Genomic DNA, 57,983 nt, shown 5'->3' with positions numbered 1-57,983 from the left:
GAAGACACACAAAAAAAAACGTGTCCATAAAACAAACAAAATCTCAGCTTTGCTAACTTCATTCAAAAGCCGGTTTCGAGCTGCCTGTTCTGGCTCGGTGGGCAGATGATTTCTCCTGTTCTTAATGCGTTCTCTCGCTCCCACTCTCTCTCTCTCTCTCTCTCTCACTCGCTCTCACGGCTTGCTCTTCCGCTCGTTCATCGTACGCACTTCTTTCGCTCTCTCTCTTTCTCTCTCACACACGCACATGTCAAGAATGCTGCGAGCTCTTTTCGCTCACGGGTGACTTCCTTTACTCGACCGGTAACCGGTAGCGCAACCACGTGGCGGATTGTTCAGCTCTCATGCACAAGAAACCGGTACTACTCTGTCCGTCTGCCAGGCCCCCATTTTTTCTTGCCAGAAGCAACATTTTTTTTCGGGCGCCTTTTTTAATGCTGCCAGTGTGTGTTTTCGGATTGAATAATCGCATACAAAGTAAACGGCATCACTGCGCGAGGCATCTTTCCTATTTCGATTGGCTTACCTATTTTTGCTCTTTGGTACACTGGAACTTCCCTGACGAAGGTGCCGGTGAATGCAAGCACCACGGGTTTGCCTCGAGCAATGCCTCGCTGCGAGCCGGGGAAAAATGTTTGCCACGAAGAACTGGACACAATTTTGGGGCACTGACTGTTTGTCGATTGCTACACTTTAACACCTTTCCGGGCACAGCACATTATTACAAACGTTGCAGAGCACGTCTAACTAGCCGGCTTTGCACGGGACGAATCTATGTGCACGGGCGAGAAAAAGGCACTACCAAAACCGCTCGCTGCACAATTTGTTGCTCGCTGTCGGATAATTTGTACGCAGGCGCCTTAGCGGTTCTGAACCGGTTCTGAACACACAACCGGCGTCTAATGCAGGGTTAGTAGCAGCAACAGTGATGTTTAATGATGGCGATGTTTGTGAAAAAAAAATGGGCAGCCATATTTTGTTCAATATAATAGGCTAGTGTTATAATAATAACAACTTGTTACAAAAAAAACATAAGAAACGTACAATGAAGATTTCCTCTCAACAGAAGCGAAGAAATTTATGGCAGGATAACTCGATGCTATAAATAAGAAAAATAGTGCGTAAAAATAAATCAGAAAATCATTCCGTTTATTTTCAGATACGTAATAATAAGTATAACGTTCACGAAGGAAATAAAATTTCCAATTGTTTTGCCGTTGTACAATTATTATAGAAAACCCCGTATAGCCGGATGTTTACGCGCGTTTCTGTTATTGTTTTGTTCTTTCTCTGTATTTTCTTAAAGCCTATTTTTTTATTTCATGACGTCATGATAGCGCAAATAATTCATGCAATTGCGAGAAAGGGAAACCCCTTTTTCTGAAGCGCCAACACTGGCTTTAAAGGGGTTCGACTTGCTTCCGAAATAAGAGTGAACAATCGTGATGACAGTTTGATGAGCCGTTGTTTTCCTAATGCGTCCTAAGCGTTGCTTTAAACACAGTTTGACTGTCAGAGTGGGTGGTGCGCCATGGCGAAACTTCTACAGTTAATAAGGCAACACGAGTGCCTTTATGATGCGGGAATGGTGTCAACCGGAGAGGAGCAGGCCACAGCTTGGCGGACCGTAGCTAGATCGATGTGCTATAGCGGTAGCTATCGGATTGTTTTATGCATGTCAAAAGATTAAAAACCTAACAGTGCTTTCTTTTGTGCAGTCCCGAGAGCCCAGCATCGATGGAAGATGTATCTCAAGCAATACGTGGACCATCTCGCAAACCCGTCGCACGATTTTCCCTTATGGCTTGAAATGGCGTTTGTGCGCGACCATGCCTCGGATTTATTGAAGCAATTTGCAGATATTCCCACCACCAGCAATGGGTACGAAAGTGATACAGACAGTAGCACAGTTGTTAAACGCGCCAGGCGCCCGGAGATTGACGGATTCGATCTTATGAAGACCGAATTGGAAAGGGACTACTTAGCCCGGGAAAGCCAAACAAACACGCTAGCTACTAGCGATTGCGAACGGATCCTTCGAAACTCCACAGTCCCTCCTGTGACCGAATATATAATCAGCGTGCCCGATCGGACGGACTCGCGTATGGCTTCGGTAGCATCCAAGGATACTCACCATACGATGGATCCGGAAAATGTACCAACGATAGCCGTTGACAACCATCAACTGTCGCAAGGACAAATAGTGAGTCACTCGGGCCTCCCACCCGACCTGTATCAATTTGGAATGCTTACCGCGACGACGCTGCAAAAATTTTCAACAAAAAAGCAAATCCAGCTGAAATCGGTATTGTTTAATATTTTAAACAATGCCGAACACGAGGAGCTTACATGAAAATCGGACTGATACGTTAATGTTTTACAACTAAGATTTTTTACTAACATGTTATATTTAAATCAAAAATATACTTAACAAAACCACTGTTGCCATAAAAATAGGGCTCTAAGTTTTTATATCTAGTGTGTGTGATTTTGTTCGCTTAAAAACGTATTTAAATAGCATCACAACAAACGGGAGAACAAGCAGTTTTCCCCAATCGTAAGCCGTACAGAAAACAACGAATAGTAAAATCAAAACCGTTGCAATCGCCAATGAACGCAAATTAAAACGTGCTTCTATAATGCTTTCAGCGGGGCGTCCGGTTTTCGTTAACTCCCCCTTGCCAGCGATCGCACCATCCCCAGCTGGATGCTGCTTTCGTTTACGCTTAGTTTTTTCAACCTTCTGCTCGCCACCAGCCGTCTCCACTGGAACCGCTTTCTTTTCCTCCACCTGCTGCTGCGCTTCTGCTAGCAGTTGGGCATCGGCACGTGCCTTTCGATCCTTCGCGCGATCCTCCAGGACACGCCGCTCGACTTGTTTCATAAAATCCACCGCACGGCCTGCTGCCAGCAGACAGTCGGTCGTTTCGCTACACGTGCCAATAAGCTTGATGAACGTTGGGTGCAACGGGTTGTCCTTCAGATCGAGATACTTGAGGTTTTTTAGGCGACCGAACGAGAGCGGTAGTTTCGTTATTTGGTTCTTGTACAAATCCAAACAGCGCAGGTTCACTAGCAGCCCGAAATCGTCACAGATCGTGCTGATGCGATTCTTCGATAGATCTAGCTTTGTCAGTTGCGTGAGATCCGCGAAATTGCTCTACAATGTGAATAAAGTTAAAGGCCCTGTGGTGTGCTTGTGTTTTGTTGTACTTACTTCGATCGTCGTTATACGATTGCTGGACAGATCGAGATTGGTGGCACGTCGGAGTGGTTTCTGTCGTGTTGCAGTACATGAAAGTATGGCAAAAAGAAAGCAAAATTTAGTGGATGATTGACGGGGTTGATTGGCGGCGATGATGATGATGATGCTCACAATCTCATGCACGGGCACTTTGGCAATGTTCATGAGGCTCAGATCTAACAGATCGTCCGAAAGCCGATCCCGCACGTTGATCTTTTCTTCCTGCTCATCCTGTTTCTTTGCCATCGGTGTTCAATTGCGAGCACGGGACTTCCGGAACCGGTCTACTTTTTTGTTGTTGTATTGTGCAAAAGGATAATGGCCACCTGCAACGGTTCCTATGCTCTAGTAATATGTAATGCGTAATGTTCGAACCCGGCACCACACAATAGTTCAACAAATGTCTCTACAAATCCGCTAGAAAAACTGACACGGTATTATCGATAATGGTGCGGGGGTAGCTAGAGTAAGGGTTTTTGCATTCGTGAACCGGCCGAACACCGCTGATTGTACGCCGCTAATGAAGGAAATTTATTCATTCACACAAACACACACGACGACGCCACGATTCGCTCGGCAAGTGTCAAACTTTGTTGTGATGTTTTTGCAGTGGCCGATTTTGACAGTTGGGGGCCACTCGTTTACTGCAGCTTGCGGCCCACCATTTCTATTGTTTCGCAGCTAGAACACGAGGAGTCGCGCAGTGCTGCCAAAATGGCGGTCGGGTACAGGAACGAACCACATCGAGCCACGGTTGTCAGGCTTCAAGCCCGTTAGCACGAAAGATAGTCCTTGTAGTGCAACCGGACGTACTACAGCCGCGCATATTATTCTCCGGGTTTGTTTTTTTTTTAATTAAAAATCCTTCACCCCGTGTGTGATGCTAAGTCTTCCGGTAGTTGTATAGTGCGATTTCGCAAGTGTTTTAAAAGTGCGACAGGCGAGTAGGTGTGAAGGAATGTGGGTGGCATGACATGACGTGATTAGCACGCGGGCGGGCACACCATGTTGTGACGGAAGGGAACCTCGGCTGGACGATGCCGCGATTGCGTGCGCTTTTTTATTTGTTTTAACGGATGCCCTCCTGCTCGTCATATCGTCTTCTGGGGCCACCGCGTCTTTACCGCGGATCACCACGGATCGAGGGAACAAGTGAACGGGCGCTCGTGGTAGACCGACAACCGCGTGCGTGTGATAGAGACAGAGCACGCAGCGTGCGCGCGCGTTATCCGCGCTGGAGCTCGACATCCGCTATGTAGCGGGCGCGTCAACAAGCAGAAGAAGACGACGCAGAAAAAAAACAGCGAACAAACACCGCGCGGCTGCGGCTGTTGCTTTTTCTACGCTCTCTGCGTCATCCCGGGCACTCCCCACGCGGCCACACTTACCGCCCTGCCCGCCCGCCCGCCCGGCACCCCGTAGCTCCACACACAACATCCGCCTTCTAATCGAATTGCAAATTCCTGCCGTAAGCACCCGCTGAACGACAAACACACAAGCGCGCGATTGCGGCCCGCTCGAGTGAGTATTTTGCTTGCACGAGTGAGTAAACAACGCGAGAGCGACCGTGTGTGTGAGAGAGCGAGAGAAAGAGAGTGAGAGCGCGAGTGCGATGTATCAAAGCAGGCGCGAGAGCGCTCCGTTGAGTGAGAGCCGCACAGCTCACTGAGACAAACCATTCCGTCGATCGTGCTCGCGCGCTCACCGGACCGGACGGAACCACACCAGGAACGTGGTGTGTGCGTGCGCGCGAGTTTTGTTGCGTCTCGGCCACACGGCACACAGCAGCGGCACGAGCAGCAGCAGCAGCAGCATCAGCAGCAGCAGCAGCCAAGCGCGCGTACACGGCTCTCACAGGGCTGTGCGGGCAGACGCTGTCAGTTTCATTGTTTGTTTTGCTCGGCCACACGGCACCGTGGTTTTTCGGTTGTGTGTTTTTTTTTGTTGTTTTTCGGGTGGCCGCCGCACCAAAAACGCACCAGTTTTGCTCAATTGGTGCTGACGCGGAGACAAAACTGCGAGAAGAAGAAAGCGAAGAGGTGTAAAAAAGAAACACGCCCGAAAACATCGCGGGCGCATTCAACATATCGCGTAGTGCAGGTGAATCAAGTGTGCCAAGAATCCACGGGCTTCGACCGTTAGTGGTGCGTTAGTTGTGTACGTGTACGTGTGTGTGTGCATTGTGAGTGTGTGTTTGTGCGTGCGTGTGCGTATCGTGGGCTCAGCTGTCAGAGCTGTTGATTACAGCCCACGGAAGTGATTTCATCTGAAGCAACAACAACAGAAAAAAAGTGTGATCAAAAAGCAGCAAGTGGCAAAAGCAAAAGCAAAAGCAAAAAAAAAGAAAGCAGAATGCAATGAAGAGCCGCAGGTTCTCGCGTTAGTGTGCTTTGTTGTTCTTCCGTCTCGCTCACGGCGATCGATGTGTGGTTCTTCGAGCGTTCGCATGTTGGCGGTGTGCAAACAGTGAAGCAAACGCGTGAACGTGCAACGAGTCAGCAGCGGTGCATGTGCAACGGGGAGGTGCAGTGGCGAGGCGAGGAAACGGCACCACCACCACCTTCATCATGGGTCGCAAGAAGGGCTCGGGCAAAGCAAGTAGGTATCAATCGGTGTTGGGAAAACCCCCTAAATTTACGCTAAGGGTCTCTTCATTGACGGGTGAGAGAGAGAGAGAGAGTGAGAGGTAGAGGTGTCCTATTTCAGAAGGTTCAGGATTCACCTGTTCCAGCGCAGGCAAACCGTAAAGGACCTCAACCTCAGCCAGGTAGCCAGGACAAACAGCCACCAAACTACCTCGGGTCAGGGTTCCCACTCGAATATAGAGCGACCAAAGCCGATGCCCGTTAATTGGTTGAAGAGAAAAAAAAAAGGACCAAAAAGGTGAACCCTCCGAAGGTGCAACAATTTTGTGCACCCTCTCAAGGAGGCCTGTGCTGTTACGCGCCAGAATCCTTAGCACGCAGGTAGGGCAGAATGGTTCGCTTAAGCGCCACAATTCCAAAGCACCCTCGGGGAGGGTGGATAACTCTCTTCAGGGGGTGGAAAAAGGGACGACCCCATAGACGGCTGGGCAGATCTCGGATGGTCGGAAATCACACACCTCGGTGTCGAGAGTCCCAAAAAAAACAAGACCGTGTTGCGTTGCGTTGTTCTGATGAGACACCGGCCAAAAAGGACTCCCCTCCCGAAAAGGATCCACCCCCTGAAAGAGACACATTCCAATCAGGTGAGCCGGTGTGTGGGTGGGGGTGTTGTGGAGGTATTTCACCGAGCCGTGTCTCGTGCTACGTCGCAGTGGCTTAAAATAAAGGTTTGTTTCTAAACGAGAGCTCGCTTTTTCTCACCTCCCGACATGATGGGGGTTTTTGGGCGGGAGTGAGGGATGCGAGGGAAACTACCCTCCCTGAGGTGTGGACTCCGTACCTCGAGGGTGGGTTGTGGGGGGGTGGGGAAACCCCCCCCCCTCCTTACAACCTCCTCGCCCCCTCGAGACACACGACGAATCTATTTTCGCGGACTCGAGCGATCGGGTGGACAATTTGGTGTTTTTGGGAGTGAGGGAGGGGGTGGGTTCGTTTGGAATGTTTCGATGAGTGGGAGTGAAGGGCATGCCGGCTCCCCAATCACCAAGAGCGAGCGAGAGAGAGAGAGAGAGAGACAACCGAAGGGGGTGCTTTTATTAGAGGCGATCTATTTAAAGAAAATTTGCCCAAAATGCAAACGATCAACACTGCGGAAGGGTGGGTTGGCAGGGAGGATGGGGGGGGGGTGTAAAAAGTGCAACCCCTCCACCACCCCTTACGCTCGCTCACACAACCCCGTGGTGCATGGGTGAATCGAATCGTCGGTGCATTTGATTTTGCAAACTGCAACCTACAGAAGGCCCTTTCGAAGGGCTCGTACAGCAGAAGAGAGGGTGCTGATTCTAAGGGCCTGAAAAAAGGATACCACCACCACCACCACCCTCTCCCCCTGGGCGTGCAATCCGTGTGTCCTTCAACGCTCCGGGGAACCCCGCCAGGAGTCAAACAAAAACAGGACGAAAAGGAATCCCGTTCCGGGCATATTATTACGGCCCAAAAATGACCCTGCAAAAACGCCGTTAGCGCCGGGTAACGGACCCGCGAAGGGATTCCCTGCTGTGGCATGCTTGTGTGTGTGTGTGTGTGTGTGTGTGCTTTCGAGGAAAGCCCCTGCTTTGGGTCCCAACGACGTCGTCCAACGAAGGCTCAATTTGTGCGTTGGCGCCAAATGGACATGATTTGCATCGGCGAAAAAGAACAACAAAAGAAAAGAAGGAAACACTTCCACAATGGTTCCTTTTTTTTCTTCTTCTTCTTCTTTTGCCTGCTGTACCCCGGGAATCCTGCCGAACGCCGCACACGTGTGTGGGTGTGTCGTTTGTCTGGGTGCCCTGTTTCGAAGCTAAATGTCCCTTCGAGAAGGACCACCCTCTGGGTCGCGTCTCAGACAGTCGTCCCTGGGCGAGGAGACACAGTCCCAGCAGCAGACCATTCGCTCTCTCTCTTTCTCTCTCTCTTTCGTTGCTGTTGCTCATTTCCTGGATAGAGTTTTCCAGCCCTCACAAATTGCGAGTCGCCTCCTCCGACCTCCTGGAGGTCCTTTCCAGCGTCCTTTTCCTTCCTCGAACGCATCTCATAACCTCAAAAAGGAATAGCACAAAAAAGAAGCAAACGAAAAACCCGGAAAGGGCGGAAAGCGCAACAAGAGGACGAGACGGGGCGTCGCGGCTGTTCCTTTTTCGCGAGCAAACAAAAAAAGAAAAAGAACGCCCGGGTGTTTGGCCGTTATTTTCATAGTATGGGAATCCCCCCTTACGTAACGGCTCGTCAAAACCCACCTCACCCCACAGAACACCCCCACACACCCGCCGCCACATGATACGGAACGCGAGAACGCGTCATAGCGATGCAAATACACACACATATACACACACACCCACACATTCAAATGGCCCACGAGCCCTTTACTGTGAGCGCTCGCGGTGTGTGTCGTCCGGGTGAAGGGCTTCCCCCGGGGTTGGGTGGGTGGTGGGTGGGAGTAGGGGAGGGACTCCCTTCCACAACCACCCTTTCTTCCACCCACACCTCTGCCATCCCACCCCTATCGGCACGTTTTTCCGTTCCACAGCGGCCAGGGCCTTCTCGAAGGAATGTTTCTCTCGCGTGCGTACGATCCCATCTGTGTGTGTGTGCCCGTGTGTGTGTGTGCACACAGAGGGAAGCCAAAGAAAGTGTGACGGGTTGGGTGGGAAAAATAAGGACACCAGCCTTTTTTTTCCACCCCTCGGGGTCAGTTATCCGTACGGAAAGGCGCAGTAGGCGCGATGTTTCGCTCATTCGTTCTCTCTCGCTCTCTCTCTCGCGCTCTCTCTCACTCACACATACTCATGCAGCGTCACAGTCACCGTCTACTAGATTGGTTACGGCGCGCGTTTCGGTTCCGTTTGGGAGTTTGTTGCGTTTCGCTTTCAAGAATCTCCTCGTCGGTGTTGGGTGGTTGAAAGGGGGTGATGGGATGCCCCCCCCTTTTTCCATCGCCTCAAACCCCTGTCTCCCCCCACCATCAAACGACACCACAGTCGCGGGTGTAGTACGTGCTCAAGCCTTCGAACAAAAATAAATCATGACACGAGGGAGGGCTGGTCGAATGCGAGAGCGAGAGAGAGAGAGAGAGCGAGCGAAAGAGAGAGAAGCGAGACGAACGTCGACGTTTGCAATTACGGTGAGATTCCCTTGGCACACCCGACACTAGGTTTTTGGGGGAAGGGGTGAGTGGGTGGATGGTGGAATTTCATCCCCCACCCCCCACCCACGCTAGGGGGTTGCCCTGTTCCGAAGGATGGGCACTTGCGGTGGGGAGGGCGTGGTGGGAGAAAATAGGGATTCTCCTCTCGGCGTTTTTGTTGTCGTTGTTGCAAGTTCCGGTTCCGTTTAGCGGATTGCTTGAGATGCGATAAATTTACATGACGTGTTTCGTATGCCGGGCGTGTGTGTGTGTGTGTGTGGGGGGGTTTTTTTTGGTGAAGATTTGAGAGCGAATTTAATTGCTTTTAATTTAAAAACCCCAGCTAAGGCGTCCTTCGGGAGGGAAAAACTCCCCCCATCCGCCGTGTGGATGTTTGCCGTATTTAAAACCTCTCCCATTTTTCAGGAGCTCCTTCGCCCACCCAGCGTAGAAAAAAGGGTGTGGCGCATTAGATTTGCGTTGCGGATTTTTCCTACACAACCCCGAGCCTGTTTTGCGAAATGGGTGAACAACAACCTGCGTCTACTTCCTTTGGCCGTTGGGAAATGGTTGGACAATTGCCCTCAAATGGGACCCCCCTGCTAGCGCATCCTTTTTCAGCGCCGTAAGTGTTCACTTTCTGGAGGTCCTTTTTTGGTTCTTCCCGAGCATCAAACTCACCCATGTGGCACCGGAACATCTTCCCAAAGGGAGCCGCAAAAAAAAGGGCCCATTCCCCGTGCAACCGATTGGGGGGATTTTCCCGGTTTTTCCCCCCATCCCTTCGAAGCCATCCAACGTGAAGAGGTGCGAGCGTGTGTCCCCCGCGCGCGTAACCGGTGTCTCGACTGCGCAAGTCCTCGCGAAAGGTCCTGTCAACTGGGGGAGACAGGTTTTCCCCCCCCCCCCCCCCGGCCTCGAGGAGGGACCGGAAAAGCGGTGCGAAAGCAACAACTTATCTGCGCTTATTCGCTCCCAAAACTCTGCCCTTTCCTTGCGGTCGAAATCGGTGGGATGTTTCTTTCTGTTGGTTGTTTTTTTTTATTATTTATCAACTCCTTCCGGGCGGTGGATCCTTTTTTGCCGCAAGGCCGGGGAAAGTGAAAGCTTCGGCTGGGAAAGCGATGCGTGTGATTTTTCCCACTCGGCTTTGTGGCCTCGAGACGCAGCAGCAACAGAAGCACGATTTTCCACCAACTCGAGCGCGTTTTTGTTTGCATCCCCACAGGAAGCAGGTTGTGTGGGTGTGTTTAGGGGTGCGCGTGTCCTTCGAATTCAACCCAGCAACGCTGTGGGTCTGGTTTTATTTCTGGGCATCTAATGACCGCCAAAAGGAATGGGAAGGAAAAAAAAACAAGACGCATGTTAATCAGGATGCGGGTGCAACGAAGGGCTAAAGGACTCTCTCTCTCTCTCTCTCTATAAGGATGATGCTTTTTGGCATATTTTTCCACGGTTCTTTTTGTGTGAAATAAACGTCTCTAAAGGGCCTCAGGAGATGTGTGGATTTTCCCCAATGCTGTCATTTTTCCAGCACCACCGCCATGCGAAATTGAATTCTCGAGACGTTTTCCCGTCCTTTGCGTGTGTTCACGTAGGAAAATCTCTCTCCTCCCCCCACAAACACACACACACATCATTATGTCGCCCTTCAAACCGGCGGATTGGAGCCGCGATCGTAAAAATCGGAGAAAATTCGTCTATTTTTAATGCGCGCGCGAAGAGAGGTTAATTTGTGGCGCATTCCTTCGCGCAAAATTCACGCCAACCAAGTGGAAAACCTTCCACAAGCTCTCTCTCTTTCTTTCACTCTCTCTCTCTCTTTCTCTTACTCGCTCTCTTGCTGCTACCAGCTTTAGAGGTTTATTTTCGCGTTCCATCACATCACTTCGATGGGAGAGTGAAAAACAGAATCCACGACAATCGTCACGAGCCCCACGGCGGGTGATTTCTTTACTATTCTCGCTCTGTTTGTTTTAACGCGTTTTCCACGATCCAGAATAATGAAACAATCCAAAACCGACCATTGCGGGAAGGTGTGAAGTGAATCATTTGGTGCCTTTCTGCTACCGACTTCCGGTTCGAGCGCTTTCGGAGCACTTCCAATTCGCTCTCTTCCCTCGATGGGGGTGTTTTTCCTTCTTTTAATCAACCCCCCCCTTATTCGGGCGTATGTTTCACAACCATCGTGGTACAGAAACAAACCTCCTTCTCTGATCAAGCGAGCAAAGCCGATGAATCACGTTTATTTATTTATTCACCTTCGCTCGCGGGCTTTTTTGCGTCATATCGTGTTTCGAAAGGATGAACAGAAGAGAAGCTGCCCCATAAAGAGAAGCATATTTCACGCGGCAGCAGCAGCAGCAGGTTGAAGAAACTCGCGTAAACCCACCTCCTGTACCGGAAGTGGGCACACTTCCACCCATTGCAACCGGTTCCGGTGGGGGGGAGGCCCGTTTTTTCTTGTTATTGCTGTCTTTTTCGTGCTTCAGTTTGAGGGTTATTTTTTCCATTCTCTCGTAGCGGGAATCACTCTTTCAGGGGCCTTTTTCATTCATATAGGTCCTGGATGAGTCTCTATGGGTGAATGTGTGTGTACGTCAACCTCAAAGTATGCTTGTTTTTTTGTATATCATCAACGCTATTATCCTTCGTCTGCTCAAGATCAAGTAGGCGCAGCTCCCTATCTCGGGGTTGCTATGGCTTTTTCACTTGTCATTCAACATGCGTGCGTGTGTGTTTGTATTGCAAAAAGCGTTCCCTTTTTTTTTGGCAATTTTTCGCACTTGACAAAAAACCACCCAAAAAGAAGAATTGAAGAGCTCCTCGCGAATCCCTTACAGCCAGAAAACTGGGGAATCTCCTCACCATCACCGTGTGACGTTGATCCTCACCGGAACCTGTTCCGACCGGCGTGTGTGCGTGCGTGTTCGTGTGTGTGTCACGACGGAATCTCGAATCCCCGCGGTTGCGATCATCAGCTTCGTCTAGCTATTGCTTGATCGTCGGCATTCGCTTGCTTGCGATCGTTTCTCGTCTCCAAAACACGTTGCGTGAGATCGTGTGGCCTTCTCACGTTCATCTCACTCACTCTCACACGGCTCACAGGGTGGCTTGCTGCGTGTCGTGTTCTTGCATCCGTTCTGCTTCCCACACACACACACACACACACACGCACGCACACGGGGGATGACCTTTTTCTGTTCTCGCCCTTCTCGTTCGGTCGTTTTCTTTGCCGTCTTTTCCTTATTTATTATTTTTTTGTCGCTTCTACTCCTGGTCAACCCTCGGCCAAAGGAAGGGCAGGTTGGTGGCCGGAAGGAGGAGGGGGGGTGGTGGATTTCCTGACCGCTCGAGAGCTGAAGAGGAGCAGGAGGAGGGTCTCTCCCCTCACCATTTTGCGCCTTTAAATCTTTGCCTCCGGAACACGTGTTGTGTGTGTTGTTTTTTTTTATTTACTCCTCTCTTTCCACTTCGGATCTTTCCCTCACGCTCGCGGCAAAAAAAGGGATGCTGCTCCTCTTCACCTCCTCCCCCCTCACCAGCCTTCTTACCACCGCCAACACCTTCTCTCTCTCTCTGTTTCAGCTGGTCCTTTGAGCCGGTCCTTTGAGCCCCCGAGGTCTTTTGAAAAGCAATTTCCACTCGAAAACACCATATCCCGGCGTTTGTTGTGCTTTTCTCGGGTGTTTCCTTTCTTGTTTTTCCCTTCTTGCTGGTGTGTCTTGCTTTTTTTTTCGCCGCCTGAGTGTGCGTTTTCTTTCATGTTTGCTTGCGTCTCGTTTGGGAGCCCCAGCTCCAGGCCGCCGCTCCGGAGGTCGTCTTCTGGTGTGTTTTTTTATTTGGTTTGGTTTGGTTTGGTGTTGCCGCCACTGTGTCGCCGAAAGATTGTTCCGTCTCACGTTCCTGCTCACCCACACACGCCCTGCTTCTTCCCGCGGGACGACGTTTGGGAGCACGGGTGTGTGTGTGTGTGTGGATGGTTTTTTTTTGCATTTCACTTGCACGCGCGCCCGCACGTATTCTGACAAACAATCGCGTAGCGAATTTTGTGGCGCTTTTTTTCCCCCATTACATCTATCGCCGGCGACGTTTGGAAATTGAAACTAATTTGCGATAATGGTGTCCGTAGTGTTCGTAAAGTGGTTTCTTTTTTTTGTTGTGTGTCGTTACTCATGACGGGAAAGGAACGAGCAAAAAGGGCCAGTAGCGAGAGAGAGAGAGAGAAAGAGAGAGAGAGAGATTGTGCATAAATTGCTGTGGATCATTAGTTATGAATATGTTCTTGGATGACAACGGGCGTAATTACGTCACATTGCCGTGGAGACAATCCAAGCAGCCAGTGACTCCCGTTTATGATGCATCGTTGATCGCTTGAGCGTCTCGTTGAATGAGCTCACGAAATTGCACTTTGGTGTAGAATATTGAATCGCAAAAAAAAGCAAACACTCCGATCACGGAGATTCTGCCTCAAAGCAGCCTCGAACGACCTCGAGAGAGAGCGAGAGAGAGATCGAGTGTGCCTGAACCTGTTGATATCACCGACTCGAGAGGAACGCGTCTCGCGGCGTGCTTGCTGATGGGAGGAATTTGTGCTTTTGTAGAAATAAAATAAAGAAAAAATCGAATGACCCGCGACCGGAATACGAAACAAGTGTGCGGAAAGCGAAATAATGCCCTTTAGATTGATCAAGTAGGGGGGGAGAAAAGCTTAGAATTGAAATGACACACGTACGCGGGAAAATATGGCAGCTTTTCTCGATGCTCGGTGTCCACCAACAACAACCAGCAACAACACAGCAATATGGGGTGTGTGTTTTGTGTGGAAAATGAAGAAAAAAACCCCCTCAAAACCCCAGCAGCTTGTTGAAGCAGCTTGAAAGCAATTGCGGAAGTCACGGAGGCATGCATTATGTATGATGATTGCTTCTTCTTCCATTTTTTGGGGGCTTCTTCACGCATTGATGACGATGACGATGCGAAGCAAGCGCGCACCACCGGCTACTGCGATGAAATAATGATACTCGAATAAAGCAACAGAAAAAACAACCCCCCCCCCCATTCGAGTGAATTACCCGCGGGATGTGTTTGTGTATGCGAGAGAGAGAGAGAGAGAGAGAGAGAGAGAGAGAGAGAGATAAAATTTATCATCCCCTATCGCTCTGCGCTGTGACAGTGACAGTGAAAAAGCGTGAGTCAGTGGAAAATGGAGCTTTGAGGGGGTGGTTTTGTTTTTATCTTTCGAACACCCGATGAAGGCCCAGTTGTATCAGAGCTTCCCCCGAAGATGTTACGTTGGAGATGATGATTCGCCATTTGCTATCTCTTTTAAGGCATCGATTTTGCCACCCCATACGTGGGTGTTTGATGGTGACAACTGGATTACAATCTGCTCGGTGTATGAGTTCTTCTGTTGTTTGATTTAGGCTCTATGTACCTCATTTTCTCGTGTACAAGATGCACCTTTTTATCGAAATTTATCCTGCGAATGCAGAAGCTCATCTTATATATGTGTGTTGCTATTTTTCAGTACACAACCACCGCCTGTTGGTGTGGTTGCAAAAAAAACCCTCAAAAATGCTCAAGAAGCCAAACTCACAAGAAAGTGAAGAAGACTTTGAGAGCATAATGAAAGAATAAAATTAATTATTTTTTTGTATTTTACTAGCTACTTCTTAAATTAAAATTAATTTTAATTTTTAATTTTTAACATCGAAGGTATTTTTTATGCTCGTATAATTACTGTAATTCAAGTTGAGCAAAACCCTTTGGAAGCGTGATCGCGAATCTCGAGAATAGTTGCTGGATAAAACTAATTATTTTTTTTCCGTCAGAAACTGTTCCTTTAACACTCTTTTTTATTGGATTTCTGTAATCAGAGGTGTATTTTATGCACGGTCAATTACAGTAGTTCAAGTTGAGGAAACTTTTCAAAAGCGTGATCGTAAAAATTTGAGACTTCATTAGAAACTGTTCCTTTAACTCTGATTTTTATTGTCAAAAGATTACTACCCAAAGCTGGATGTTTAAAATCGAAGGTGCGTTTTATGCACGCTTAATTACAGTAATTTATGTGGAGTAAAGGCTTCTAATGCGTGAAGCGTAAATTTCGAGGCTTAGCTGCAGGATGAAAACCAACTCAAGGCTAAAAAAAAGGGGCCACTTTTCAACCAGCCACCTCCCCGCAACTGAGTTAAAACAATAAAAAAGGATCACACTCGTGAGCTCAGGTTTTCGGGAAAATCTCCACCCCAGAAAGGACTCCGTCTCAGAACGTCCGTCTTAACACTGTGTTTGCGCATTTTTTTTTGGGTTTTCGTTCGCCACCACCAATTCCACTCGTGTTCCTTTCGCCAGGTTTCGCGCGTTATTCCCTCGTAATCTCTCTCACGCCACCTGTCGCCGGACCGCCCAAAAACGCACGTTCGGTTTGGAGCCACAGAACGAAGAAGAAGAAAAAAAGAAAAAGAAACAAAACACCCCACCCCAAGCCAAGATTCCAAACAAACATAAATCGGCCAACCATCTCTCGGCGCCCTCACGCGCGAGAAGAAGGGGTGGTGTTTCTGCCTCCTTTAGCTTCTTCTTCATCTTCTTCTTCAGGTGCCGGTGGTTCCGAACCCCCCCCCTCTTTTTTCCCCCCTTTCCCACCAACAAACGTGGTTCGATCGCGCGCTGATCCAGCCGCCAGACTGACGCCAAAAAAAAAACAAAAAAAAAACCACCCCTTGGCTCAAACCAGTTCTCGCCCGATGCCGGTTGTTTGCCTCAACTGCCGCCACCGTCGCCACGTCGTTTTGTTGGGTTCGTTCGAGGTTCCGGCTTCGATCATTCATTGCCTGAGCGCGCGCTCCCGAGCGTGGAAAACGTGTGGAAATGAAGGCAAGGAACGTCGCCAGTGTCGACGTGTGAGTGTGAGTTTGTGTGGAGGATTGGGAGAGAAAGAAACCCGTCTGTTTGAAGACGAGAAAACGGATGACGACGGCGGAGTCGAAGATAACACACACGCCGATGACGACAACGTTCGAGGAAGGTCTTGTGAAGTGTTCCCTTCAGAAGATCCCTCAGAAGGGGTCTTCATGACGCATTCGCCACGGGATAGTCCGCTTTCTACCGAGTCCGAGCTGGGTTGCTTCTTTACCAGCCATCTATCCATTCCGTTTCCGTTTGCTTTTTTTTTTGAGCGATCTTTGGTGTGCTGCTCGATCGTTGGTGCTTTTTTTCCTGTTTCCACGTCTTTGAGCTGGTGTTTTTATTCTCTTTTGCTGAGTCCAGCTGCTGAGAAAGCCGGGTATGTGTGATCTTGCCGTTGGGTTGTCCCACGCGATCGTAGGAAGGCACGATCGAAATAGCATCATCTGTTCGATGGAGACGATCGCGAGAAAGAGCGTTAAACGGGGGGGTATACGGGATGTGGAGGAGTGTCGCTCCTGTTTGGGTCTTGTTTCTTTGGAAAACACCCTTTAAATGCTCCACTCGCTCTAGGGAGTTTAGGAGGCTGCAATTATTGGGATCCCTTTTTCGGGAGTTTCTCAACGATCCAATTGTACGCAACTCTCTTTCGCGATCTGGAGGATGCATTTATTTGCATGCTGATCCTTCATCATCATCTTTCAAACCCTCCCGTGTTTTATAAGAACTTTGTGGTGGTTTTTTTTTTTCGCCGGGAAACTTGTTCGGTAATAAGTGGAAAACACCCGAGACCGAAATTATATTCGTCCGTGGGGTCAGTTGGATAAAAATAATGACCACCACCAGAGCCGCGGTTTGGTGCACGAGAAAAAGAAAAAAAGGACACCATCACCATAAATCGAGACACACACTCGCCCGGCGGCGGGTTCGTTAATTTTTTCGGCGAATGTTTTGCACCCCTCCTTTAAAAAAAAAAAGAACAGAACAGGTTCAACGCGATCACACACAGGAGGTAGATTTTTGAACGGCCTTAGGGTGCGTTCGAGCAGCTCGAAAAGTGAGAATGTGTGAAAGGGACTGGAAGCTGGGTGTGCAAAAAAAATAAAACACAAAAAATAAAGGACACCACCCACCCGCGGGAGGAGAGAGAGGAGAGAGAGAGAGAGGGCCCTTTAACACGCCACCCCAAAACCCTTTTTCGAATGCACCTTTTCGTTTCGGTTCGGTTTCTTTTTTGAGGAAGCAACAAAACAACCTCCCGCTGTGGTGAGCAAAAACTCTCACCGAATCGTGGTTCGCTCACTAAGTCACCATACGTGAGCTCCCAAGCCATCTCACTATAGGCGGGACTCTCTCACTCACTCACTCACTCACTCACTCACTCCGAGATTCGGTCATCGATATCACCGGACTCGCGTCGATTGCTTTGGCGCCAACCTGCCGTGTCTCGGATGGGAATGGGTTTTTGCGCTCGAAAAAGCCAGACAGAGTTCGAACCGGGTGTTTTTTCGTTCCTCTTCTTCGCGCCTGCCGTTTGCCGCCTGCATTCGCTCACTCGCTCTTTCTCACGCGCGTCGCTTTTGGTTCACGTTCCACTGACCGGGGCCCGGGAACCTGTCTTTCGTTGAGGGTGGAACGGAGAGAGAGAGGGTGAGGGACCCGGGGGGGGGGGTGTTCAGATTCGGGCAACCCCTCGTCGTCCTCTCTATGGCCATCGTCCATCTCTTTCGCTCTCATTTTCAGCGTTTTTTGAAGGAATCTCCTCCTGCGTGCGTTGCGTTTCTTATCGCTTCCCGACCTCCGTAAAGTTGAAACCAGCGGGTGTTTGTGATGGGTGGAGAGGGGTCGGAGGTGACCTCACAAACCCCCCGGTTGTTCGTCCGTGTGTCTCCTTGTCCGTTCCTCACGCGTGGCGTGGCAAAAAGGACGACGCGTTGTGGATGAGCTGCAGCGGTGACAAACATAACAAAAAAAAGCGGCGCTGGATTGGATCACCAGCCGGCGTTGAAGGGACTGGATGTGATGGGGTGGTAATTTCGGCCCAACCACCCCCCACCCCCCTCACCGTTCATGTCCCGGGGTTCAGTTCTCAAGGGGAGGCATTTTTTGTTGTGTGCCTCACTTTAGTACCGGTTTGCGAGAAAATGCGAAAGAAAAGCGCGCAACAGCGATGGATGGAAGAAAAATAAAAAGGAGCAGACAAAAAAGGCGAAAGAACAACAACCTTTCCTTTGCCTCGAGATCCTTTCGCTCAAAAGCGGCAACATGTGGTCGTCGGGGTGGTTGAAGCGAGCCCAAAGGACCCTGGCGGTGTATTCTGCACTTTTGGCGGAGGTTTTGAAGTGAACAGAAGAAGCTGCAAAAGAGAGAGAGAGCGAGAGAGAGAGAGAGAGAGAGAAAAACATGCCGTTGTGACTTATGGATTGGGGTAGTTTTTAAATCCTTCCTTCCTTTTTTCCCGCTCACAATACACGCTTTGGTAAAGCAAACGTAAGCTGGTGTTATTCGTTACTTTAACGGTTGGTGTGAGGCGTTTTTTTTTTCTTTTGGGGGGCCGAGAATTGCATTGCACGAGTCGGTAGAGTCTTTTACAGCGAGCGGTGATTGTGTAATTGTGCAACGCTCCCTTTGGCACCAAAATCACCAACCGTCTGGGTTGGGCAGGTTGATTTTAGGGTGCATTTTCTCGCTCTCGCTCTCTCTCTCTCTCTCTCTCTCTCTCTCTCGAGAATGCACATGCACATGCAGTTTGATCGACGAGTTGCACCAAACCTGCAGCTTCGTGTGGGGTATTTTTTTTTTATCGAAGCATTTCCTCAAGCCTGCGTTTCAACCTGAATTAAAAGTTGCAAGGAATTGTTGTGGACCTTGACGAAGGAGAATTGGGTTGCGTTGACTCTGGGACATTCTCATAGTCCTTTCTCACGCATGGGTCTCACATTGAAGGGGTTCAAACACGAAGGATCACTTACAAATCGCTCGTAACGACGCATCCTTTAGCTTCACAGCTCGTGTCGTGCCGCAGCAAGCTCCGATAACGCCTGGAATCCTTCAAAGTCAATCCCCAGACAAGGGGATTTATCCACACGACACAACTCGAAAGAGAAGGCTCTATACGTGTGCAGGTAGAAAAGGTCCTCTCCATCACAGAAATGGCGGGGAAAGAACACAAAAAAAAACAGAAGAATAAGCGCATAAGAAAGGACTTTGAAGATCACCTTTTCTTTTTCTCCCCGCGATCAACAAGATCAGAAAATCGAAAAAAGGATGCTGCGAGAAATGTGCACCTTACGATTGCTTCTTGATGCATCTTGATGCTTCTTGTTGCCTGCAGGATTCGTGTATGTGTGTATGCCTTTTAGGGCCTCGTTTTTAACCCTCCGTTCGTCCTGTCACCGAGAAAGTCGTACACACCTGCAAACAGCAAATCTCGCCTCTCGCTCCTTTCAATCGCGCCGTTGCATCTGATTCATTACATCCAAGGGTGGGGTGAGAAGGGCGCACAATAATAATGCTCGCTTTAATGTGCATAATAATATTCCCATCCCCTTTTTTTTCCCCGGGAATCAAAAAAGGAACCTCCGGCAGGGAAGAAGATCTCCTCCCGGGTTAAGACACCCTGGTCAGTAGTTCCCTCTAGAAAGAGAGAGCGAGAGAGAGAGAGAGAGAGAGAGAGAGAAAGCCAGAAGGTCGGCTAGGTTAGCCGGGGTGGAATAACAACACCAACAAAAGCGCGCCCAGCAACGAAACCGGCTCTGGGTTTGAGAAGCAACAGCAACAACAACAACAGCAGCAACAACAAAAAAAGAACCCCTCGCGCGACAAGTGATCTGTTGGGTGAGGGGGCAGTGGATGAGTGGGTGGGTGGCTAAGGAGGGGCCCCGTCGGGAATGCCCTCCCCCGCCCCCTTGCCTGCTGGTCTGGTTTCTTTCCCTTCTGGTCCACCGAAATGATCACTCCGTCGTCGTCTCGCAGTCGCCAGTCGCCGGGATGCTTGTGGTCTCTCTGTGTGTGCGTGTATGTGTTTGTGTACGGCCTCGCCGCCAAGCAGTCGCCAGTGCGCGCACCCTGCCTGGGCTGGCTGTAGGGGGAAGAGAGGGATGCTGGTGGCACCGGGAGGCTGCCGGCAGCGAGATTCCTTCGGGACGCGCTTTGCCATCGAGAAAACCCGTCGTCGTCGTCGGCTGGCTAAATTAAGCGGTTGCGAGAAAGAGAGAGCGAGAGTGAGAGAGAGAGAGAACCGAATAGGACGGGCGGTGCAGAAATGATATAAAACACCCATCGGCAATCTCCCGCATCCGTGTGTAAGGGGGTCAGTTTGGTGGGTTGGAGATGGGGTTGAGAAAGAGAGATAAGAAGAGAGTGAGAGAGAGCGAGAGAGAACGATGCCCAGCATCTGCGAGCAGCCGATCTCTCGATTGAAGGGTGCGGAACGGGGGTGTATGGGTGGGTGGCATAGGGATGCCGAGGGTTAGTCGAGAGCATTATTCATCGCCCCCCCTTCCCCACACCAGCACACACACACACGCACGCACGCACACGCCATTTCCGTGAGTCGCATGCCGAAGGCGCTTCTGATCATGATCGCTCGACCGAGTAATAGGAGGAGGGTTGTTGTTGAGGGGTGTATGTGGGGGGTGGGAAGGAGGCAACAGATGGAAAACACCCCATCCCATGTGCGTGTGTGTGTGTGTGCGTGCACCGTCGCCACCATAAAGCGGGGCTATCCCAAACTCGCGCGCACCATTCTCGTTCTCTCTCACTCACACTCACGCTTGTTAAAAGCAACCGCGTGGTTCTCACTTACTTTGCCAGTGAGCAGGTTATGTCTCACAGCTCACCAGTCTCACTATGGTGCACTCGGGCGTGTGAGAAACCGCCGGCGCTCATCTGTTGCATATATCGCCGCAGCGTCAGCAGAGTGTGGTGTGTTTTTCTCTTTTTTTTGCTTCTTTTTCGTATCGAGCGAGCGCACCTCCCCTGTTTTTTTTTTCAATCGGTGGGATTTTCCCAAAATCCACCCACCGCCCGTTGGGTGTTTTGGTGACCGTGACGTTTTTGCACCGAGCATTCGGTTTAGGGCGCGCTCGCCTCGTCGTGGGGTAGAAAAAGGCCGCCATTATCGAGACTCTCCGGTGCATCTAATGTGCCGTTGTGATAAGGGTGGCCTTTCGCTGCGGCTTAGCTCTGGTAGGTCAGGTTGCAATGGTGTGCAGCTTTCCGAATGCTATTACGAAAGCGATGAAGGAGCAGTTTGCATTAGGATATATCGATTTTAGAAAGGATTTTTTCATCGGCTCGAACACCTTTATGCGATTGTCGAACGTCGTATAACCCTCAGAAACTGTACACCGCACGGTATTAATGTCATTTTTCACGCCTTTTTCTGTACTTTTAGAATCCACCGGCAAAAAGAACAGCTCGGACATCAAACAAACCGATAAGAAAGATGCCAAAATGAAAGGTAAATTTTACACGCAACATTTCACCCACCCGTTGGACCGTTTATTGTACGACACACAAAACTCCCTGCTATCAGCGGCCAATGAACCTGAACCGATCCCCCACCCATCCCTCTTTAAGGTCCTCCAATCTCGTGCTTGAGTAACTCGATCGAATCGACAAGGCGTTGTGTTTTTGACACATTCACGTTCATCCCTTCCGGATGTTGCTTCAGAGAAGTGGTGTCCCTTCACTTACCCGTGTGCTTGAGGGTTTTCGCACTTGATGGGTTTCCGATCCATCAAGAAAAGGGCTACTTGGTGGGGTGTCAACGGGTAGAAAGGCCGTGTACTGGCTTTTGTCAAAGTGTGGCGTGAAATCAATTCCCAAACACCAATCGGCGGGTGGTCAATTTTTGGGCTCTCAGCTCCTTTCGAAAGGGGGGGTGTTTTGCATGCTAAGAGGGGTGATAATAGAACCACCACCCTCTGTCCCTGTGCTGGTGTTCCAGTACGTTCCGGTCGCTTATCATCCGGTGTGGTTAGAAGCGAAAGCTGAAGGCGTTTTGTACGGTGTCCCTCAGTAAAGTCTCGTGAAGTGTTCTTCTAGCTGGTTGGTTGATTGAAATGGCACCAATTATTCAAGGGAAGCTGACACGAGCAGGATGACGATCAACGGCAAAGAAGCCCCCAACACCTCTCTCTCTTTCTCGCTCGCTCTCGATGCGTAGGTGTACTTAATGTCTTCACAGAACGCAAACCATCCATCTTCGAGCGGTGAGTCATGGCGCGAACGAACGCCGGTGCATGAAAAGTGCAATAAAAGCACCTCTCCACAAAACCCCCAGCTTTTATTGCTTGCCCGTGGTTTTTTTGTTGTCCCCCATCCTCATGGTTTTCTCGATCCTCTCGATCATGTGGTGTAAACGCACAGCGCGCTCTTATCGCTTTCCAGTGCGTGTTCGTGTGGCCCCGATCGTTGGAGTTCGTCGTCGCGTTCAATCGCAGCACGCTATGACGGAAACGTCATCCTGTCAGTGGCGTCTCTGGTCAACGGTTTCGTGGATGTGTGTTTGCCTGTGTGTGGGTGTGTGTGTGTGTTTGTCTCTCGCGGCCCGCCCGGGGGTCGCCCGCAGTAGGCGCGTAAATTAAATTAGCGATAACGCCACCGAGTCGCGCCCGTCAAACCATCGAAAAGAGTGCGCGCGCGCGCGAGAGAGAGAGAGTGTGAGTGAGTGTGTAAGTGAAAGAGAGATGCAACCGTCGGGGGGTTTCATCAAGCGCCTTCTACGATTGGAGTTGACAGCACAGCACTTCAACACACATCCGCGAGCAACATCTGCTCGTGGAGTTGCGAAACAACGACAACAACAACACCAATGTAAAAACCTCCACAACACACGCACTGAAAGGCGGAAATCCAACGACGCAACAACCGCCGCTTGGCAAGGAGCAGTTGTTGTTGAGGGGCAGGGGGGGGGGGTTGGCAGACCTGCTTCTTTCTCTTGGCACTTGCTTCTTCAGCTTGCTTCCAGCCCACCAGACGACGGGGTGTTGATCGATTTATTTTACCCGTCCCAAGAATAGGTGCGATTGTGTGTGGTTTGGCATATTTGTCACACGGCTCCTGTTGAAACAGCTTTTCTACGGAGAAGGTGTTGGGCGGAATGGTGGAGGGAGGGGGCCTTAGGCATGACACAGACCTTCTGGGGTGGCCTGCGGTGCTAAATATGAGACGGTTCGCGGGTTTTGTTTGCTTACCGATAGCGATGTTGGGTTTTCTAATGTTTTTTTTGCGATGGGAAGTTGCTGCTGGTATTCAATTGTGGAAGGCTTGGGGAAGAGTAGTATATCTGCGAATGCACTCGATCGGTTGATCGGAATGCATTGGAAGGTGATCACCATCTGGAAAGCGTACATAAAATTCCTTGAAGATAATTTCATCCTGCAAATAGAGCGATACAAATAACTATGCACAGAAGCGTGTATAACAATTCACTTTTCAATCCAAAAACTCAAAGGATTGTTACACAAGGGTAGTAGTGGCGTAGTCCTTTTTGGAGAATAGTAAAGCAATAAACATGAGTAATATAATATAAACATGAGTAGTAAAATAAATTTGATCTGATTCCTTTTTGAAGAGACATAAAATCCATTGCTTCAGATTTTATTTAGATTCAGATTTTTCTCACTGCAGGGATACGTGATCCGCAATGAGATAATAGTTCATTCTTTTATGAAATATATTAAATCAGCTACAACTATGCTGGTAGAGAAAATTTTGCTATTTAAGCTAAACGAAATGACTATTATAAGACATTGAACATTGATCTTGAGACGTAAGGACTAAAATCGAACTTTATCAATAGTAATGCTTTCATTCTTAAATTTTTTGTAAGTTCTAGAAGTACACCCTTTCATATTCGAACCAAAAAAATCCCTCCCCCATTCATTAAGGGCAAAGACACGCAAATCCTAGGGTGGAATTTTCGCCTTCTTATACCCAAAACCACCCCTGATTTTAACGCTCTTACGTCAACGGCTTACCACCATAAAGGGAACCTTCGCGATATTCCTCCGGCTCCGGTTTTTCTGATACTGTTATCAACCACTGGAGCCTGCCGATTACACAGAGAGAGAGAGAGAGAAAGAGAAGCACTCTCTGAGGAGTGAGTCTCTCTCGTTCTCTCTCTCTCTCTCTCATCGTTATCATAAAAACACCCCAAGCAGTTTCGGGGCATGCGCGCGCGTGTGTGTTTGTGTGCGGAACGATCAGCTGTCAGCTGGTGCGTCCGACATGTTGATGTTATTGTTGTGTCGCCTGCGCCAAACGTCAACCTTCTTCCACCCAACCACCCACTGAGCCCTCCTCCCCCTCCCCTCCCTCCCTCACAATGTCCTCTCTGAACGAGGAACGAGGCACGTTGAGTATGACGCCGGGTTTTGGTCTCAGTCTTGCGGAGGCCGAGCGGATGAGCAAGCGGACGGCCTGCCTTCCGTGATTGGGTGTGTGTGTGCTTGTGTGTGTGCTCCCCCGCTTCTCGAAGGGTTCCCGTAATTCATCCCCCCCGCCTCCCTCCTCCCTTCGGTTGATTGATATCCCCGTTCCCGTTCGGGGCGTTCTATCGGTCAAGATCGCGACGGCTTTTTTTTTCGAAACTGGCGGAAGCGTCTCGTGGAATGTGTGGCAAAATCAAACCCCTTCGGTGATTAGTGTGCGTGCGTGTGTGTGTGTGTGGGGTGTACCTTTTTATCGCGTGCGGTGTGATTTGTACAAAATTCAGTAGCCCCCTGTTTGGAGTGGGATATTTGACCGATAAAAAAACAAAAAATTCCAATCAAAGATCGAGCAGCCGAAAGTTCAATCAATGTTCGGCTCAAGCTGATCTGGAGGATTCAAAAGCGCCCTAACATTAACCACGAAACAGCGGGATTGGTAAGCAAGGATGTGGACAATCGAAAGCTGACGAAAGGATACCCTTCAAAACGACCTTTCGCGATCACTTTAATGCTGACAAAATGCCTCCAAAACTGGCGCTAGATTTATGTCTCGTTTCGTCGTTAGTTTCTTCCCTATTTAGCGTCGCTCTCTTCTGGCCGTGTCTGGTCAAAACCAACAAAGGTGATCATTCTTTGGCTTAAGCTTGTGTTGTTTTCTTTTATTTATTTTCCATTTTTTTAACGATCGCGAACCAACCAATTCCGGAGTCCGTTGTTCACTTTTGCGTGGACTTTGACGTTTGGCGCCACCGATCCGTCGGTGCGCTGTTTGCGTACCTTGTCATTCTTTCGCTCTCTCGTTCTCTCTCCCACCACTTTATGAATGGGTGGTAGGGGGCTTCAAAGTGCTCCCCTTCCGTTATCAGTCGCGGCTCTTTCCCGCAGCTCCTCATCCTGGCCACGCAAATGGCGCGCATTTTCACGCCGCCATGCTGCTTAGAGATTTGTTTCGAGTTTTTTTTTGTTTTTTTCCAAACACGAGTGAGGTTTCAGAGCACTTTTGGTGGGTGATCCTTCACGTCCTTCGAGTCCTTCGTACGAGAACCTCAGCTGATCTGTTTGGAGTGCGTTTTGTCCTATTTTTAAGCGTGCAGAATGTGTTTCCTCCTCATCTCCCGCCACGCGGCTTCGATTAGGAACCCGATGGGGTGGGGGTTTTCTGAGAAAATCAAAAATAATTTCATCTCCACCCGTGTGGGTGTGTGTGTGTGTGTGCGGAACACACACACATCTTGTGACATAACCGCCGGTGGTGACCCCCAGGATGTGGTGCTTTATGATTATTTGCTTCTGTCCATCATTCTCTCTCTCTCTCTCTCTCTCTCTCTCTCTCTCTCTCCCACTCACGCTCACTCTGTTTCTCGTGTCGGCGAAAATAACCGCACCGACGAACGTGATCGTGTCAGTTCGATTTTTTACGATCGTGTAACCCCCACTAGCGCCATCTTTCCCCGGGGTTTGCGGTTTTGGCGGAAAATTCCTCAGATTCAGAAAAAAAAAACGAAAAGAAAAAAAAGCAGACGTGTCAAAGCGACACACCATCTTTTACGCCAATATTTTCTCTTGCTTGTTTTGTATATTTTTTTTTAAAAAGATGCCTACATATTAATGGCGCACCGGTGGGGCATAACTGACACTCTCCTCTTCTCTCTCTTTCTCTTTATTTCTCTCTCACACACGAGTGTCATGGGAGCGCATGAATTAGCTTGTCACGAGCGTCTCAACGCGGCGAATTTTGTGATAATGTTTATGAGTGTGCTTTTCATCCTGCCGCCGCTTTTCAACCTGCGGAAACATTTTTTCCGCGTGTCCTGCGCGGTTAGAAAATGCAATTTTGGCTTCACCCACTTTGGCCCGCTCGATTTAGCTGCACTCGAAAGCAAATCGTCAATAACGCGTTTGTCGGCCTTCCTTGAACTCGATCCGCTTGGGTGGAGGAAAATTCGCTGGCGTGCTTTAGTTTGCAACCATTTAAAGCTCCATTTCCTGCTCGCACACACACACACGATGCGCACACGGTTTTCTTCTACACGTCCATGAAGAGTAGCTCAACTGAAATGATTCAATTTGAATCATTAGTGAGGCATTCGACCTCGTTCACTTGATCGACACACGTTGGCTTCCTTCGCGATCGATGTTCCGCGTGACCTGTTCCGCCTCTTGCGGATGTCCCCGTGGAGCCGTAGACGCGAGTGTTCAAACCCCAAGCAAGCGAATGGTGTTTTCTTTTACGCGCTAAGCGTGGTTCGCTGCGTGGAAAATTAGAAACCAACCGCGCGCCAACCGATGGGTTGCGTTTTGCCCTTTTCGGGTCACACGTGTCCTTGGTGCGGTTCCGCTGGTTGGAATTAATTTCGATTCGTGCGCGATTCACCCCTACGATACGTGCACAATTCACACCTACCTACCTTTCGCCCTCTGGTGTGCGGTGGAAATTAAAAAAAATATATATATATGAAAAAAGAGTCACCATTCTCCTAAGTCATAGAGCGCTTGTTTGACCTGAGAAGCTCTACGATCATCTCTCTCTCTCTCTCTCTCTCTCTCTCTCTCTCTCTTGCTTTCTTGATTTGAAAATTGCTTTGACCTAACTAGCCTCCTCTAGAAGTGCTTCAGAACGCAGGCCCCATGATTGACAGGGCATTTAAATTTCGCCCCTATTTTGTAGCTATCAACAAACAACAACAGCAAAAAAGAGAGAGACAGAGCAACAACCCTACCCAGTGAGAGATAAGAATCGTTGGTTGATTGCGAACCCCTGGGGAACCTCAGATATCCACGGTTCAGGTTTGGCACCTTTCTTCTGTCGTGAATTCGCAAACAGCTGCTTCAAGCTGTTCTAAGGGATGATCGATAGGAAGCGTGATCCTTGGAGTTTTTTTAGGCGTTTTTTTTTTCAAAACTCCCAACATTTTGGCACCTACTTCTGGAATTTCCCCGTGTGTCACGGCGGACCGTTTTGGCATCTGATCCGTTTAGAAAAAAGAGGGTTTCGATTTTTTATTTATAATTTAAGGACCCACCTCTAAAAGGAGAGTTGAGATCGTCGTTTAATAAGCTGTAACATGGGTTGAGCTTGAACCGATCATTACTCAATGTTGCCGCTCATCTGCCAACGAGTCTCACTCTGTGTCCTTACTTTTTCTCTCCTACAACCTGTGGTGTCATCGTGTCCGTTTAAGCATGCGCAAATTGCTCTGCTCTAAAAATGAATATAAAGCGTCAACATGCCGCCCCAAACCGAGAGTGTCGTCTCCAGCCTCAATCAACCCCGGCAGGGTCACTTCGGAAGAGAAGTGATCTTATTTGTCACTCCACTTTCTGGGGCTACCTTTGCTTGCGTGTTTTACTTACACTTATCGTCCCTAACTGTCTTGCTTCTACCGGTGTGTGTGTGTGTGCGCGATCGTGCGTTTTTTTCGCTTCAACGCGCCTTTTGTCCTTGGACTTTGCACCCGAATATTGTGCGGCAAAAACACAGCGTCGCCTTTTGGCACTTCTCTCTCTTTCGCTCTCTCTCTCCGAAGGATGAGCGAATTTAAATCGCGCATTCTGTGCCGTTTTGTGCCCGTGTGATCGTGTTCGCTTGTCATTTACATGAGTAAAACGGATCCCCCCGAGGCGTGCTCTTTCTCCCACGTCGCCTGTTCTATCTAACGGGGTGGGGTTTTATATCTCGTCTTCTAACGCCTTTTTTTCGTACGTATCCTTTCCCCCATTTGATGCCATGTTTTGGGTGTCTCGAGTGGGTTTAAAAGAACAACTCTCCTTTTAGTTGACTAGGTTAATGAAGGGGTGAAATGGGGGGTTGGAACAAACGCGATCATCATCGTCATCGTCACCCGATGCCAAAAATGCGCTCTATTCCTTCAACGGGTTTCGGTATTTTCCCTTATTCAAAAAAAAACATGCACAAACATACACATGCAAGTCAAAACGATCGTCAAAACAGCCAACCCGTCACACCGTCTGAGCCGCGGTTGAAGGTGCCAAAGTCGACACCACCCCTTAGGCAGAAAGAAAGAGAGAGAGAGAGAGAGAGAGAGAGCACCCCCCCCCCCCTCTATTGGAAAAACCACCCACGTATGCGTTTTTGTTGTTGTTGTGTGTTGCTACTCTGCCGGTTTCATGCGCGATCGTCTCGTTTGGCGATCATTTCTGCCACTTTAACACGCGCTTGAGTGATCGCGATATTGCGGCGGCGTGTGGCGTGTGTTTGAATAAAGGCAACAAAAAAACACACACCCATACGTGCGGCGCGAAAGAAGTACGAAATTTGAGGCAAGAAATCATCATCCTCTCTAACTCATCTCATCGCAATCGTCCTCAACGGCGCTGGTGGCGTTCTTGAGGGTGGAAAGAGTCCCCCTTTAGGGGGGGGGGGGGGTTGCTGACAACAAGTGGATCGACACACACACACGAACACACACGCTAACGGGGAAGAAGCAAATTGCGCTGACGGCGCTTGACGCGCGGCACTCGCGAAGGTCCGCCCGATAACGCGTTCCCGAACCCTTTTTTGTGTACGCGTGTGAACCTGGGCGCGGGATTTTTTTTTATTTCATATAGGCGTGCGTGTGTGTGTGTGGGTGCTGGTGCCAGGAAAAAAAAGTGCGAAATAATCAGAAGACGTGACGAGCAGAGACAGAGAGGTTAACACCTGAACAACGCGTTTGTTGGCGTGCTTGCAGACGGAATTTGCGATCGCGATCGATCATATCTGACAGAGAGAGAGAGAGAGAGAGCGTTGCGTGTATTTGTTCCATCCTTTAGGACCTTCTTTTTTTTCGTAGGGTTTTTTAGGCGATCGAGATTCCAGCATACGCCGTTGGTGTGAGGTCAGATACATTACCAATGTGTACCCCCCTAATGGGAAGATCGTCTGGTGCTTCTAACTGACCTACTGTAAAGGAGGTGTTTTGTTGTCTCATTGGTTTGAAACTTGGCTAAACAATCACCTCTTATCTTTCTCTCTATCTCTCTCTCGATCGCTCTGTGCGATGACAAACGGACGCGCACTTATCGGGGTCCCCATAATGGTGGGGTTAAAATTTGATGCCAACTGACGATCCCATCACCACGGCTATCTCTCTCTCTCTCGCTCTCTCGGGCGCGAGAAAAAAAAACGAGCAAAGTGTCGTTTCCTATCACACCTTCGCCACGGTTGCCTTGCTCTAGCGTGATGAATGTGTTTGTTTTTTTTTTTGCGCTGCTTTGAGCCTCACCCACCTCACCCACCTCTTGCAGCCATTTTCTGCACCCACCCACCCATCCACCTTCTCCTTCCCCCCCCCCCTCCCATACACCCTTGCAGTCTTTGGGGCCGTGTCCAGCCGCGGGAGGGTGTTTCGCGATAACGGAGCCATCCGCGCGTTGTGTGGGTGGATGGGTGGGTGGTTGGGTGGTTTCCAGCCCCCTCCCAACCAACCCATCCACCCCCGTTCGGGTTGCGATGCAATGATCACCAACAACAACCATTCGGTCGCGCGTGTGCGCGTGTATGTGCCTTTCGATCGCGACACTGATCGTTTGCGCACACGTGTGTGTGTATGTGTGTTTCGCGTTGATGACGTGACGTGGGAGCCAGCTCGCAGACAGGCCGCTTGCGTCAACCACTTTTCCGCAACATCTCACCCTACCCCACCCCATCCCACTCTCCCTCCCTTCCACCCACCCACCCATCCACCAGGTCGTCCAGCGTACGCGTGCGCGCGCGTGATGCAAGGGAGAGTCGCGCGCGTGCTAACCGTATGTGTGTTTCGTGCCGTCCCCTCGCTTCTCTTTTTTCCCTTCATCGAGGGGTTGCTTTATATATGTTTTTCCTCTTTTCTCTCGCTGCTCGCAAACGTTACGCCGTTTTGAACAGCGCCAGCAACTTTACTCAACTCTCTGTTGGAGGTGTGGATGACGGTCATCTGCCCTAATCGGCCTGTCTGTCTCACTTCTTCACCCTCCACCCGCCAGAGCACACATACACACGCACACAGGCGCCCGATTGGGGTGGTGATATTTTCAGGTGTCGCGCACCCAATCCAATGCCGCCGTGGTGTTGTCGTCATGATCATGCGAGGGAAGGGATTGGCCAAGAGGGGGGGGGGGGGGGGGTTGAATTGGAATCGATCCTCTCCCCCCCCCCTTCTCCTCCTTTCCACCTGCTGAAGCATGGAAATTGTGTGAGCAATGTTGAACACCAAACAAAAAACGAACAGAAAAAAAACGTTAGTTTCGAAATGGTTCGGCTGCCGTTTTGGTGACGATCGAGCGCGATCGGACAGATGGCCAGAGGTTCGAAACACGCCAGGTAGTAGGTTGCATAGCCCGCTTTGTTCGTCTGGGGTAATGGGTGCAAAAGGGGGAGGTGGATTATATGCCGCAAAGAATGAGGAAGAGGGAAGAACCAGTGGGGCAGTTTTTTTTTGTAGGTGAGCTTATTCCCACTGAAGTTGGCTCAATAGACACCTGGTATGCAAAGTGGAACATATGCTCTTGTACCTGTTCAATTGATTTAAACTTAATAAACTTTCAAAACTATTTGATCAACGAATTAACGTTGATTAAAACTTAAAATATTATCATAATAAGGCCAAAATATCATAATGCTTATCATATTCTCAATTGCTTGTTTTTAAGTATTTCATAAACGTACAACGAATGAAGCTGGAAAACCTGGGGTATATTATTCATTTTAATTATGGGTCAAAAATTGTGTTTTGGGTTGCATCAAATGCCACCAAGTAAGTAGGTGCATTAGAACTCAGCTATTTTTTGAAACTAGGGGAAGCCTTTCCGACAAAGGAGCTAGAGGATGCAACAAGGAGCTAGGTGCAAACCGAAACGACCTCCTGCAGTTGGCTCTAATCTGTAATCGCCTCCAAATCACCGAGAGGTTTTTCAAACACGTCCCCTCACGTACTCTGTCAGCCAAACGCGCCGCGTGCGCTACGCAAATGGGCTTTTAATGTGTGCACAAAACCAACAACAACCGATCATCTGGCTCCTAGAGAGGCGCATGAGTGTGTGCGTGTTTGTGTGTGTGTGTGTGTGCTCCCACTTGGTCAGCAAACGATTATTAAGCAATAATTACATACGGGCCAGACTGAGGATCGCTCGAGGCTGAGTAGGTTGATCTGGACACGGTGTTTGTGGACGAGCTCAGGGGATGGGACAGTGGAAAGGATAGCTACTGCTCTCTCTTTCTCTCTCTCGCGCGCGCTTCCTCTTGCGTCTGATCCCTCCCTTGGGGAGATGTTCTAAGCGCCTCAAAACGCGATGCAAATGACGTCAGCGTCATTTGCGTCTCTACACATTTCGAGGGATTGGGAAGGCAGAAAGGGAATGGTGGGAAGAAGGGAGGGGAGGGGGGGATGCCTTGGGATGAGGTAATTCCTCGTCGATTTACATTTCGCGCAGCTGACGAGTCGTTGGGGCGGAAAAAAGGGCGCCTCCTCGTGGCGTGACGCAAAAAAAAACGCGCGATCGTCGGCCTGAAGTTGTTGCGAGAGAGAGAGAAGATTGATTGGAGATGATTCATTCGCGCTAGCCACCGGTAAGAGAGGTTCGAAGGGGAAGGAACTGAAGGACCGATAAGGAACACACAAGGGTGTTCGCGTTATCATGATGCGATGAAAAACCTTTGGGGGGTGAGATGGGCTCACGATTAGGGAGGGCTTTTTCTCCTGTCCCTAAACTTATCGTCTACTCAGCTTGTGGGGTGAGTGGGTGGTAGAGGGAAACCCCATACACACACACGCACGGGTCTGGGAGGGATACAAGGTTTTGCAGAACAATCGCCCTGAAAACCCCTGGGGGAATGTTCGCGATTCGCTTGTGGAATGTAGACCTCCACTGCCCGCTTGAGTTCGATAACACCGAGATAATGAGGTGGGGTTGAATGAAAGAAAAAAAAAGAAGACAATTTGATCCCACCCAAAAATCCCACTTCCCCCCCTCCCCTTCGACACTGGACTTTTATTTTTGTCCTGCGGTTTCTTATCGCGCGTGTCAAAACAGAATAAAAACAAAACAAGACAGCTGGACGGATGTGTTTAAGCGGGTGGATTGGCTTCTGCAGGGCATGCATCGAATCGGGAAGCAACAAAAAAAAACAACCTCTCGCTCTCGGCTACCGTTGGGGCTGGTTTACTTGCCCACCGTCACTTTGCATATATTGGCACATTCCGGGTTGCCGCCTGCCAGAATGCCGTGTAACGTGCATTTTTTTTGCTCTCTCGCTCTCTTTTGCTCTCAATCAACAGCTGCATTATGCACGGGGAACCGCGTCTGCCAGTCTGTGTCCCCGATGAGGGAACGCTTTATATGCAACAGGCAGAGACAAGCACCTTTTAGCATGAAACGGATAGTCCTCCGGAATATGGGCCTTCCTTCTGCTGGTGGGTGGAGGAGGAAGGCGTTTTGCGGCCCACCCGTTTCGCTTAAACCAGTTTCCGTGCTGGATCTCCCTTCACTTTGACGACATGTTTTTTCTGTGCCCGTGTGCGCGTGGCTGTGTTTGTTCGAATGCGCTTTATGGGTTGAAATCATGACGCAAAAGAAATTCCTTCTCGCAGGAAAGGTGGGCTTTTTGTTAAGACCCCTCCGATACGCCCATAAAATCTAGTTTGCTCTCCACCCAGAAGGATACGTGGGCGTTTTTGTGGGTTTGAGCCTGCAGTTGCACCACCTTTTGTGGGGTGGATTCAGTAGGTCTGCAGGGTGCATGATCAGCAGCAAGCGAGTTTTTTCCTTCCCGTTACACCTACGACACACACGGTTGATACGCAAAGTACACCCCGGGGGGGTTGTAAATAAAACCCCTACGTGTTACAACCGCGATAGCGCGAGTTGGGTTAAAAAGAAGCGGCTAATGAAAGCAACAACAAACAAAACAAAAAACCACGGTTGAGGTTAAGGCTACGAGGGTTACGGGGTCAACTCAAGCAGAAGAAAAAAAAAACGCGCATTTCAATAGCCCGCGATCGCACGTGTAACCCACATTTTCCCATATCCGGAAAGTCGAAGCCTGCTCGTCTGCTAATCATAATGACAAGCGGAAAAAAAGCAACAACAACAACAATAGAGACAAAGCACAACAACAATAAACAAACAGAGCGCGCCCGGACCGCGCGTGGAATGCTTTACTTTGCTCCGGTCGTCCCCCAGACGTTACTTAAGCGTATTGTGCGCTAACTTGTCGCATGTTTTCTCACTCTCTCATTCGCTCTCTGTCTCTCTCTCTCTCTCTCTCGCTCTCTGACAGATGATCCGGGTGGTGGCGGTCGCACAACCGGCGGAGGCAATGGTGGCGTTAAACCCGCTATGGAAATAGCAAACCACGACCACCGTATCGACGGCAAAGCGACGTCAGTGAGTCAGCGGCAGCAGCAGCAGCAGCAGCAGCAGTATTTGTCCACCGCAGCGAACACGAACGGTGACGCTGGTGGAGAACGACCGGGCCAGCTAGCAGCAGCAGGAGCGGTGACAGTAGCACCGACACCACTACAACCAGCAGTGACAGCAGGCACTGCATTAGTAGCCATCTCTACTACGGCTATCAGCAGCGGAGTAGCGACCGGAGGACCTGTCGTTGGTTCGCTTAATCACAACAACACCACCAGTCATCCCATCAGCAACGCACCGTCATTGGCGTCATCATCATCATCATCGTCATCGGTGGCGAACCTCAAGTACCTGCACAAAAAGTTCAAGCGCATCGCAAGCGCCACCGTCACGGAGGAAGAAGAAAAAGAACACCAGCGTGTGGCGGCGGGCGAACTGGTGGTGGTGATTGGAAACGGTGACCGCCGATCGGTGGATCGGTCCGATAGTGCGGCTGTTGCGTCAGCAGATCAGCCACCGGCGGTGGTGCGCACGCACACCGACGCAGGAACCGTGGTGGTACCGGCGGTTTTGGTGCGATCGCGTGAACCACCAGCGAACGAGGAAACCCGAAGCGATGAGTCGTCACCGGCGGTGGAGGTGTACGTGAGAACCGGTGCCGGTGGAGGTCACCTGCCTGGTGGGCCCGGTGTACCGGTGGAAAGTTCCATCCAACCACCACCAGGGGGCGCTCGCGATTGGAACGGTGGTGCGACGAGTCTTATCACAGCCGCCTTTGATTATCACCAACAACAGCAACAGCAGCAGCAGCAGCAGCGTCAATATCATCATCACCACAACCAGCTTCATCCGTCACTGCATGCTGGAGTGGCCACCGTTGGTTCGTACCCGTCAAACCCCCCGTACCCGTTGGTGTTGCACCAACCCCAGCTGCTGTACGGTCACCACAACCAACCGACGACGACGACGACAACCAGTGGAAATAGCACGCCAAGTAGCAGCGTTTGTACGTACAACCGCAACAGCAGCAGCTTTAATACTCACGCTGCCGGATTGACCGCAACAGCACCATCATCGTTGTCTTCTTCTTCGTCTGTTTCCCCAAGCGGTGATAACGGTGATCCGGTCGCAAATCGCGCCCTCGAGGATCGCCAACACGACTCAAAGTCCGCTCCCACGGCGGTGCAGTACATCGTAAGCTACTCGGTTCCACCGCAACAACAGCAACAACCCCGTGGTGGTGGTACACTGCTGGGGTACGCGAATGGTGGCGCAACAGCGGCAGGGCAGCAACACACGGCCACGGTCCTATCCTCGTCTTCCGGTGGTTCCTCCGGTTCACCATCCCCACCGACGACGGAACCCGGCGGTGCCAATCTAGCTCTAATCGGGAACCTAACCGCCGGCACTAACACCGGCAACAACACGCCCGTTATCAGCCCCAACCAACACCACCACCACCACCAACCGGTGCCCGGGGGGCTTGGTGGGGCGGGGGGGACGACGACGACAATCGCCGTCACCCCGACGGGCCGGTACGTTTGTCCTTATTGCCAGATGAACTGCAGTAAACCGTCGGTGCTGGAGAAACACATCCGGCGGCACACGAACGAGCGGCCCTTCAAGTGTGACCTGTGCGGGATCGCGTTCAAGACGAAGAGCAACCTCTACAAACACCGCCGGTGGGTATTGACCGATTTTTCCGATTTTTCCTGCTAAAGCTCGTTCCGGGGGGGTGAGATGGCCGGAGAAAGAATAAAAAAAAACCCTCACGCGCCTCTCGAGTGGTGTCCGTTTAGCGCGGTTTTTGTTGCGGAGTTAGATTGCGCTTCTACGTGACGCATTTCACTTGCTTCCTTATCATCGGCGCATATATTTGTGTATGGGCGTGTGTGGTTGTGCATCCGCTGTTTGCTACACGCGCGCGCGCGAGGAAGTGGCCACAAATGACACAACACCCGAACTGCTGGGCTGGGGAACAACTCCCCTTTGGTTTGCAGACATTTAATCGTGTTTTTAATTTCGTTCCTAGATCCCGCGCGCACGCATCCAAAAGCCAAGGGGAAGATTCTTCCGGTTTGTCCCTGCTGGACGAGGACGGCGGTTCCCTCGGTGGTTCCGATATTGACGATAAGGACCTGAGCAACAGTGGATCGGAAATCGTACGTCCCCCGTGGTCGTGTGTGTCCGTGTCGTCCTTTATTAAAAATGGACCTTCTTTTTGTGCTTTTAGATGAACTACCGCGGATCACCGCTGGATGATCGGGTGAACTCGCCCCAGCTGCTGGTGGAAAAGCCGTACAAACCCAAGTTCCATAATGCGGCCCTCTACACCACGCGGTTCGATAACAAACTCAATGTTGGTGGCCAACCTCCAGCCACGGTTGGCCCAAGCGTAACCCCTACGGTACCGCATTACTTGGTAAGTATCCGCCAGAAACATCCCACAACCCCGGACGTTTCGTTTAACGGTGGTGTGTGTTTTCTGTTTTAGAACGGCCAAAACGTGGAGTCACTCGAGCAGCACATTTCCAAGCTTATCTCGCAAAACGAAGCCATCGTCGAGGTGGTTGAGGCTCCGCTACAGAAGAAGTACCACAAAATCACTGGTATCAGCCGGGGCATTTCGGTCAGTGGTACGTCCACGGCGGGCATAACGTCCGTGCCGAACGTGGTTAGTGCAACGGCGGGGCAGAATGGTCCCATCGTTGGAAACGTTTGCGTACCAATCCAGCAACAGCAGCAGCAACCGCAACAACCGGTTATAACCCAAGAAAGTGCGTCCTCACGATTGGCGAGTGCGTTGTTACAAAAACGTCAAGTTGAAGAAATGCACGAGCTGCAACTGCAGCAACTGCAGCAACAACAGCAGCAGCAGCAGCACCAACAGCAACAACATTACATCAGCTACATGCATCAGCAGGCTCAGCAAAATGTGATAAATTTGACCAGCAAACCCGTGGTGACACCAAAAACGATGATTGTCGTACAGCAGCAACCGTTGCTGCAAACACCCGGTCAGATGGTCGCGTTCGGGGTCATTCCTCCGGTGATCGGAACTCAGCAGCCGCAGCAGCAGCAGCAGCAACCGCAACAACAGCAGTCACAAAATCAGCTGCTAAATGGCCCAGAAAGCGCACTCACTAACAGTTCCTCCACGGGTGACGGTGCGAATGCTTATCAACCGTTGAACCTTACCAAAGCAAGCACGACGCAATCCGTCGTGCCGGGTGTGGTAAGGCCATCGATTTTGGCGGCAGCACCGTCAACCCCAGCCGCCGCCATGCCATCGTCCTTGCTGGTGACAGTTCCTACGATTAGTTCCGTACCGGAAGAGGTCCCCGAGGCGTACCAACAGCAGCAGCAACACCCGTTGCCACCGTACCGGAAGCGCACACGGGAGCAATCTCCGGTGGTCGTTGTAAGCACAACCGCCACCGTGGTGACGACCGTTTCGCAAACGATCGCTGGCTGTTTGTCCTTCGCGCCTGTGACCGTTAGTTCCGTGGCCTCACAACCACCTCACGTGCCATTGCACATCCAAGTAACGACGCCATCGACGACGGCTGTGGCCTCCATGCCAGGTACCTCAACGGAACGGCCACACCGGCCTACACCAACACCGACTCCACCGCTTACCGTGGCAAATCACCCCCAGAATCCGGAACGTTCGATCATAAAGGACTTGCTGTTAAACTCGCGTGGTTTCGGCGTGGTGCAAAACCCGGACGGTGAGAACGGGGAGAATCTGTACACATGCAAAATGTGTAACGTATCCTTCCGCGACGTGGATTCGCTGAAGTATCACATGATCTGCTACTGCCAGGGAAGCGGAAGTGCACTGAATAGTCCTTCGGCCTCTTCCAGCGCTCCGATCAGTCCCGTTGGGTCACCCTCGGCAGCGGCTGCTTCGTACATCCGCTCGAGCAGGTCCGTAAGCAGCCTAAAGAACCTGGCCCGGTGTTCGTTGAATCCTCCCGGTCGGACGCCTTCTTCCCTGTCGAAACTGGCCAAATCCCAGCTGACCCGACCGCGCGCCGCGAAACCGGAGAATATTTCCCTCACCGGAATTGACGCTGCGCTGGCAAGCGGTTCCGGAAGTGCTTCCCAAGCGGTGGCCAGTGGTTCGAAACCGATGGCCGTCGAAACGGTGCAGAATCCGCTTCCATCACCAGGTCCGTTGTTAGGGAACACGCGGCTGGTTGAGAGTGGAAAATCTCCCCGAAGAACAGCCGCACCATCGTCGGTCGGTGAATCAAGTGATGCCGCTTTAAAGCGGGCTCGTGTTGTTGCTGGTGCTCCCTCAGCAGCACCGGCATCCTCGGAACCTGTGGAGGCTAATGTAAGCGGTTCCATTGTTCCACCGACAAGCGGAGGTGAAGCGGAATTGATCGAACGATCACGGGAAGATGATCGTAAAAACGCACCCAACACAACACCATCGACGGTAAGCGTCCACCAGTACGCTTCCGGTTCCGGTTCGTATCTGCAGTACAACAACACCACGGAACCGGAGGACGATGAAGCGCAACACCAACGTGAGCTTCACTTCCGGCGCACTGGAATGCATTCCGGTGGGACACTAGTCGAAGTGACCGAAACGAGTTCCGCTTCAGGATCTCGTCCTAGCGTGTCTGTGGTGGGTTCCTCGAAACAACCCGTGGCCGTAGCAACCGCTCCGATGCACTTCCATTTTCCACCAATCAACTCGATCACGGCGTACAATCCGTTGACGTTACCGGCGGCACCGGGGCAAGCGTCCCAGATCGTGCACGGTGGCAAGTTGATTCCGTTCGTTCAGGGCATCCCCGGACCGAATACGCTTTCATCCGGTGGTCCAGCACCGATGCACGAGATGTTGCAACCGAACAGCAACACCCAGTCGCTGTTGACGATCGTTGTGCCTGGTACGACCGGAAGTGGTTCCACGGGGGTGGCGGGTGTCGATTCGAAGGAGGTACAGTACAAACAGCAGCAGCAGCAGCAGCAGCAACAGCACCAGCAACAAATGGCTGGTTCCGGTTCGCTGCTCGCCACCGTTAGCACTCGAGGAAGTCCTTATCCTCCAGCACATGCTAGCGAACAGCAGCATCTTCCCTTGGAACACCCGAAAAAGACGGCGGCACCGGTGAAAAATGGCCTCTCACGACCGGAGATATGGTCACCGGCAAAACAGCAGTATCTCGATTTTAGTAGCCCTTCACCACCGACTCCGAAAAAGAGCTTTAACTTTTCGCGCATTGCCGACAACATTAGCCCACGGAAGAAGGAAACCACTGCCGGAAGTGCACCGAAACCGGAAGAGGTGCGCCATTTCCACTTCGAGTCGGTGATCGCTAAATCGGACATCCTGATTAAACCACCGCCACCTCCTCCACCACCACCTCCGCCTCCAGCGTTGTCTTTGTCAGTGAATGAAACCGGAAGTGGGTCGGGAACGGCACCAACGGATGGAAGCGCTTCCTCCTCCAAACCGAACCGGTTCTTGCGCCCAACCACACTGCCCCTTAAACCTGGCACGTTTACCCCCAAACGGCACCACGGTATTACACCGACCAACAACACGATGCCGTTGATTTCGCCGGAAACACCGCGTCCCTCGAAGAGCTGCCGGGAGCTGTACTTTAACGGGCACGCGTACACCAACATCGGGTTAAAATCGAGCACGAAACCGTTCTACTGTACCGTCAACCGTACGCAACCGTTTTACTTCCAAACGCAGAAGCAACTCTCGATGTACAGCAACTGGCAGGTGCATCCGGAAAACGATCCACATCCGCTCGGGTTGAAGCAAATCACCGTGCTGTCGTTGTACGATTCCAACCAGCAGCGGGATCGACGTTATTCCATCGCTGCACCACGGACAGTTCCGTTGGCGATCGTGAGTAGTGGCAATGCCGGAAGCGACACCAGTGAAGCCACCCTAACCTCAATTGGGGAAGCGAAAGTGCGCGTTTCACCGGTGGAAGTGAAGTCGAACGTTCCTTGCCCACCGGCGTATGTCCTGGCGGCATTGGCTTCACAACCACCGAGCAATCCTCCGCCGTCGGTAGTGGCCACTGTACCGGTTGGTACCTCACCAGCTCCGGCTGGACCCTACGAGCATTCCGGACGGTCAATGTCACCGTTTGGTGATAAATCGAAACACTCTTCCGGGGATGGTGGAGACGGTTCGGGACACCCGTCACGGAGTTGTTCCGCGGAACGGGCGCTTTCCGGTGGGTTTGAAAGCACCGCAGAGTACACGTACGTGCGGGGTCGTGGCCGCGGGAAGTACGTGTGCAATGAGTGCGGTATCCGGTGCAAGAAACCTTCGATGCTGAAGAAACACATCCGGACGCATACGGATGTGCGACCGTATTCGTGCCAGTACTGCAGCTTTCAGTAAGTTGTTGGGGGGAGTTTTGGGAGGTTTTTTTTTCGCTAGGTATTAACGTTTCTTTCGCTTCGTTTGCAGCTTCAAGACGAAAGGTAACCTAACGAAGCATATGAAATCGAAAAGCCATTACAAGAAGTGCACCGAGTTGGGGCTGAATCCGGTACCGGTGCACGTCGACGACGATGGAGCGGATATCGATATCGAAGGTGACCAGCAGTCGGTGTCGAGCGAACGAACGTCGACGATTCCGGGTGATTCCGACTCGATGACCGATACCGATGGCGATGATACGGATGATAGTGGTAAGGAGCATTTAGAAAAAGGATTTGCTTTGCTTTTAGAAAAAGGATTTCTCAGTTACTAATTACACGATGTTTTACAGAGGACATGAAAAGCCGTCTACCAGAACATGAAGCTGCCGAAGGCTTGCTGTCGCTCTCGATGACGCGTCCAACCTCCGCCTGCAGCAGTTTAGGCACTGGCCAGCAAACAACGGTGCCTTTGGTCGGTGGTGTACCGGAAGCTGCCGCCGCATACATATCGCAGCGTATCAACTCCTACCTGGTGGCGGATCAGGAACAGCACCACCACCAAGGGCAGCAGCCTCTAAAGTACACCGATGGTTCACCGAAACCGCCACGCTCGCAAACACCTCCCACGGAGACGGAACCACCGAGGCGGATCATAACGTACGGTGGTGGTTCGAAGTTGGAGTTTAACCTGCTAAAGCACGAGCAGTACTACTCGGATCCGAACGTGGGCAAACGCAGGCGTGACGCCGGTGAACGGTCTTATCCGACGGCTAGCGATGAAGCTGCAGCTCAGGCGGGAGATGCGGATGATGAGGACGAAACGGTTCGACCGATCGATTTGACCAAGAAACCTCGCATGCAAGCTGCTAATGTGGCTGCTCAGCCACAGTATGATCGTTCACCGCAACAACCGCTTGCTATGGTAACGCCGGCACAATCGCAGCATCCTTTGACCGGGTTGCATCATTCCACGGGACAACCGAGGTATGAGCTCGAGCGAGTGCCCCATCATCAGCAGTTGTTGGTGTACGAAGATCGTCATCATGGTGTGCAGTTGCAGCAGGATCAGCAGCAACAGCAGCAGCAACCGCAACACCTCCAGCAGCAGGTCATCATTCGTGTGTCGGATGTGCTGACGCCAATCAGCGGGACGGCAAATCTGCTAACGACGCTGGTGTCTAATACGGACAAGATTCCGATGATGATGGGTCCGTTCGAGCCGATCGTAGGTGCAACACCCGGTGGGGCTGGAGTTGATGAGAATGCGTACTTCCACGAGTACCTCAAAGAGCGCGCTTTGCAGGACACCCGTATCAAGCAGAGTCAGATGAAACCGACAACCGGGGGGCTTGTAATACGGGACAGTCACCTTCTGCAGGGTCAGCTAACCGGTGGTGTTCATGATTCGGTGCTTCCGGTGCATGAAGAACCGCGCGGTGGTGTGCCGCAGGTTGTGGTTCCGATTGCGGGGACCAAAACGACACCTTCTTTACCTCCGGTTGCTGTTGGTGCCATGCCACAGACAACGATACCTCCCATCATTATGGCAACGGCCGCCGTTGTTCCCGCCACAGCCCCCGAGCGGGTGTATCGGATCTTTAGTGGCAAAAACGATCGTCCCCGATCGTTGCCACTAACGATGGAGGTTGAGGCGAAAAGCGCTTCGGTGGTTGAGCTGGAAAAGGGCAAGCTTGTGGAGGAGAGCGTGGTTCCTAAGCCACCGCAAGGTGATCTTCCGACGGGAATTCTCTGCAACGAAGGACCACTGGTGCCCGAAAATGCCTCACGGATGGACACGTTGGCTGAGATTGCTGCCGGCTCATTAAAGCTGGATGTGTCCCGGGTTCAACCGGCACCGGGTGTGGGTTCGGAACCGATCACAGCCACTACCCGGCCTCGATGTAATAGTACAAATGCGTCCAGCGGGAAAGTGAGCGCACCTCCGGCGGTACCGGAAAGCGCAAAAACGCTGGCCTCCGAGTACCTGAAGCTGGCCCAATCGGTGACCAACATCGGTGGTGGGTCGTTACGGAAGCGAACCGAGAGTGAGAGTGCGATTGGTGGTGGTGCTATGTCTTCTGATGTTGAAACTGTTGCCATTAGCGCCCCGGAAGTGCCTCAAACGGTCGGTTCTGGGCAAGTGCAATCAATGGCCACTCCACAGCAACAGCAAGGACCGCAGTCGGGACAACCGGTAGGTACATCCGGAACAGTCCCCCCATCGCAACCAAGTGGAACCGAGGGTCCAGCTAGCGGTGGCATTGGCCCTCCAGCCCGTAAAGTCGTCGTGGTCGGTGAGGAGGGTTTCAAGAGCGCACCGGTTCGTGGCACCACCGGCGAATTCCTCGGAACGCCTCCATCCGCGTTTACACCGATGCACCAGGAAGACGGTGGCAGGCCGGTTTGTGACATTTGCAACAAAAAGTTCCACAAGCTTTCGCAGCTCAGCATCCACATGAACATCCACTACATGGAGCGGAAGTACCGGTGTGAACCGTGTGGCACCAGCTTCCGATCGCAGGGGCTTTACCTCAAGCACGAACGATCGGCCACGCACCGGAACAAGGTCTCGATGACGACGACGTTCGGTGTGGCGACGGATAGCAACCCGCGGCCGTTTTATTGCCGCGATTGTGAGGTTGGTTTTCGGATACATGGCCACTTGGCGAAACACTTGCGCTCGAAGATGCACGTGCTGAAGCTGGAGTGTCTCGGGAAGCTACCGTTTGGGACGTACACGGAGATCGAGCGATCGGGAACGAATCTGACGGAGATCGACACGTCGGATTGTGAGAATTCGCTGTCGAGTTTGAAGCGGCTTGCGACCCGGTTGAATGTGAAAGATCCGGCTAAGGTGTTGCCAGCTGGTGCTCCTGGTGGTGGTGGTGGTGGTAGTAGTAGCAGCAGCAGTAGCAGTAGCAGCAGTACCGGTGTGACCGGTGGCATCAGTGGCAATGAGACGGATAGCTGCGAGGATAATGAGGAGGAACCATCGCCGGTGGTGGTGAACGGAAATGTGACCGCTGACGAGGAACAGCGTAACATCAACAACAACGTGAAGCGGAAGTCGGACGATGTGGCCACTACTGAGGACGACTCCAAGCGGGCACGGTACACGGCCGAACTGGAGGGGGCGCTGTTTCCGCATCCTTCCGTAGCAGCGCCCTCTGGCGGGCGATCCGTTGTAACGGTGGAAGGAGCCGCCAGCAGCAACAGTTAGCGTCCGGGGGCGGTGAGGTGAGTACCGGAAACAACTACTACTACTACTCCTAGCGTTAAGGGTCTCTCATTTGGGGAGGGACGACAGTTTTAAGGTTATGTTAAGCGTGTGAGCATACTGTGCCAATTGTGCGATCGTGTAATGGTGGTAATATTGAGCGCGGGTTGTTTGATTTGATCAAGCCAATTGGTGTCGAATAGCGCCAGCCAGATGATGGATATGCACAACCAAGCGAAAAGACCAGTTCAAACAAAAAACTAAACCGGTGTGATAGAAAGATATACCTTTATAAGTACGTACGCCCAAGAGACCGACGTTTTTTTGTGAGCTGTTCCGTTTCACTGTTTAACACACACACACACATACTGAGCGGGTTGATGAGTTTGAGTATTGAGAATTGAAGCCATGAAGAATAATGTGTGCGGGAAATATCTGTAGCATTGTAGCGACGCTGTCAAGCAAAAAAGCGGCGTTTGTAAACGCAAGAGCCAGCGGAGTTAGAATGGTGATGGGAAGCCACCTACCGGAACACCGAAGAGAAGCATATCGTTTATAAACCTGCACAGTAGTGAATGAACAAAAAAAAATGGGAAAAGGTCCTTACAGTAGTGGGATAAAAGGGATCTATCTGTAGCTGCCGGTGCATGATCCTTGCCCGGTGTGTTGGCTGGAGCACAGCAGGCTGGAGACCTATCTGAAAGACCAACATATTTTCCAGATGACTATCTATAGAGAGAGCGAGAGAGAGATCATTACTTTAGTGGGTGGTAAAAGAAGGGCATAAAAAAACGCAACAGGAGGGTGTGAATACTGTTTTTTGGAATGCAAGCTAAACATTTATACAACTAGGTGTGTACACACATACGCCATTGCACTATGATGCAACTCTTCACGCATACATCTATATCTACATTCATATTGTACGCGCGCGTATTTGCGTACGTCTATTTTTATACTGGACACTTACCGTGTTTTCGTCACTCTCTTTTTCTCTTTCCCTGCCTCCGATCGGTATCTTTCTCCTTTTTATCACTCTATCTCTCTCTCTTTCTCGATCTGGAGCGAGGGGGGGGGGGGCATTTTTTTCGATTTTTTACCAGAGTTTAAAGAACCAAATGGGGCCGAACCGGACGTGTGCTGTATTTTTGTAGATCCCTTTTTCCTCCGCACCCTGGTGCAGGGGTGTGGTGTAAAAAAATCCCACACACAAAAAAAAAATTAACAAACAGTAAGATTTCGCCCCTCTGGTTTTGTGGCGAGGAAAAATCACAACCCAACAACAGGTGGGTCCACCTAGTGGACACGGCTCGTTTGCATATCAGATCTTTGTATGAAACACACTCATACATTCACACACATACACACACATGTGCTGAAAGGATGATGCATTTTGCGATTTTTTATTGATGTTTTTTATTTTTTACTTTTCCCTAAGGTCCTTCTTTTTCGTTCTCCTTCCCATGCACTTGCTGCCTCCCACGAAAGGAGCTGTGGGGTGGAGTAAAATGGGAAGTTGATTATTGTTCGCTTTTTTTTATTTGTTTTATTTTGCTAATGTCATTTTCGTTCTCGTCTTCCATGCACCTGGTGCAAAAAAAAGGATGGCAAAGCAGGCCATGCTTTTGTTCTTGGACGGGGGGTGGGTTGGCTTTTGAAGCTTTTTCGATGCTGCTGTACTCGTCTCCACACCTCTCCGTGTGCCAATTGTTGTTATGTATCAGTTCTTCCTGACCTTCCCGCCTACCCCCGAACATCGTAAAGTTGGGGGACCAAATGTTATGATCGCATCCCCTGCGAGATGCGGATGTTTTTTTGTTGATGTTTCTTTTATCCTGTGAAAGGATGCCTTTATAGGAAATCCCAGAAACAAACACACACATTACGCGCCATATTATTGACCGCTAAACGTAATATATCAACCGATGCACATATTAAACGATAAGCGAACAGAATATATATATATATATATGAAACACTAAACGGTCGAAGTAAATTAAAAAAAAAAGAAACAAACGAGTAAACAAACAAACATATAAACAAGCAAAAAACCCGGTACACGTAAATCTAATGTGTCAAAAACAACTGGAAATGAAAGGAACAAAATGATATATAGTATAGAGAGAGAGAGCAAGTAGATGATAAGCATAAGGTTCTACCAGATGGAATTTTACACACACACACACATGGTCCATACCAACGGGAGCGAAAATCACGCTACTACTAAGCTCGATGTACGGAAGCAGGCTTAAAGAACGCGAACGACGAGAATCGCGTAATTTTTACGGTGAACTAACTAGGAGGGCAGGATTCTCGAACAGGATCTGCCGTCAAAGAACCCCCACACACGATTTTTTACACAGTGCAAATCTAAAACGCTTACAAAATCTTCCCCCCTTTTTTATCATGTTTTCCACCCTCGCAAGTCCTCCAAAACGATGCAAAACTCCCCCCACCCTTTTTGGCGCGGGAAAGCCGCTAGATGTGGGGATGGATGTATTGTAATGAAGAAGGAGAAGAAGAAGAAAAAAAGTAAGAAGAATGTCACATAAAACAAAAACTAAAAACCAGTTTTTTATCCCCGCCGTGTGTGTACGTTGAACAATCTGAGATATGAAGAAAAAGGAGAAAAAGCTAAATGAAGCGAAGCATGATTCTAATGCGGCAGAGCCTATGCAAAAGCCAACAACAAAAACATATACATACATATAATGATATATAATGATCTATATATATATAAAGCTATGTGGCCGTATACACTGTCGTATATTTATGACCAAAACCTAATATGCGTATCCACGCATATGCGTGTAGTGAAGATGTGTAAAAAAAACGACGATGTAATACAACACAAATTGGTGCCGGTGGGTGCAGAATCCGCCGAGCCTAGCTAAACACAAAAAAAATGATAAAAACATCCTATCAGCTAAGTCCGTAGCTTGTAAGTGGATTTAAAAGATATACAAACTCCCCCCTCCCCCACACTCGCTGACGCGCGAAGACGCGAATAATAAGAAGAAAAAAAAGAGTACAGAACGCACTTTGTTTCACTTCAGAAGAGAAGAGAGAGAGCGCAGCCAACCCGCCAGTTGCGCGTGGTAGCAATAACCGAGCATCATTCAGCCTTACGTGTGTTACGTCCGAAAAATGTCTCCGCCTCAACAATCGCACGCTTGTGTGGGGTGGCTTATCACGTGAGAGAGAGAGAGAGACGGAGTGTACGCTGGATAGCAACGAGGGGTTTAACACAGCGATCACCGATCGTGATTGTCACGAGTGTCATCCGTGGGTCCAGGATGCTGTGCCATATTTGCTTTTCGGTGATTAGATGCCACCGTTTTTCTCTCTCTCTCAGTCTCGCTGTCTTTCTGTTCCGCCCACTGACACATCCGAACGTGATCGCTCATGTCACGCGCGTCATTATCAGCTAATTGGGTTTCTGGTGTGTACGTTTGTCCCATGCAGCGGGAGCTAGTTTCGAGAGTCACCATCACTATCACCCGAAGCGGACCAGCAGCACCCGTTCAGTCAACGATCGTCGTTCGTTCCTCCCCAAACGTCAGTAGTGATCGCGTTGTGGATCCTGTTGCTTTGATCCTTAACAAACCCTCGCGCCATTTCGTTCGTTCAACCACCCGCACCCTGGCATGGCCACGACGGCAGAATGCAGCGGTAAGGACGCACCACGGATACCGCGCGTGGATGTCGTGTTTTTGGCCTACAACAGGGACGCACCCGGTAAGCAACCGACGGTGACGCTTGACAGCATCTGTACGGTGAGCTTGTACAAGTTGCAGCGTCACCTGCAGCAGAAGCGCACCGAACGGCACAGTATGGGTGTGGACGCGTACCAGCACTACAAATGGGTAAGCGATCCTGCGGCGATCGAGGAGAGAGAGAGATAGAGAGAGAGCGAGCTTGTGTTTCAAACGTGATTAACGGATCGAATTTCTTGCTTGATGGCAGTACAACGCCGCACTGGTGGCGGAATTAAGGACCAAAGGGGGTTGTGAGCAAACGCGACCACTACTGCGAGCCTTCCACTGGTACATCGAAACGTCGAACCGGGCAGCGTTTCAGGTCGAACAGCAGCTTTACGATGCCGTGTCGTTGGTGGTAGCGGCAGAAGTTGAGCACTGGTACTGTGCGCGAGCAGGACAGCATGCCAGTGGGAGCCGTGCACGGGTGTCCTTTGGTGGGCAGGAACACCCGAAGCTAGTGGCCGGAGGTGTTGGGCCGATCGTGAAGGATCTACGGCGCCGGCCGGTGGTGCTGCGAACACTCGAAAGGATCGGAGAGGAAGTTTGATCGTCCGCGTGTCTGTATTTTGTGTAATTGATTTTTTTGTTTACCCAAGAAGTTTGTAAAGTTGTTGTTGCTCTAAGCGAAAGCACAACATTCCCGTGTCCCATTTATCGGATGCGCAATTTTTCCCACCGAAGCGAAAGCACCGAAAGGACGTGCTTTAGATCTCACAACAATAAATTCATTTATTATGCCTCAATGATGCACGTCTCGGAGTGATATTAGCATATACATATATATATATATATATATCAACGATCACTATGTATGAGTGTGTACGTGTGTTTGCGTGTGTGAACTGTTCCGGAAGCGTGCGCTTTTCCTGGAGAACAAAATTTCCCGTTTTTTTGTTGGGAAAACCCCCCCGTGAGGGATGACACTGCTTGAAAGTTGTTCCATTTCACTGCACCAATTGTGCACTGGCCGCTTTGTTCGCTTTCCGTTCTTCCCTAATCCCATTTTTTATTTTTGGTATCGAATTGTTCACCCTTTTTAATGTTAAACGCTTACTGATAAAAAATCGGCCGCTGAGCTTTTGCTGACTCATCGACGACGGGGTCCCCCGAAAACAGTGTTTACGATAATACTTTTCACTAGCGCAAATGATGATGAGAAAGCCGGAAAACTAAACACAACACGCGCACACGATAAAAACAAAGGAAAACGAAACGATAAATACTATCCAATTAAACGTCCTAGATCAAATCAAATCCTCCTGCCCGAGCGGTCAGGGGGTTGTATGACACGAACAAAGAGAACAAAAAAGAAAAGCACGGACCCCCTATTTTCTCGCTTTTGTAACTATGCTTAAAGCTTACGTAGCCCCTACGAAAGAAAACGCATCCCACCGAAAACACGCAAGGACATCCGGTTTCGGGTTCCGCCACTTCGAAGCGCCTGGGTGTGGAGGTAAATGTGTGTGTGTGTTTGTTCCAGCGCTGGGAATATCCCGTGGATCCTTTGGTGGTTCCGGTTTCTTAGGCGCACGGTGAATCCGTCGACATCTCCTCATCAACCGTGATGTACATGCCTTCCTCCTCGTACGTGGAGTCGTGCTTAGCGAGAATTCTCAACAACGGTCGCAACTTCAACCACCACTGGTGCTTCGGGATGCGTTGCCTGCAAAAAAGGAAGAAAATGCGGTACATTAACAAGGAACCAGCAGAATGAGACCACTTCCTGGGCTACTTACGAAAAGTTCGTCTCAGCCACGAGCTCCTTAAGCGGAGTAAATTTGTACTGCCGCCGCACAAGCCCCAACAAACACGCCGATTCCGCACCCGTCGCATTAATCGACCCATCCGGCTGGGTGTTGGCCTTCAGCTGCTCCACCAACCACTCCACACACTTGGCCGCCATCTTCGTGCCCATATTCCGATCGAAGGGTGTCGGTGAACCACCCTGCTGCATGTGCCCCAGCACGTTCATGCGCGTGGAAAACAGTCCCTTACCCTCCTCCGAGTACAACCGATAGATAAACTCGGTGTTGTAATTTTCCGAAGCCTTCTCATTCCGCAGGATCAACCCACGCTGCACGCCATCGCTCATCTTCGACGCCATATGGTACACGTCCTGCTGCAGATCCTTGATCGTGAACTTCTCCTCGAAGATGTACGCCGCATCCGACCCACCAGCAAGCCCAGCAACCGTGGCCAAATACCCACAGTACCCACCCATCGTTTCGATCACAAACACGCGCCGTTTCGTGCCCTGCGCCGACTGCCGGATCCGGTCGCAAATCTCCGTAATCTCGTTCAACCCGGTGTCCGCGCCCAGCGAAAACTCCGTCCCGGGCACGTTGTTCGAGATCGTCGACGGGATGACGACGAGCGGAATGCAAAACTCCTTGAACTTGCTGCGTTGGTCCGCCATCTGACCGGCCGCGTGGTACGCCTCAAACCCGCCCACGATCAGTAACGCTTGGATACCGAACTCTTTCAGCTTGGCAGCGATCTCCGCAAACTTGCTCTCCGGAAGCGTCCGCTTGGTACCGAGGAAGGCACCACCTTGCCCAACCCAACCGGTTACGTCGGACCATTCCATCTTCTTGATCCGGCCGGACACCAACCCTTCGATGCCGTCGTGGATGCCCAGCACCGTATCACCGCGGTAGATGCAATTCCGCACGAACGAACGGACGGCCGCGTTCATGCCACACGCCGGTGCACCGATGTGCATCACCGCCATCGTGTACCCGCCCAATCCACGTCCCTGCTCATCGAAGGCGCTCTTGGGCGGCTTCAGGCGCGTTAGCATCTTGTACGTTTCGAGGTTACGCGCGAACGAGCGGCCACGCAGCTGCACCGCAAGCTCCCAATTTTTGTCCTCCATGGCTTTGGCGACGGATTTCGTGCGCTCGACACACTCCATCAGCGGTACGCGGACCGCCTGGTTGCCATCCAGCGACACCACGCACGGTTCCGTCTTTTCGTCCGCTTCCATTAGCGCCAGGACGGCTTCCGCACCCATCCGGCAGCCCTAAAAAGTGCATGCATGAAGCATTAAGGGCTCGAACGACAAGACACATCGGTTTGGCGGCGTTCGGGTTTACTCACCAGGACGCGATCGAATGCACTCGGGTTGCCACCACGCTGCACGTGGCCAAGGACGGTGATGCGCGTGTCCTGCTGCAGTCGATCGACGACGACTTGCTTCACTTTTTCCGCCGTAATTGGGTTGCCATCGCGATCGATCGCACCCTCCGAGACGATGATGATGTTCAGGCGCTGCCCAGCAGAACGCTCCTGTGGAGGTGTTGGGTAATCGATGCGTTAAACGAATGTTTGCGAATCGTTGGATTGGGTGAGGATGATGAAGAATAATCGCGCGGTGAGGTGATGGTGAGAGAGGATGAAGTGAACTGAGGATGAGGTTAGTAAAGAGCGGGAAACACAAACGGAAAATGGCCCACCCCAAGGAAATGGATTCATTCCATTGCGGGGTGTTGTGGTGGCCATCGACGAAAGACGCCGAAAGGTTGTAAGCTACACTTGAAATGAAGCAAATCGAACGAAAGCTGGTTGCTAGCTCTAGAAGCGATGCTGCATTTTGAAGGTGTTTGAAGAACGCTTTAAACGTGCTTCACGGAACTCAACGTTTTGGTGAACGAAATGTTTGCACCTCAAAAAAAAAGCAAGCAAAAGCGGCGGCAAGCTGGTTGCAAAAGCATAAACAGTATAACGATCAACAGAATAGCAGTAACAAGTGCAATCATGCAGATCAACGAAAGGATAATGAACGACATCAAAAGGTTACATCTACTGCGCAACTGATAACAATTCATTTAAAAGGACGATAGTGATGGCGGATAAGTGATTCATGGTGCATGAATGCGGGTTCTATATGAAACTACCAGAATCCATTTTGCATGATCGTTGATATCGATCTATACATCTTCGTTCGCTTTAGAGAAAGGACTCTTCGATCCTCGCATGTTTTCTGAGAAAGATTCCAGCGGGTGCGTTAATAAGCTATAGGATTGAATTAATCTTTTGACATCGTTTGAGCTGTTTTTTTTAATCTTCTCTCCAACTCAACCGGCAATTTATTGATCCTCCTGACAAGCCGTGAAGGTCACACACCATATTGCAACACAGGGAAAGCATGAAATCAATAATTATAATATATTTCTAGCCTTTTATTTGGGATCTCCCGCTTTCAGGTTACATCTGGTGGGGAGAAGCGAATTAACGTCAACTGAATAAACAAGAAAATTAAATCAAAAAAGCGGAAACGGTCGGGAAATACGATTTGTGGTGAGAAATTGTAGTGACTGTATATATTTGGTGTACAAGAGATTGTTTCTACGCTCTTTTAGCTCGTTTTAAATATTCAAAAAAGCGGGATTTTCCGGGTACGAGGGTGGGATTCTTGTGGCGATACGAAAATCCTGCGATTTCGAAAAATTGTCCGCTCGCTTTTCGTATCTACTCGTATTAGTCTTCATCGAAGGGGAAGAAGGCGATTCTTATGGTGGATATGGGTAGCAGTGTGGGCAGAGGGGAGGGTCTCATACCTGCAGGATCTTCTTACACAACTTTTCTGGCCAATTATGCACTACGGGATCTTCCGGTATGAACACAAAGTCCGCCTCGCTAGCTAAAGCAGCCATTATGGCAAGGTAACTACAAACACATAATAATAAGATGGGTAGATAGATGATCAAGATGATGAAACGTTTGCAGTGCTGGATATGGACGGAGATACAGGCAAACAACAGTTAACGAAAGCAGCATAGATAGTATAGGTTTGAGGACCTTTCTTTTATGGCATTACGAAGAAGTAATGAAAAAAAAGACAGATATATATTATCATACGGGAATCCTTTCGGCAAACGAACATTCGATTGTTGTTAGGAACAACACACGACAAGGGATATATATACACACACACGCTGGTCCATGGAAAACGGTTTTGGGGGATCGCCTTTTTCTTCTTGTATTTGTTGCCGATGGTTCGTCGAGCCGGTATTTTTTTTTTGTTGTTTCATTTCGCGTCGTACCATCGTAAGATGCACATTTAGATGGCCAATATGGTGCTGTATGGCGTGTTACGGACCAATAAAAGTATGCCAATTATCCTGAGTGTTTGGTGGTAATTTTGGAATTTCTAACCTATTAATGAACGCTCCAGATGTGGCAAAAATTTTGAATTTTTTCTCACACTCGCGATGGAATGAAGTGGATAATGTTTTTAGTAACACATTCACAGAAAAAAAAAACACAAACAAGCATGATCGTATACAGGCGTTAATGAGGTCAACGAAAGCTCATGCTAGAAAACCCCGTTAAGCTGTTAGGTCCTTGCAAGCATGAGCTTTTCGTCAACGTGCGTGACATGATCGTGATGATCGTGAATGAGCGTAAACGAAAGCCGTCACAGTCGGGAATGCTTCTGGTGATCCTCTATTCTAGCACGAAACCAAATCGAGCCGGATGCATGAGTCCCTTTCCGGTGGTGTGAGATATTTTTTTGGGTTTTTCATAATTTTCCATTCTCCCATTTCGCTTGCCTGTGTCAATTTATTGCAGAGACGTTCCGGCCAATCGGGTTTCGGTGGGTCTTCGGGAATGAAAATGTAATCGGCCTCAACGCACAGGCCGGCCACGACCGCCAGATAGCTGTGGGAAAACGAATGAAATGAATGCGAGAGCAAGAACTCGGAATGGAACGTTGCAACTTGAGATGTGGGGTGGCCATATTGATGTTTTTTTTCCCCCAGGGAAGTGTTGTTAGGGTCAGTCTGGAGGTGTTGAGCTAATGCACGCAGGCACGAATATGAACGATGCTGTACCAGATTGAGATATTAGCCACCGAACGAATCTACGAGGGGTGCGCTTCAGATGATGAGCGATGCGTTTAGACGATCAACCGACTAATGGTGGGGTGTGTTTAATTTTGTTTGCTTTCCAACAACTTCAGAAACGCCGCCTTTTCTTGCGGTGCGGGCAAATCAAGAAGAAAAAGTACTTCAACGCGAAGGGACGAGTGTGAAAAAGAGAGACAGAAAACGAGGGAAAGACAACGATTCAGTTAGGACGAACCAGAAGGAACTCTACTAGCTGCAATTAACCACTGGGCGAGAGTCCTGCATAAAGGAACGTTAAGAAAAAGGACTCCTACTTTCATGCGCAAAACGGGTAAACACACGAAACGAAGGGATTCGGAAAATCAATCGATGCAATTAGTGAACGATGAGCGACGGTTTCGCTTGCCAATTGCTAACGCTTTGCGCTTCATTCCGTAAGGGAAGAATGAAGCTAACTGGAAGAGGCTATTAATAATACACAGAAAACAGAACAAAATCCCGCAACAAGAGCTCGGGCTTCTTGCGGGTTCGTTCTTCTTCTCAAATGGATTAAAACCTTTCGCATAACCCGCCCCAAAAATGCGCTAAAATGGAAGGCGGTGGTTGTGCAGTAGAACGAAGTTTCCCGAGTGAGCTGAGCGGAAACTTCGCCCACAAAAGGGGGAGATGGCTGAAAGAAGAATAGAGTAAAAACACCCCTGCTGCTTGCCTGCTCGAGTTTGTCGCAGATTTTGGTCTCCCAATCGCGTGGTGGTGGAGACTCGGGAATGAACACGTAGTCGGCCTCGGAAATGATGCCGGCAACGACCGCCAAGTACCTATTTTAGGGGGAGTTTTACAGAGCAAGTTTGTGGCAGCGAAAGAGAGAGAGAGAGAGACCGTGAGTTAGAGAATTAAAATCTCTTCACTTTCAGCATCCGCCGGAAGTCGGTTGCGTGGAGGATTTTGCCTTATTCCTCCCAGATTTGGCCACTAGATGGTGCACTTTTTAAGGGGTTGTTTTTTGTTGTTGTTTCCCCGGCTCATCCCTTCCAACTTACCCACAATGGCGCCCCATAACCTCCATGATGAAGGTACGCTGATGGGAGTAGGCCGTGCTGACGATCGCATCGATCGCTTCGATGATGCGATGCAGCGCCGAATCCGTACCAATCGTCATATCCGTCCCGCAAAAGTCGTTATCGATCGATCCGACCATGCCGGCGATGTGCAGGCTCTTGTACTTGATGCGCTGATCCTGCGTGATCCTGTTGCTGGCCAGCAGCTCGTCCAGCAGGCTGCCCCACTCCTGCCGGAACAGATTCGCGCCGGTAAGCGACCCATCGCCACCGATCACGACCAGATTGGTGATACCGCGGGTGATCAGATTATGGGCGGCCTGCAGCCGGCCCGCACGCTCGCGGAAGTCCTTGCAGCGGGCCGAACCGATTACGGTGCCACCGCGGTGGATAATACTCGACACCGAGGACCAGTTGGCTTCGACGATGTGCTCGCCACCGTCCACCATGCCCTGGTAGCCTTCGCGGATGAAGTATACCTGTTGGGAAAAAGAGAGGTTATGAATCGATATCGTTTTGGGATTGTTTTTTTCGAATTGAATTGGGTTTTAAATTTACAAATTCCTGACATTTATTAGTCAAAGCTGCCTTCATCCCTTATCAGCTGATATAGGTGTTAAAGAGTGTCAAATTAACGGAAAAATCCATATTTGTTTGACTGCCTGTTTGACAGAGGCGTGAGAATACGCTGCTGCACATGTGAACCACCTGGCGTCTCCATTTCATACGCTTTTCGGTGCTATTTATAACCCTCCCCCCTTAGCGGTGCAGCCTCTTTGGAAGACCCGTTATGCGATCAAGAATTGGTGGTAAATGCACCGATTGTTCCACAATTGCTTCAAATTGTCGGTGGTTGACCTTCCGCGTGACCTCGCTTGCATTTTTGCAGTGGAGCGAAGAAACACGCAAGCAATTAGCGTGAGGGTGAAACGATGACAAAAAGGGGAAAACCTGTTTCACACTATTTGGGGACTAAAATCGCGCGGAAATGAAACGAAACATCCCGACGAAAATATTACACCCGGCCCGTCCGTCTGAAGGTCATTTAGGGGAGAACGGAAAGCCGCAATACACCGCCCACTTGGGATGAGAAGTGTGATGTAAATCAATTCAATCACTCGCACGGCCAACTAGATTACGTTTCATTGACTTTGCATACACGGAGTTTGGATGTATTTAGGTTGTTCGCTGTTGTAATGAAAGTGGCCTCATTTTTCCTTTTGTCCTTTTTTGGGGGCTTGGCTGAAAACCACCTTAACATGCCAGTAGAACAAACAGCCGCAAATCATCCCCGCAACCGAATGAAACCATCGATTGAAAGTGAAAATATTCGAACCATAAAATGTGCAATAAAATGCACTTTCATAACCTCTCGTCTACCGCCGTCGCTTCCTTATCGCCACCGAAGGGCCAAACGGCAGAAAAAGTAAATAAAGCCACCCCCAACGGCTCGTGCAGCGTACAAACGCGCACAGTGTAGGCATAACGGCAACACAACTTACAAGGTGGTGGCGATTTAAAATAGTGATAACGCTTGAGCACCCTGTTAAGACGCCTAATGCATGATCAATGGCGAGAAGGCACAACCTTGGCCTTTCGGAAGCGACATCCTACAACGGTGGTATTTTTAGGTAGCGTTTCCGTAGGATACCGGTGCGTGAAACCGAATCGTATCCTTGCGGAGATGGTCACATTCCTGAACAACACGCCCCTTCCCCGAGCAAGCCGGTAATCTTGAAATGTTCAATCACAATTCACTCGCAGAGGGTGGGCAATATTTTTAGACAAACTCGCGGAGCACAAAATCAAAATACGCACAAGGGCTTCATTAGCAATCACGCGATCACGGCGCAAGGATATTGACCACCCCCACACGTCGCCTTCTCTCGCACTTACCTTGCATCCGACGTAGATTCCCATCCGCACGACGGCACGGACGGCGGCATTCATGCCCTGCGAATCTCCACCGCTGGTGAAAACGGCGATGCCCTTGCCCTTATGGGCACCGAACTGAATAAACCGTTGCACTTGCTGGCCTGACATGGTTGTACCGGGTGGTTTCTTTCTCCTGTTGTTGAGGGGGTGGGATTATGCTGCTGCAATCCTCCTACAACCCGAGGAAGGGGGAGGATGGGGGGGGGGGTGGTGGTTGCAGCACAAAAACCCAAAACCCGAAATTGGGGGTGGAAGAAAGAGAGAAAACTTTCCTTTAATGAAGGGAAGGATATTCACTTGAACGCACACACACACACGCACACTCTTGTACACGTCTTTGCACACACGCGCTGCAATTTCCACGGAAATGTTGTTTACGGGAAAAAGCAACCTCCTCCCACGCGATTGCACAATCCAATGCCGAACGAGTGGGAAATGCAACTGCTTGGGGTTTGCTTCCCGAATTTGTTTTTTTCGCCAATGGCGGCCCGTGGTATTATTATGGCCCGGATATATCGTACGATTATATCATGCACTGGGACGCGCACATCCTTTCTTCTTTTTTTTTTTTGCTATTTTCCCGACGAAGCCGGGTCTGTGACGATCGGCGGTTAAACAATCGCACTCTTTTTTTTTTTGCTAGATTGCATTCACTTTTCGCCGGGTTGCACTTAATCCTTGCCGCCACCTTGGTGGACTTAGCCCCCAGCGCGCGGAGGAGGCGAAAGAGTCCTGCTGAGGGGCGCTGGAACTGAGCCTTCCGTTTGCACACACCCACCAACAACTCACCGTTTGGTTTCGCGAAATTAAGCGTGCTGGTGCGTTGGATGGGACCCACCGAGCCGTGGATCGGTCGCGATTGGTCCGGTTTGACGGTGAAAACGCAACTGAACGGATCGGTTTTTTGATGTTAATTATAGCGACCGAGAGCGGAGCGAACACACTGAAGCGGCTGATTCAAGGCCATTTCAAGGTGACTTTATGACCGCGGAGCAAGCACTGTCAAACTGACGGGCCTTTTGACGTTTGACGCCCCGAGCTGATGGTGACTAGACTGCGGCCTGCCAATGAGGCTGTGGTCTGTTTGAATGCTGTTGTGGTGTAGGAAAATTCGAGGGTGCAAAAGCACGTGGTGAGCTTTCGTTTTGGTACATCAATGAATTTTTGCCGTTTTGCTTCTACTATTTTCTCTGTTGTAATCTATGCTCGTCATTTGTTGGTGGTATATTTTGGAAGTAATTTGAACAGGAGCGTTGCATCATCATTAAACCAGTTTTTTTGCATGCGCGAATACGTGCTATTCGTCACGTGCAATTTTCCGTTGCGTTGCGAAAATCATCATGCTGGATGTGTAGATCGCTCTCGTGCTTGCGAAAGTATGACGAAATCTTTACACCACGGACGTAGGGAAACATAAATCTCGCGTAATATCGATGATCTCATACACGGGCGCAAGCAAATGAATTAAGAGACTCCATCAACAGATTTAATTGGTGCGATTTTTTGGCCCAATATGCCCTCGTTTTAGAGCGATTATTACTTTACACACGAGTAAAAATGTCAATTCAAGAAAATTTTAGAGAAAACATGATGAGTTTTGTCTATACCGCCATTTCTGCTTCCAAACTAGTTGTTGCATTTGTGTATTTTGTCAACATTCAGTTGTAGAAGTAAGATCAACACGGGCAGCGGGCCAACATTAAAACACGTTCTTTAGATGCGCGAATGCGTGCCCTTCAGCGAAGCGCAATTTTCCGTTACATTGCGAAAACCATCGTGCGGGATATGTAGGGGCAGCTCGTGTGCCCGCGAATGAATCATCCGGAGTGTTTGCAACAGGCATGACGAAATGTTTGTACCAAGAAGCATAAACTCCTGCATCGTCATATCGATGATCTCATCGTGGGATCTATACACGTGGTCTGGAACAAATAAATTAACACGCTCCCTCAACCCTAAACGCTTGCTGTCGAACTAACGAGGAATTAAAAGCCCGCGACAACGCAATAATTTACGCTTTATTTTATACATTTGACTTTGAAGTTTACATCACATTGCACCAACC

The 57,983-nt window shown here is 50.2% G+C and overlaps 4 protein-coding genes across 4 annotated transcripts; 2 read left to right on the top strand and 2 right to left on the bottom strand.

The window, feature by feature from the left end:
- Positions 1-2,461: 2,461 nt before the first annotated feature.
- On the bottom strand, positions 2,462-3,517 carry LOC128724506 (leucine-rich repeat-containing protein 59). Its single transcript, XM_053818231.1, has 3 exons — positions 3,377-3,517; positions 3,218-3,277; positions 2,462-3,160 (listed from the first exon to the last, which is right to left on the bottom strand). Exons 1-3 carry the CDS (start codon positions 3,488-3,490, stop codon positions 2,462-2,464), a joined length of 873 nt encoding a protein of 290 aa, XP_053674206.1. The 5' UTR covers positions 3,491-3,517.
- Positions 3,518-5,811: 2,294 nt separating this feature from the next.
- LOC128724505 (uncharacterized) lies at positions 5,812-43,315 on the top strand. The gene is made up of 9 exons (XM_053818230.1): positions 5,812-5,842; positions 21,306-21,371; positions 33,605-33,838; positions 33,995-35,366; positions 35,717-35,846; positions 35,918-36,106; positions 36,179-40,068; positions 40,142-40,365; positions 40,446-43,315. The coding sequence occupies exons 1-9, from the start codon at positions 5,812-5,814 to the stop codon at positions 43,313-43,315; spliced, it is 9,006 nt and encodes a 3,001-aa protein (XP_053674205.1).
- Positions 43,316-46,959: 3,644 nt separating this feature from the next.
- On the top strand, positions 46,960-47,620 carry LOC128724504 (uncharacterized). The gene is made up of 2 exons (XM_053818229.1): positions 46,960-47,178; positions 47,279-47,620. Exons 1-2 carry the CDS (start codon positions 46,960-46,962, stop codon positions 47,618-47,620), a joined length of 561 nt encoding a protein of 186 aa, XP_053674204.1.
- Positions 47,523-56,777, bottom strand: LOC128726553 (ATP-dependent 6-phosphofructokinase). Its single transcript, XM_053820368.1, has 7 exons — positions 56,708-56,777; positions 55,880-56,090; positions 53,966-54,462; positions 51,633-51,741; positions 50,173-50,361; positions 48,810-50,095; positions 47,523-48,736 (listed from the first exon to the last, which is right to left on the bottom strand). Exons 2-7 carry the CDS (start codon positions 56,024-56,026, stop codon positions 48,595-48,597), a joined length of 2,370 nt encoding a protein of 789 aa, XP_053676343.1. The 5' UTR covers positions 56,027-56,090; positions 56,708-56,777; the 3' UTR covers positions 47,523-48,594.
- Between the last annotated feature and the right edge of the window lie 1,206 nt (positions 56,778-57,983).

This window comes from Anopheles nili, chromosome 3 (assembly GCF_943737925.1).
Source record: "Anopheles nili chromosome 3, idAnoNiliSN_F5_01, whole genome shotgun sequence".
NCBI classification, from domain to species: domain Eukaryota; kingdom Metazoa; phylum Arthropoda; class Insecta; order Diptera; family Culicidae; genus Anopheles; species Anopheles nili.
The sequence above is the reverse complement of the archived record's forward strand: the minus strand, read 5'-3'. Positions and strand labels throughout refer to the sequence as shown.

What these genes read in the sequence shown, in the direction of transcription:
- LOC128724504 (XM_053818229.1), top strand. Translation starts at nt 46,960, where the DNA reads ATGGCCACGACGGCAGAATGCAGCGGTAAGGACGCACCACGGATACCG. An exon ending in CGTACCAGCACTACAAATGG is followed by an intron (nt 47,179 to 47,278) that starts GTAAGCGATCCT and finishes GCTTGATGGCAG; the next exon opens with TACAACGCCGCACTGGTGGC.
- LOC128724506 (XM_053818231.1), bottom strand. Translation starts at nt 3,490, where the DNA reads ATGGCAAAGAAACAGGATGAGCAGGAAGAAAAGATCAACGTGCGGGAT. An exon ending in AAGTGCCCGTGCATGAGATT is followed by an intron (nt 3,278 to 3,376) that starts GTGAGCATCATC and finishes GCAACACGACAG; the next exon opens with AAACCACTCCGACGTGCCAC. An exon ending in ATCGTATAACGACGATCGAA is followed by an intron (nt 3,161 to 3,217) that starts GTAAGTACAACA and finishes TTCACATTGTAG; the next exon opens with AGCAATTTCGCGGATCTCAC.
- LOC128724505 (XM_053818230.1), top strand. Translation starts at nt 5,812, where the DNA reads ATGGGTCGCAAGAAGGGCTCGGGCAAAGCAA. An exon ending in GAAGGGCTCGGGCAAAGCAA is followed by an intron (nt 5,843 to 21,305) that starts GTAGGTATCAAT and finishes CTGTACTTTTAG; the next exon opens with AATCCACCGGCAAAAAGAAC. An exon ending in GAAAGATGCCAAAATGAAAG is followed by an intron (nt 21,372 to 33,604) that starts GTAAATTTTACA and finishes GCTCTCTGACAG; the next exon opens with ATGATCCGGGTGGTGGCGGT.
- LOC128726553 (XM_053820368.1), bottom strand. Translation starts at nt 56,026, where the DNA reads ATGTCAGGCCAGCAAGTGCAACGGTTTATTCAGTTCGGTGCCCATAAG. An exon ending in GAATCTACGTCGGATGCAAG is followed by an intron (nt 54,463 to 55,879) that starts GTAAGTGCGAGA and finishes TTTTCCCAACAG; the next exon opens with GTATACTTCATCCGCGAAGG. An exon ending in GTGCATTCGATCGCGTCCTG is followed by an intron (nt 50,096 to 50,172) that starts GTGAGTAAACCC and finishes TGCACTTTTTAG; the next exon opens with GGCTGCCGGATGGGTGCGGA.